This window comes from Thermobia domestica, chromosome 15 (assembly GCF_964235325.1).
Source record: "Thermobia domestica chromosome 15, izTheDome1.hap1.1, whole genome shotgun sequence".
NCBI classification, from domain to species: domain Eukaryota; kingdom Metazoa; phylum Arthropoda; class Insecta; order Zygentoma; family Lepismatidae; genus Thermobia; species Thermobia domestica.
This window is the reverse complement of record NC_137468.1, coordinates 148,374,842-148,446,930: the sequence shown is the minus strand read 5'-3', so window position 1 is coordinate 148,446,930 and position 72,089 is coordinate 148,374,842. Positions and strand designations below refer to the sequence as shown.

Below are 72,089 nucleotides of genomic sequence, written 5' to 3'. Positions count from 1 at the left end.
TGCCAAGAGCTCTAAAATATCTACGGACAGAAACGAGTTTTATTCAATGATTCATTTAATTTCTTTTCAGTAAGTGCAAGCAAATGTTTCAGGGGCGTCATTTGAGCAGGACAGGAGGTTGTAATTCCCCCTCTCTTGAGCTTCATAAATACGTATTTTTTGATCAAATGTATAGTAATACCCTAATAAAAAGTGAAAATCTTATGTCGCCGGAAAATCTCTTCCTCCTCCGCATCCCCCCCCCGATTAAAGTCTAAAAGACACTGGTTTTAACAACAAACCGATAGAGTTACGATAGCACATTGCTAAAAAGGTTACATTTGGTTTCAAGAGTCGAAGGTTTGATCTGAAGCTCTATGATTTCCTGGGTGACATTGAGAGAGAGAGAGAGAGAGAGAGAGATTCAAGTATGGAGACAGAGAGGGATGATTTGTATACACAGATTTAGAATTGGGGAAAAATGATCGGACAGCATTCGTATTATGACGAAAATTCTTATTTTCTGAAAGATAAGAAAGGAAGTTTTCGAACTGTGAGGATCACATTAGGCAGTTGTCGAATTAATGTGGAGAACTCTTTTTAGAGCATCAGATGATTACGAAAGGAGAGAAAGATCTTCAGAACTGAGAAATTAAGAATTTAAAAAATCTGATTTCGGCGACGGGTTTCGAACCACGAACCTTGTGGTTACCGAACCATGACTTTATCCATTCTGCTACGGAGAATTCTATTACTGCTCCACATACGTTTCCCTTAGGCACGTTGAAAGCTACCTTAAGGGGATATTCCAAAAGTTGACTCGGTGGATGCGCCGTTCAGATAGGACGTAAACCTCTTGTAACTTAGTTACAATGTGCAAAATGAACTTCCTCTTCTTCAGAACACTTTTTAAAGCCTTAAAATTTGTTACTACTGTTCTAATTAAGTTACATTTGATAGAACCATCTGATAAAGTCGGGCCAAACCCTGTGCGTCATTGTCTGTTAGGTGAATGGTTAATGTAAGTTACTCCTACGTGGATGGTCCGAGCTTTCAATCTAGACCATTCTTATTGATTATTTTATTTGAGCTACGCTCATACTGTATATTCCACAAGTTCAATTTTGAAGTAATGTAGTCACAGCTGGTTCAATTCGAAATAATTTTCCAACATTATATTTGTTACTAAATTTACATGACACTCCTCACTATTTGTAGCCCTGCATAAATGCAAAATTGTTTTAAAAGTATATTTTACTTTCAAGTTTTATTGTTTTTTAATTGTCCTTCAACTTTATTTTATAATTATTTTCTATTTCTTAATTATAACATATTTTCTATTTATATTGTATTCTATGTTACACGTTTATTATTTATATTTTATGTCTTACCTTTGAAGAGGATCTTTTGACAATTCAGAGCAGCAGGGACATACACAGGATGCAGGCCTTTCCAATCAAGAGCTTTTGCCCCCACGAAATCACTACTTTTTTTTTTTTTGTAAATTATATCTAATTTTAGTGATGATGATAGCAGTGGCGGACTCAGGGGAGTGCGTTCGGGCGATCACATCCCCCAGAATAGGGAACTTTTTATACTTTGTATTTTAAAAATAAAACATATCCCAAGTATATTTTATCTTTGTATTATAAACTTAAATTAAAACCTAAAGTAGATAGGCCTTACTTTCTTAAGAAAGGTAATTCTGCACAAGAGCTACTTCTCCTTTTCTAAATTTGTTTTTTTTTTCTTTTCTTTTCTTTCTTTCGTTTTTTTGCAATCCGCTCTTACCTTGATTTGACTTCGAACGACCGCCCCTCCCAAACAATCATCCTGGATGATAGACATTTTAGTAAAATATGCCCTCAATCGCTGAAATAAATTCCTGTCAAGCTTTCGATCGCTGAAATAAATTTCTGTCTACGGCCCTGCAAAACAGTGACGACTTTAGGGAGTGATCAGTTAGTAATGCCTCCCTGGAGCAACGACACTTCCCCAGAAGTCATATCTCCGATAATTCAGAATGTGGTTTGTGCATTATCACTTTTCACTCTCAGTGTCTTGAAACGCACCAAAAAGGAACTGTTCTGAAGTATTTACTGGTTCTCCCTATGACCCCATTTCAATATGGCCAACCTTGGACATATACACATCTGAAATATCACCTTTTATGTCAGTGATCCCGAAAACTATCCATTCGACACAAATATAGTATATTTTCAATTCTTTATTCCTGTCACCCTCCCATTGTCAACTCGAAGCCAACCAAGGGTTATTTTGGACTTATGCAGCATCCACAGTGTCACTTTTCATCTTTGCATATGAATTCGACAATAATTTTGTTCGTATTTGACTACTTTTTGCATGTCACCTTCACCTCTTGGTAGGGATTGTTTCTGTATCTCGCCCTCACAACTATGGAGAAATTTCAACCAACTAAGTATAATTATAAATTATCTTCTGAAACACAACAGTACGGGTGATCTTTTTCGCAGAGGAATTCGTTAACTACTGTTTCAATATCAATGTATTGGCTTTTTTTGCTGTCCATGCTGAAGATTGCCAAAGGGCTAAACTTCATCTGCACTATTGTGCAATGAATGTAGGTTTTAGTGGTTTAATTTACTGAATACTCGCTTAGATGTTGCTCTTGTCACAGAAAAAGTGATATACATTTATAAAAGAAAAATGAAATGAAATATCTAATTTTTACGTCCCACGATTATGTCGACTATGCTACCGGAGAGAGTAATGGTGAGAAATAAATGAAATTGTTTAATGAAAAAAGTGGGAGGAAACGGGAGAAACCCGAGGACACTCATGCACACAGTGTTTGTCGATAATAAAGTTCATTCGGCGTGAGCTGGGATCGAACCAAGGACCCCATGCACCATAGGTAAAGTTATAAGAGAATAGGCGTCTAAACAAATACGGAACACTACAATCAATGAGAGTTACACGTGTATATAAGATTAGATTTTTATCTTATCGATTTTTAAAAAAAATGAAAGAAATTTTGAAAGAACGAAAAATACTAACTTAGAATTTTGTAACTGGAGGCAAGGAAATCTAATTTACACATACTAAAACATACCATTTAGCGCATATAGAGCGTGGATCTGTGCTCAAGGCGCTAGCTAATAATCTGGAGGTTCTCAAGTCGGAACCATGTGTGAATATTTTGTTTAAATTTAGAATTTTTGGTGATCATTAGTCGGCGATGACACACGTTTAATTGTCTTAAGGTATTTGAATATTTTAATCTTTCAATATGTGATTGATGAAATCTTCAATAATATTAATAATAATAATAATAATAATAATAATAATAATAATAATAATAATAATAACTAGCAAAGTAATTCAATAACACGTTAATATCTTTAATTATTTCTCGATAACTACTCGAACTTAAGACGTCCTCGAATCTAAGTCGCACCCCGATTTCGCTGGGCTAAATTAAAGAAAAATAGTAATATGTTATGGCTTTACTATTACTAAAGCATTCTTTGATATTGATCATTTTGGATGATTTTATGTATCCCTCTCCCCTCTCCATGTTGGGGCCACGGTATGACAAGAATTGTCCCAGGCCCAAATGTCAAGTAGTTGAAAATTTGATCGAAATCTGTTGGATGGCTCAAGAGTTGTTCTATTTATTTTTATATATTAATCTCCCCTTCTCTTATCCTCTCCTATGTTCTACCGTCAAAGTGAAAATATTAAAACAAAAGTTTCTAGGCCCGAACGTCGTCCATGTTGAAAATTAGATCGAGATCGGTCAGGTGGTTCAAGAGTTGTTAAGTTTTATTCATTTTCATAGATATCACCCCTCCCCTCCTCCTTCCCTACGTTCTACCATCAAAGAGATATGAAAAAAACCACCCCAGGTCCGAAGCTCATCTATGTTGGTTATTTGATTAAGACCAGTTCGGTGGTTTAAGCGTGATGAAGTCACCAAAACAGCATTTTTATTTTTATTTTTTTACATAGCCCCCCTTCCCCTCCCCTACATTGTGCCGTCAAGGCAAAAAATGAAAACATCCCAGGACTGTACCTTATGTATATTAAATGTTTGATTGGAATCAGTCAGATTGTTCAAGAGTTATTAAGTTTTACTCATTTTCATATATTTACCCTCCCCTCCTCTTCCGCAAGTTCTAATATCAAAATGAAATAACAAAAAGCTTCCCAGGTTCGAATTTCATCTATGTTCAAAATGTGATTGACAACGATCGGGTAGTTCAAGAGTTATTCACCACCGAACATTGTCACTTTTATTTTTATATTTATAGCTGTTATGTATCTTCCCCCTCCTCTCCATCCTCTACGTTTTTCCGTCAAAGTGAAAAGTAAAGTCCGTCCCTCGCGTTAATCGAGACGGGGACATATAGCCTCATTGCTGACGTCCCCAGTAATCCCCCTACTCATACCCTTTAGTGTGTTTAAGTTAGTTTCTTTTTGTCTTCAGTTGCAAATTTCTAAGTTATTTTTCTTTGTTTCAACATTCTCGCATTTCTTGTATGATAATACAAGTTAATAATCTTTGACTTGTTTTATATTAATAATCTGAGTTGTTCTTAAACCTTTGGTTACCAATTTTGTTTTGTCTCTACACCAAACTACAGATATGACAAATTTAATTCTCATACTTTACATTTGATTTCAAAACGGTCGCCATGAACTGCTTGAAAGCAATTTTTCCGTCACGAAACACCCAGCAGAGGGCGTACGATATCATCTATAGCAATGAGAGGAAACTCCGCCTTGTTACGTGACGTCACATGAAGCACGTTCCGTTCAAACACCTAAGCAAAGCTATCATTATGCTTCTGGTATGAAAATGGCTCACTACGAAGCTCCTGTTAAAAGCAGCGTGATTGCTTTAATTGAGCATGCGGGCATGAACTATAGCGAGGCAGGCGCGAGATATGGCGTTAACCGTGCTACAGCACGGAGGTGGTGGAGGAGATATGAGGAAACAGGAGATGTAAGACGTAAAAGAGAAAGTGGGCGACAAAGAGTTTCCTCTGCCGAAGAAGACCAGAGTTTAATTGCCCAATGCCGTGAGCATCCTTTCATGTCTGCCCGACAGTTACGAGAGGACACCAGTTTCCCAGGCGATGTTACGACTGTCCGTCGTAGACTCAAATCCTTTCGTTTGAGATCATACAAGGCACCTGTTAAGGAGCGACTAAGAGAAGACCACATGGTTGACCGTCTGGCGTTTGCACAGTTAAATATTGCACGTGTGTGGGACGAGGTCGTTTTCACAGACGAAAAAAATATTTTTCAGTGCAAACTTCGGGCCGAAGCGTGTTTACCGCCCCCCCCTGGAAAAAGGTATGCCTCTGAATACGTTTCCCGTTCTGGTCGAATGGAACATGTAACTGTCCACTGTTGGGCATGGATATGCCAGGCTGCAAATTTCGGAGGAATCTACAGGATTTCTGGTCGCCTAAATGCCCACAAGTATGTGGAACATCTGGATGAAACGCTTCCGGAAATAAAAGCTCATGTAGGTGACGGCATATTATATTTGCAACAGGACAATAGCTCGATACATAATTCAAATGTGGTTCAGATATGATTGCAGAGGCAATCTGATGTCGAAATAGTTGACTGGGTTCCTCATTGAGCAGATCTGAACCCTATTGAAAATATGTGGGCCTCTGTTGCAACATTGCGGGAAAACTGGTCGAACAATCCTCCACGAACATCTAATGATCTTTGGGAGCGTGTTGAGGATGCGTGGTCGATCTGTTGCACCCAACGTTATATCTCTCACCTGGTGGATTCAATGCCACGGCGTATGGCAGCTGTAATCGAGTCCCAAGGGGACTATACACACTATTAATAAATGCTCGCCCACAACACCATCAGCCCTCTCGAGGGCTACCTAATTCGACCCATTTATTAACAAAATTTTATGAAACACATTACGCGACACCAGTGAATGTAAGTGTCTCAGTATGTTCTGCATTAATAAAGAGGCTAACGTGCGAGACTTGGTGGCCGAGTAGTATTATGCTTGTTATGTAAACCAAAACCGCCTGTAACAATGGTTCGAATCTAGTGAAGAAGACCCCTACTTTTTATCACCAGGGATATTTGCAATACGCCTTCTGCTATGTCCGCCTTCGTACGGTCTATTATATCACACATAATGTGGACCGCCATAAGTTTTTACTTAGTAAACAATTTATAAATATATGAACAAATACCTAGGTATATTAGAGTAACAATGGAATATAGTAGCCTACTTTCGTCCGACTGACGTCGCTCTGCAAATGTTCATTGTATTACACCGGAGGATGAATTAAATAAAGACTGGAAAATTTGATATAAAAATTGATACGTAATAAGTTAAAGACAAAATATGTAATTATAATCTTATATTTGAAACTAATTTCAACTACAATTAATTCTCTACCTGCTTTCATAAATAATCCAAACCAAACTTCGAGGTTTGGAATGCACAAACTAAGTGTAGCTAAGAGAAAAAAGTAACAAGAAGAGCAGAGATTCGAACCCACGACCACCAGGTAAAAATTTCATTTACTAACCCTTCATCTATCAAACCATGACGTGAACATGACTTTTGTAAGTTATAAATTTGTATCCAAGAAACACCATTAAGCGTATATGCAACTACATCTCTTCAAAAGCGTAACATATGTAGGAAGATTCGTTTCCTTTTCCATTAGAGTTTCGAAAGAGATTATTTGTGTTTGAGTGTAGGATCTTTAGTTTCCTTTAACCGACACCTCTAGCAAATACAACTTAATTCACACAACAGTTTAAAAAACTCGTTCTGCCTAAGAAAGTATTCCTAAAAGCAGAAGCTGCATCATGCATCCTGAACAGTGACGTAACTAACGGCAGTGCGTTGAGGGAGCCCAGAGTAAAACGGGGACCATTGAAAATTCGTAATTCCACTATTTTTACTCGATGTCTATAATGAGACTACTTTAGCCTTACATGAAAAAGAAGCTGTGGAGGGGACTGCAAAGTCTACTGAAAAGATTTATCACGTCCTTGCAGCAACAACTTTAAGTTTTCGAACTGTACTGAAGAACAAGATTGATTGAAATTTTAACTTAGAACGAAATAACTAAAAATGTAATCTTATATAACTCTCATTGATAGTAGTGTTCCGTATTTGTTTAGACGCCTATTCTTTTATAACTTTACCTATGGTACGTGGGGTCCTTGGTTTGATCCCAGCTCAAGCCGAATGAATCTTATTATGCACAAAAACACCGTGTGCATGAGTGTCCTCGGGTTTCTCCCGTTTCCTCCCACTTTTTTCATTAAACAATTTCATTTATTTCTCACCATTACTCTCTCCATTAGCATAGTCGACATAATCGTGGGACGTAAAAATTAGATATTTCATTTCATTTTTCTTTTATAAATGTATATCACTTTTTCTGTGACAAGAGCAACATCTAAGCGAGTATTCAGTAAATTAAACCACTAAAACCTACATTCATTGCACAATAGTGCAGATGAAGTTTAGCCCTTTGGCAATCTTCAGCATGGACAGCAAAAAAAGCCAATACATTGATATTGAAACAGTAGTTAACGAATTCCTCTGCGAAAAAGATCACCCGTACTGTTGTGTTTCAGAAGATAATTTATAATTATACTTAGTTGGTTGAAATTTCTCCATAGTTGTGAGGGCGAGATACAGAAACAATCCCTACCAAGAGGTGAAGGTGACATGTAAAAGTAGTCAAATACGAACAAAATTATTGTCGAATTCATATGCAAAGATGAAAAGTGACACTGTGGATGCTGCATAAGTCCAAAATAACCCTTGGTTGGCTTCGAGTTGACAATGGGAGGGTGACAGGAATAAAGAATTGAAAATATACTATATTTGTGTCGAATGGATAGTTTTCGGGATCACTGACATAAAAGGTGATATTTCAGATGTGTATATGTCCAAGGTTGGCCATATTGAAATGGGGTCATAGGGAGAACCAGTAAATACTTCAGAACAGTTCCTTTTTGGTGCGTTTCAAGACACTGAGAGTGAAAAGTGATAATACACAAATCACATTCTGAATTATCGGAGATATGACTTCTGGGGAAGTGTCGTTGCTCCAGGGAGGCATTACTAACTGATCACTCCCTAAAGTCGTCACTGTTTTGCAGGGCCGTAGACAGAAATTTATTTCAGCGATCGAAAGCTTGACAGGAATTTATTTCAGCGATTGAGGGCATATTTTACTAAAATGTCTATCATCCAGGATGATTGTTTGGGAGGGGCGGTCGTTCGAAGTCAAATCAAGGTAAGAGCGGATTGCAAAAAAAAAAAACGAAAGAAAGAAAAGAAAAGAAAAAAAACAAATTTAGAAAAGGAGAAGTAGCTCTTGTGCAGAATTACCTTTCTTAAGAAAGTAAGGCCTATCTACTTTAGGTTTTAATTTAAGTTTATAATACAAAGATAAAATATACTTGGGATATGTTTTATTTTTAAAATACAAAGTATAAAAAGTTCCCTATTCTGGGGGATGTGATCGCCCGAACGCACTCCCCTGAGTCCGCCACTGCTATCATCATCACTAAAATTAGATATAATTTACAAAAAAAAAAGTAGTGATTTCGTGGGAGCAAAAGCTCTTGATTGGAAAGGCCTGCATCCTGTGTATGTCCCTGCTGCTCTGAATTGTCAAAAGATCCTCTTCAAAGGTAAGACATAAAATATAAATAATAAACGTGTAACATAGAATACAATATAAATAGAAAATATGTTATAATTAAGAAATAGAAAATAATTATAAAATAAAGTTGAAGGACAATTAAAAAACAATAAAACTTGAAAGTAAAATATACTTTTAAAACAATTTTGCATTTATGCAGGGCTACAAATAGTGAGGAGTGTCATGTAAATTTAGTAACAAATATAATGTTGGAAAATTATTTCGAATTGAACCAGCTGTGACTACATTACTTCAAAATTGAACTTGTGGAATATACAGTATGAGCGTAGCTCAAATAAAATAATCAATAAGAATGGTCTAGATTGAAAGCTCGGACCATCCACGTAGGAGTAACTTACATTAACCATTCACCTAACAGACAATGACGCACAGGGTTTGGCCCGACTTTATCAGATGGTTCTATCAAATGTAACTTAATTAGAACAGTAGTAACAAATTTTAAGGCTTTAAAAAGTGTCCTGAAGAAGAGGAAGTTCATTTTGCACATTGTAACTAAGTTACAAGAGGTTTACGTCCTATCTGAACGGCGCATCCACCGAGTCAACTTTTGGAATATCCCCTTAAGGTAGCTTTCAACGTGCCTAAGGGAAACGTATGTGGAGCAGTAATAGAATTCTCCGTAGCAGAATGGATAAAGTCATGGTTCGGTAACCACAAGGTTCGTGGTTCGAAACCCGTCGCCGAAATCAGATTTTTTAAATTCTTAATTTCTCAGTTCTGAAGATCTTTCTCTCCTTTCGTAATCATCTGATGCTCTAAAAAGAGTTCTCCACATTAATTCGACAACTGCCTAATGTGATCCTCACAGTTCGAAAACTTCCTTTCTTATCTTTCAGAAAATAAGAATTTTCGTCATAATACGAATGCTGTCCGATCATTTTTCCCCAATTCTAAATCTGTGTATACAAATCATCCCTCTCTGTCTCCATACTTGAATCTCTCTCTCTCTCTCTCTCTCTCTCAATGTCACCCAGGAAATCATAGGGCTTCAGATCAAACCTTCGACTCTTGAAACCAAATGTAACCTTTTTAGCAATGTGCTATCGTAACTCTATCGGTTTGTTGTTAAAACTAGTGTCTTTTAGACTTTAATCGGGGGGGGGGGCGGAGGAGGAAGAGATTTTCCGGCGACATAAGATTTTCACTTTTTATTAGGGTATTACTATACATTTGATCAAAAAATACGTATTTCTGAAGCTCAAGAGAGGGGGAATTACAACCTCCTGTCCTGCCCAAATGACGCCCCTGAAACATTTGCTTGCACTTACTGAAAAGAAATTAAATGAATCATTGAATAAAACTCGTTTCTGTCCGTAGATATTTTAGAGCTCTTGGCAATTTCCATAGTTTTCTTAGGGAGCATCTTACTAGGTTGCACTCTTTAAAGAACGAAAAGAATGAAACTAAAGATATTTATGAAGCCCTGGGAAAATTGTGTGACTTTCCTTTAATTTAGGCTCTTAAAAATATTTCAGAACAAACGAATGGAAAAGACTGTTTTAAAGCTATAACGTTGTAAACTTGATTCCTGTTTCTTTTTCAGCTGAATGGAAAGAGTGTACTATGTCACACATACACTGCTTTAGACAAGGAGAGGTGGAGGACGGGGAGGAGTTGGAATAAATACTAGAAGCAACTAATCGATTGATACATGTATTGCGGGAATGCATAAGAAAACTGAACAAGAGTTTATTATTAATTTGGACTTAGAATTTTTGTAACAAATTTTATGCCGCGGACTGTACCGGAATATACCGTAAAATTTTCGTTTCTACCACTTCCGTTACAAATGTATAAGTTTTAAAGTAGGGCGTCTGTGAAAGTGGTAGCGCCGCCACCTTGGATTTTTTTTTGTACCACGTTTGTACCAATTCCGATAGAAAGATGTGAGTTTTTAAGTGAGACCTGTAGAAACGGAAGCCCTCCACTCCTGGAACTTCGATTAAAAAACGCATGCCAATCGGTTGTACTAGGTTTGTACCGGAATGTACCGCAAACATTTCCCTTTGTACCACTTCCGGTACAAAGATATAAGAGTTCTAAAGTGGAGGCTATGTAAACGGCAGCCCCCGCCCTGGAATTTCGAAATAAAACTATGTTAATCATTTGTACTACGTTTGCATCGGAGTGTGCCGAAAAAAATGTCCGTTTGTACAAATTTCGGTACAAGGAAGTTAGACCTTTAAATTGGGGAGGCTGTGGAATGGGCTGTCCTTACTTGTGTGAACTATGCGGGACCACATATGAAAAATTGTAAATATTTGCATCCAGTACGATTCTACCGGTTTCTATCGTAAAACTCCTTTTACCTGTTTGAAATTTCAGAAAATTGAATAATAAAATGGTCCTTTCATGTTCATACAACATACTAGGACCACTGACAAATCTCTACAAATTTGAAGATTTTTCTGCACGAATAGTTTGTACGTCCATTCTACCGGATTGTAGCTTAAAACTTTTCGTTTGTACTGGTTTCAAATTCGAGGAAATCAAGAACTAAATTTGTCCTACTAAGTTCGCATGAACATAACTGGACCACTGATAAATTTCTACAAATTTGAAGGCTCTCCTGTACGAATCCTTTGTACTGTGTTTGTACCGAATTGTACTGTAAACCTTTTTCTTTTGTACCTGCTTGTAATTGGAGAAAATCGTAAAATAATATTGTCCTGCTAAGTTCACATATACCTAGTAGTACCGCAATACAAATGTCTAGAAATTTGAAGATCTTTCTGTATGAATCGTTTGTACTGCATTTGTACCAGATTTTATCGGAAAAAATCGTTTTTACCGACTTGAAATTCGAGAAAATCGAGAAATAAAGTGGTCCTGCTAAGTTCGCGTGTACCTAGCAGGACCAGAAAATACATTTCTACAAATGTGAAGATTTCTTTGTGAAAATATCCCTACAAAAAATAAAAGAAATGAATTCACATCTAAAAGTTTCCAATTACGCCAACAGTTTGGTTGATTATTTAGTATCTAGTAAAATTTAAACCGGAGTTTAGCTAAGTTGTTAAATAAAACGTACTTTCAGATAGAGTTTAAAGCCCAAATTCATGCGAAATGTAATAGGAATGTACATAAAACATGATTCATACAAACATACTGTATGATCTTTTTAACAAAAGAAACATTAGTTACACTCGGATTTTAATGTAAGAATTTACGTCCCGTTTGCCGTTTATAAAAGGTCTAATCATATCTAAAATGAAAATCCTACTCTTCATTCTTACCTTCCGACCTCTCCTACTTTTAAATGAAAAGAAAAAGTATTTGGTTTGGGATTCAAAATTTTTTTTTAAAATTCTGATCATTACATTAAACTCGAATGTTAGTTGTCAACTTAAACAAAGAAAGTGGAGAATTAAAATTATTTTCATCACACTCCATTGTTTTGTGAGAGTTAGAAGTTTATATAAATTAAACATTAAATGAAAGAGAATTCCGTAGGGTATTTTGGTTTAAATTCGAATATCATACATTTAAAACTTCCAACTAAATTCTGCAAATACAGATTATTAATTCTGTAGAAATACTGAATGAATATTACCCTATACACACAATGTGTTAACAATTATCAGTTAATAAATTGTATACAAATTGTTCGGAAATAGTGGTGGAAGATATTTTTCTTAATTTCTTTTATGTAAGTTGACAACTTACATTTGAGTTTGATGTAATGGTCGGAATTGAAACCCATTTTGAATCCCAAACTAAGTGTTTTTTCTTTTCATTTAAAAGTAGGAGAGGTAGGAATGAAGAGTAGAATTTTTATTTTAGATATGATTATACTTTTATAAACAACAAAAATGGCATAAATGCTTACATTAAAATCCGTGTGTAACGAGTAACTAATGTTTCTATTGGAAAAAAGATTATACAGTATGTGAACAGGTCTTTTCCGACTAGTTGTCAGTTAAACACTGCTGTATTCTGTAACGTTTCGAAAGCTGATATTGTCATTATCTTCAGGCGAATTTGATGGGGAAATAGTGTGTATGGAATATATACTTCACGTATGTGTGATTGGACTCTTCTGATTGGTGGTTGAAATGAAGGCTTCTAATTGGTGCTTGAAATTTCGGGATATGATTGATGTCCATGTTTGGCTCCCTTGGAATCCTGTGTCTGTTAATGTTCGATTTCTTGAGTAATTGCGTAAGCTTATTTTGTCCTTCTGTCCCAAACTCTTGAGCGTGTTGCTATTATTTTGGCATGTCTGAATAAAATCTTATGTCTCTGTTTGATGTTATGTTCAGCCAGGCCTGATTTTTCTGGTTGGTTTAGTCTGAAGTAACTGTTGTGTTCTTTGCATCTGACTTCAATGGATGGTCCTGTTTGTTCAATATAGGACTTTCCACATTCACATGAAATGCGGTAAACTCCGGGAGTTTGAAGGTTCAAATCGTCTTCGGCTGGTCGTAATAAGTTTCTTATTTTTACTGGAAGTTTCTGTATTGTCCTGATGTTGTACCTGGCGAATCGTCTGCTGAGATTTCCAGAAGTGTTGTCGGTGTATGGGAGGCAGATTGTGTTCTTCCGTTCTTCATTTATAGTTTTTTCTGTATTTTTGTCCTTGTTGCCAGTGTCCTTCCTTCTTGTCCTTTTCAGGGTCATATTTATATCTCTCATTGAGTATCCATTCTGGAGCATGGTGGTGCCAAGGTGATTAAGTTCCTGCCTTAAATAATCCTCGTCGGAGATTTAGAATGATCTATGTGCTAAGTTGTTGAGAACTCCAAGCCGTTGACCTTTGCGATGGAAACTGTTTGCGTTCATATATAAACCTGTATGTGTTGGTTTCCTGTATACCCTGTGGCCTTGGCTGCCATACGGTCTTCTGTATACCATGATGTCAAGAAATGATAGACGGCCTTCTTGTTCAACTTCCATCGTAAATTTAGTATTCGGATGCTGGCTGTTGAGATGCTGCAGAAATTCCTGTAAGGTTTTGTGTCCATGTGGCCAGATAGTGAAGGTATCATCAACATATCTATAGAAATGTGTGGGTGCAAGTGCTTCTTTCTTCACTGCTTCATGTTTAAAGTGCTCCACATAAAAATTTGCTATTTTAGGTGAGAGTGGAGAACCCATGGCGACGCCATCTCTTTGTTCATAGTACTGACCACGGTATAGGAAGAATGTTGAAGTGAGAATATATGAAAGAGATGGAAGTTGAAGTGAGCAGTTTATGTCGAAAGAGATGCAATATCTCAGGTCGGAAGTGTTTCCAGAGAATCAGTATTGAGTCATTGATTGGAACTCGGGTAAACAATCATACCACGTCGAAACTAACCATAAGATCATTGGAAGGGATCTTCATCGTCTTCAGGCTTTTTACACACTCTTTTGAGCTTTTCACATGATGCTCACACTTGCCCACATTAAGTTGGAGTAATGTTGTAAGATACTTGGTCAAAGAGTAGGTTGGGCTTCCTATTGCATCAACAATTAGTATTAGGGTATCCCTGCCTTATGTATCTTTGGTAATCCATACAGTCTCGGAGGTATGCTACAGTTTGGTGTAAGTTGTTTGCATGTATCTTCGTCCAGTCCTGACTTCTTTAGTATTGAGAGCTCCTCCGTGGCTAAGCGATTAGTGCACGCGCCTTTGGCGTGGCAGACCCGGGTTTGATTCCCGGTGGGAGATCATGTGGTTCGGATTCCACGTTAATCAGTAGGTCCCGCCTCATATAGCCTTGCTGCTGAAAAACGTTAAACTCAAAATCTTTAGTGGTGAGGCTTTCTTCTGTCTACCGCAGGTGTTGGGTCTCGTGAAAAGGTGGTATATGCTGGGAAGCACTACAGTGATGTTTCCTTTGTCAACTGGTAGAATAGTGATGCCTGGAGCTTCTCTTAATGTTTTAAATGCCATCCATTCGGCTTTGTTAATGTTTGATTTGGGCATGATGAGTCTTTTCAGGACCACGCTCCTAGCTTCCTTACGTATTTCTTTTGCTGTATCGTTCGAAAGATTGCTAACTCCTTGTTCCATGCTGGCAATGATGTCTATGGCCGGAATTTTCTTAGGAGTGACGGCAAAATTTAGCCCTTTCTTTAGTAAACTGGTAGTGGTTTCATAGAGAGGTACGTTGTTGAGGTTTATTACCACTTTGTCTGCTTCGATTTCGTGTTTGGTTGGTGTGGATGGTTTTAGTCGATCAAATTTCTTGATTTGTTTAGTCGTCGTTTAGGTGCGTTTGATATCGGCCAATTCTGCTGAACACATGTCGATCCATTCCTAATCTATTGGTAAGTGACAGCTGGCTAATTCCAGATGAGTTGTAAGAAGCTGTCGGTGCGTACGGTCCAGCTGCTGAAGGATGAAATGGATCCGTTCTCTAACAAGTTATATACTTGTATATCCCAAGATTCTTGAACTTCTGCCGGATCTTAGAGGGAAGCGAAGTCTGGTAAAGATGGTTATGTTTTATGTACATTACTATTACATTTCGCATGAATTTGAGTTTTAAACTAACGTTTGAAGGTATGATGTTTTTCTTTTTTTTCAAAATTTGGTAAATGCCGTTTTAAATTTTGCTAAATAGTAAATAGTCAACCAAACTCTTGACGTAACTGAAAACTTTTAGATGTGAATTTACATCTTTTATTTGTTGTGCGTAAGTCTTTCACTTTATTTTAGGGGTATTTTTTGCACATTAAGTAAGACTCCCTATTTAAATATTTTAAATAGTCGATATGAAAACTTGTATTTTTAAAATGTAAATAAAGTTTGTTTTGTGTTCCGTGTATCTTGAATTTTTGTATACTTATTATTGGAATACACATATTCTTCAAATTTGAAGAAATAAGTCATAGTCCTGCTATGTTCACGTGAACTTAGCAGAAATATTACTTTTCGATTTTCCCGAATTTGAAACTGGAAAAACGAAATTTCTTACGATAGAATCCGGTTCAAATGAAGTATAAACGATTCTTACAGAAAAAATTCATATTTGTAGATATTTATTTTCTGGATTTGTTAGGTATACGTTAACTTATCACGAGATATAAAGTGGTCCATTCTCGAATTTCGAGAGGAATGCGGTACATTCTAGAATTTCAAGCCGGTACGAATGAAAATTGTAAATATAAAGTCTGGCACAAACGCAGTACAAATGATAATTTTTACTATAAAATCCGGCACAAACAATTCGTACAGAAAGATCTTCAAATTTGTGGACATTTGTATTCTGGTACTGCTACGTATAAGTGAAGTTCCCACGAACATATTATTTTACGATTTCCTTCAATTTGAAGCAGGTACAAACGAAAAGGTTTACGATACAATCCGGTACAAAGGAAGTACAAGCGATTCGTGCAGAAAAATCTTCAAATTTATAGATTGTCAATGGTCCTGTTATGTTGCGTGAACTTAGGAGGACAATTTTTTTGAATTTCTCAAATATGAAACCGGTACAAAGGAAGATTTTTACGGTAGAAACCGGTACAAACGGAGTGCAAACGTGCGGGATGCAAATATTTATAATTTTCATATGTTCTCCTGCTAAATTAACACTCGTGAGGGCTCTCCTTTCCACAGCCTCCCCAATTTAAAGCACTTTCTTTGTACCGGAAGTGGTATCAACGGAGATTTTTGCGCTACATTCCGATATACACGTGGTACAAAGGGTTTTCATATGCTTTTTTTGAAATGGATGGCTGCTCCACATTTTAAAACTCTTATACCTTTGTACCGGGAGTAGTAAAATCGAAAATTTTGCCGTACATTCAGGACCAAACGTAGAACAAACGATTGGCATAGGTTTTGTTTCTAAATTCCAGTGGGGCTGCCGTTTACACAGCCACCATTCTAAAACTCTTATGACTTTGTACCGGAAGTGGTACAAACGAAATTTTTTGCGGTACACTCCGGTGAAAACATAGTAAGAACGATTGGCACAGAGTTTGTTTCGAAATTTCAAGGTGGAGGGGGGCTGACGAAATGTACCTCTGAAGAAATGTGAGAAATTCAGACTAAGGCGACAATCGGCTGCATCGCTGAAGGAAAAATGATCGATTTAGTCGACTTTTGTTTTCCGAAATTCAAGTGTCTCATGGCAAGTGGTATTTCATTTATTTAATACTCTGACCGCTCCGCCACTTTATCTTTTTAATGACAATTCCAGACAGCTTTGTCTTGTGCTGGCAGCATGGTTTATATTCACATGATAGAATTATGCATTCATTTTGTAATTGGTTTCAAATTTTCAGAAGCTGTTAAATTCCCACTAAATTGGGCTAATTATTCAATGTTTTAGAATGCTTTTTTGTACGTAGCTCACTAAGGAAAATATATTTCATAATGATACTATGTAATGATTTTACGTACAAACCAACAATTATTGATGTAAGGTGAACTAGATCTAGCCGTTAGACCACAGTGGTTCAAATGTAAACCACTTATCTTTGGTGTGTGCGGTTCCGAATTCCATCCCAGCTAGTGCCAAGTGATATTTTTTGAACACAAAACAATGTGCATGGACTTTCTCGAGGTTCTCCTGCTTCCACCTACTTACTTCAATCCTCCATTTCATTCATTCTCAATATAAATGATTTCATTAGGTTACAGGGCATGATCATAAGACGTAAAACAAAGATATCACTTAATTTCAAGTTAGGCGCTCAAAGTTATTTCGCGCTCGCTTGTCCTAGTGTTCTGGTAGGAATCTGAATGGAAAGTGGGGAATCTAGTAAATAAACACTTATCTCATGAACTGTTACAGAGAGTGATTTCCATACTGCTTTAATTTCCGATCTTATAAGCACAAAATGCTGAACGTGAGGATTTGTTTAAGTCGAACACGTGGACTATTAATTACAAACTCCTCATTTAGAACGAGCAAACACTTTTTTCAGTTTCCCGCTGGAAAGGAGGAAAGAGGTTTATTTCTATGAAACTTAAATTTCTGGAATTTTCTTCATTAAACTTCATTCTTCTTTACTTCGCAGCGTAAATAATTTACACTGAAAGCATTTAATTGCGATTAGTGATCCCTTCGCTGACATTACTGAAGAAGTAACATGGTCCTTAGAAGCTTCTGTGGTCACCACAGACAGTGATGTATGCTCTGAAACGTGCCACCATACTTCTCACGAAGTTAGTAATGGGTTGTCATGGTACAAATTCTGTTACTCAACCAACACTCTTGACAACTGCTGGAGATCCATAATGCATCTGGACGTGCTCCAAAATGTCTCTTTATAGCATTTTAAATTTGCACAATGGATTTAAATCAATGTAAGGGGCAACCCAGTTAGTTTACCAAATACCCTCTCTTTCCAGGTGCTCTACCATCTGCAATGTTCTGTGGAGTCTTACACTATCATCCTGTAAGAAGTTGGCCCGGCTGTACCTCTTAAAACACACACGTGGGGAAGGAATACAGTTTCACAGCAGCATTGGCATGTGAGTATCACTTTCAAAAATTGGGAGGTCGGTATGTCCATGCAGCATTATGTCCCTCAACATACAACTTCATACGTTGTGGCGTTTGATGCTTTTTACAAAAGTTTCTACAGCTTGCACAATATAAGTATGATGGATGTGTTTAAAAACATAACTTTTAAGTAAGTTTTAATTGCTAATAACATAAAACCTTACGTTCCATCATTTGATTTGATTTGAAGTTTAACGCCTCTTTCAGCAGCGAAGCTATATGAGACATTAACACTAGAAGGACCAAAATTTTTACCTCCCTAGAAGTACCGAGCCGTCATTTTGACGGCTATTTAATTACAAGAGATATCCATCTTTGTTCTTTATATTTATGTTATTTTTGCTTTAATTTAACGTGTTTAATCGACTAGCTTATGTTTCATGTAAGTTGTTCTCCTGATATAATACAGGGTGAACCACTAAACCCCGCCAATATATTAAATATAATATTAATATCGTAAGTTTGCTCACAGGACAATGACATGAAAATTTAAAATAAAGGAATAATACGCAAATTCCTATGTATGAAATCCTTGTTTTACCACTCAAGTGATCACCCTACATATCCTGTAGACATTGGCTGGACAGCTTTTCTTTATAGTACCTTTTGTATAATACACCAAAATAATTATTTTATTTCAAACACTTTATTACACGAAAGTTAATTTACATTTTGAATATATTTTTATTTCAACTTGTATGCACTGAACACAAGACAGTAACACTTTTCTCGCGCGTACACTTGTGTACAGTGAGTGGATTTTCTGATTGATCTTCATATACGTTTGTAGTGAACATATCGTTTTCCTTTCTGATTCAAGCACATTTAAGAATTTCTCTTCTATTTGGACGCATACTACAAATCAAAGTCATATGTTTCTTTTGCAAAGATTCGGCTAATTTTTAACTGTGAAAAAAGATACCGCAAGTAACATTCATGATCCATCGTTTTCAGAACATTATATTCGCATAACTGTAAGTCCCGACGTCGTTCGTGGTCCTTTCCCAGGTAGGAAATGTCATTTAGTACATATCTTGATTTTACATCTGCAAGCAGCCAAATTTGAATCCAAATTTTTCAGGCTTGTTAGGCATATATTATTTCAATTTCCTTCTCATCTTAGTAGGGAATAACTGTTCCACACAAACACTTTCGTGGGTTTTATACTGACTGATACAATTCTCAATGAATAAGTTCCACACAGATGATGCCAAAGAAAATTTGTCCGCTTTCAGCCTTGAAGAGCAAGGGCACTTTTCATCAAATCCAATAGAGCTCCTCCGTGGCTAAGCGGTTAGCGTACGCGCCTTTGGCGTGGGAGACCCGGGTTCGATTCCCGGCGGGAGCTCATGTGGTTCGGATTCCACGTTAATCAGTAGGTCCACGTCTCATATAGCCTCGCTGCTGAAAGGGACGCTAAACTAAAATCAACTCAACTCATCAAATCCAATATACTTCATTGTTTCAAGAAATCTTGTTCTTCCCATAATCTTTCTGTAAAACACTGGGAAGCTTTTGTTCTATAGTTCCTTTACGGTTATATCTGAAGCTACACGAAATATCAATATTGCTAGAAATGAAATGGGTTCAGCAGTTGACAGCGGCCAAAGAAAATCTTAACGCTGTCTATGAGCTTCAAAAATGGCGTATTTCAGAATGTTTCGCAAAATTGTTTCTTCTATGAACAAGCGAAAAGCACTAACAAAATCACCATCTTCAATATGATGTAACGCATAATACATATAAAAAACAGGTTTCTCGCGAAGGATGTCGTGCGAGGCAGTAGCCTCAGAATTGTTCTATCTGTCCACTTTACTCCAGCGTATCCCATCAGCTGCTATAAAGATATTTCATCGATTACTTCTGGAAGCTTCTGTATCTGTTTCCTTCCCTTTATCCGAAGAAGTAGCTGCATAATCTCTACTATTGCTGTCTTCATGGAAGTAATATCACTGTTCTTCTTCCAAGCTCAATTCACTTTCACTCAAATCTCAGAAATCACGTAACATTTTATCAAGTCTCATGTTTTTGTAATTATTCGTATGTATATACCTTCAAGAAAACCTTTATTTCTACAGAGAACAGTATTACCTTAGATACGAACATTATTGAAGAAGAAAATCATTCAAAGAAGTGCCATATACTTTCTTATTTTTACAGCAATGGAAAGCAGAAATAAATCATATGTAAAATAGAAAACTCATTGGAAAAATAATGTAAAATATTTCAAAATTTATTGTTTCCAACAGAGATACACAAATACAGCGAAAAACCTGTAAAACTGTCCTCATCAACAGCAAAATAGAGATTTTTAACTGAGGCAGTCAAATTGACGGTTTGGTCCTTCTAGGGGGATACAACAAATATAGGTATTTATTTAAAATAGACAAACAATGTTTATATGCTATATCAAACCTCTCCTTAAAATAATAAAAGTCCTAATGTTTGGTTGCGTAACTCAAGCAAATATATGAGATATAGAAAATTGTTTCAAGTGATGCCTTTAAAATGACGGCTTGGTCCTTCTAGTGTTACCTTACAGCTTAATGTAGGACTTGAACAGTGTAAACTTCCCTTTCATATTCTACATTGCAAGTTATTGGTAGAAGGATTTATTTTCCTGTACATGTGTTTTACTTTGTCATATGCTAAAACATCTACTTTTCGGAGAACTACAGAACATTTAGAACAAAATGGCCATCTTACTACAGTCTATCTCGGACAAGTTGATAGGAACATATATCCCCATCACACACCTCTAGCTGTCTACTGTTTCAGACGGGAGCTGTGTTGCTGTTCCCTTAAGTAATACCTAGTCTAGCCATAAATATTGTCACAAACTTTTGGCTTTGACTGTAGAACCTGTTGTGCAGGTGGCAAGGTACAATTTAGCTCAAGGTCAGCCCTGGCCAGTGTGTGTCGAACAAGGAAAGAAAACGGGTGGATCTGCTTCGCTTAAGCATGGAATGGAGTGAGTACAAAAATAGAGTTGCAGTGTTTGCCTTGCATAAGGATGGAAATTCACCAAGTGAGATTTTCAAACTGCTGAAACTTCTAAAAATCAGCAAAAGATTTGTTTACCGCACAATCCAGCGGTTTACTGAGACCGGCAGTGTACGTGGCCGGCGAAGGGATGGTCGTTCTCGCAGTGTGAAAACAGTGGCAGCTGTTAAAGCAGTGGCTGCTCGTGTGCGGCGAAATCCACTCCGGAAGGCCATGGCACGGGAGCTCAACATGGCCCCAAGATCAATATCGAGGTTACTTTCTGAAGACCTGAAGGTCAGAGCTTATCGGCGAAGCACGGAGCATTTCTTGACACCACAGCTGAAGCAGCAGAAGAAACTGAAGCAAGACAGCTCCTACAGCGGTGCGCCAACAATGGACATCGGCAAATCCTCTCTACCGACGAAATAATCTTTTCCATTGAAGAGAGCTTTAACCGCCAAAATGATAGGATATATGCAGCAAGCTCTCGAGAAGCTCGTGGGAGAGTTCCTAAGGTTCAGAGAGATCATCACCCCTCCTCAGTCATGGTTTGGTGGGGGGTGAGCTTATGAATGCCACACCAGACTTCACTTTTGTGAGCAAGGTGTAAAAATAAGTGCCAGGGTATATTTGGAAACTGTTCTGGAGCCTATTGTGAAGGACTTGAGTGACACCATGTTTAACAATGATCACTGGACCTTCCAGCAGGATTCTCCGCCAGCTCATAAGGCAAGGATGACACAACAGTGGTTGGAGGCCAATGTATCAGATTTCATCTCCAGTGCTGAGTGGCCTTCTGGTAGCCCCGATTTAAACCCTCTGGACTACAAACTGTGGGCAGTGTTAGAATACATGGTCTGCAAGAAAAGACCCTTCACTTAAAAGTTTAAAGCGTTCCTTGGAGGCAGCAGTGGCGGATTTTCCGATTGATACTCTCCGTAGTGCAATAGATGACTGGCCCAAGAGACTGAAAGCCTGTGTGCGTGCCAATGGTGGACATTTTGAAGTTTGATAGGTGCCAATTGTAAAGAATATATGTGGTTATAACATATTAAAAGCAGATTGAAAAATCTCAAACCGTATTTCATATATTCACAAAAAAGTGTGTGACAGAATTTATGGCTAGACTAGGTACAGGCTCCCATTCGCTGATATGTAGATATTTTTTTTAAAAAAAAGCAGTGTGTAAACAACAGATTGAAACTCTCATGTTATCGTGTAAGTACTTGGTTCTTAACACATTAAACAAGATAACCAAAACGGGTTAATAAATAACTGTGAACCCAATTGAAGTATGTTCATTAATTTCAACGGCGGGGGTATGCAGAAGCATTGGAATAGCGGACTATGTCTGCAACTCGAGCGCGCAATACAACTGATAGCAGGGTTGGACCTTATACACAATTCATTGTGGAATTGTGTTGGTACGATGATTTTATCAGGTTTTTTTTTTGTTAATATAGCAACACATGCATGAAAAAATGAAAGTACATCTTTAGTTAACGTCTCTTATATAGATTAAAGGAGACTATGATTGTTGAAAATGAATGATAAGGAAGAATTAGTGGAAGAAGAAAGTGGCACCAAAGGAAGAACCCCGAGTAAACTTACATATTTTTGTATATATTACACATACTTCCACTAATACACTGCATGCTATATACACGTACTACAGTAGTTTCACACACTACAATGTTCACTCACGCTAAATTCATACGACAATTTTCACAACGATATTCCAATCGAATATACAACTATTTTTGTTGTAAACAGTTGGAAACAGTTAGAAACACGTCAATGATTTCTCATAGCTCTCTTCTCCATTCTAACATCAAATGAACGAATCAGCATAAATTTCATTTATAAACAACTGTTGTTATACCTTTTTTTAAATGGTCAAATCAATATTTATTAGGCCTATAAAATTCATAAACAATGGTATATCCTTTCCTTTTTTAAAAAAAACATATTAATTTAAGTTGTGAGATGGGTTGGTTAAGGGTATCTAAACGGAACAGCAAACTCCCTCAAATTGACAGAAAGCGCGCGCGTAGTGGACTGGAAACTTTAGATTTTAAACAATACTGAATGTTTCAAACGTTTCCTTCCCTGTCAGAGGTGGTATACCTGCCTTCCTCTCTTGCGGCGAGAAAGAGGAGGAGAGTAGGGGAGGTTTCGTGGTTTCCTATCAACTAGTCGGAGATAAACTTTAGTAGCGTAGAGTTTTCTCCGGGAGGAGATGAAAATAATACTTCTATAATATAATAATAAATAGAGTAGTACCATGTAAAAATAATATGATCCCCTTGGAAAACTAAGTGTTCCCTCCGGGATATTTTTTTCTGAAAAACACTGCACAGCATTAGGGTGAAAAACACACCTACTTCTGTTCCAAAGTTGTGCAGAACTACAGTATCCTCAATAACATTTCCACACATGTTTTGTTTATATCTCATTGTTTTACTGAGAATTTGGAAACGGTTCTTCCAAACACAGAATGTACGTTCTATTACAATCTTGTAACAACATAGGCTATATTGTAGCGCCCTACGGCTCCTGCCTGAGGTGGAAACATAGGAGTCATAAGATGTTTGGAGAGAGCATATCCACTATCTCCAACAAGCAACCCATTATATTGTTCGTTTTCCAATTATGGAGGAATTCTACTATTGTCTCAAATGCGTGCATCATGCGTGGAACTCAGCCAATGGTTTACCACGTTCAAAATCTTCATATTGGCATCAGAAATGATTTGCATATTGATAAAAAGAAATTCTTGCAATTTCTGTATAGTTCTGCTTGTGCTCTAAAAGGACAAAGTATGCGTATAGGTACACAATCCATGACCCCTATGACATTCGGGAATCAACCAATTCGATAGAATTCACTTTTTCTTTTATATATATATATATATATATATATATATATATATATATATATATATATATATAGTTATCCAGTGTAAAGCAGGATTGAAGCCCATTTTATCCAGTGTAAACCAGAGCGTCAAGGAGGGCTATAGCCCTTATAGCTTCCACCTTGGATCTGCCACTATATATATTTGTTCTGTGGCGTGGACAAACACACAGTGGCTTTATGGCAATTGAACTGTCTATCACACTGTTAAAAACTCTTCCAGCAGTATTACGATGTATGTTAATGAGATCCCCTGCTAAGAGATTTGATAACTACTAGTGAGAAGGATTCGCAATCTACAACGAAGTTGCAACTAGGAGACAAAGCACATTTCCTGTCAGAATTATGCTGCAGTAACGGCTCCAACATATGAAGCAGTCGCTCAAAAGATTCCTTAAGCAACCCAAAACGCTCTTTGAAATCAATGTCACTACACATTGCAAATAGGTCTCTTCTCTCCACTAAAACTCTCATTCTTGGGATGTCTACTTCTTCCTCCATCTCCATATATTCTTCGTAGTCAGGTAATTCATAGAATTCGATATTTAACACGTAGAAACCAAAGAACTTATCTTACTCTCTAACTTTACTCCTACTACTGCTTAGGAGTAAATTTTGGTCTTATTTACTCCTTAAGTTACTAATGTAGTAGCGTATTCTTTGATGGTGCTCTCCACCAGTTTTGGAGCAAATACATTTACTACAGTAGTAAACGTAAAATTTACTCCTGTAGTAATTTACTCCTTTAGTTCAGTACTCTCGACTGGAAGTCGCCGATTTCCTTCTACCTTAGTAACTTACTACTTTAGTTTCACTTACTCTCGGTTGGTGCTCGCCACCCGGTTGTGAGTAAGACTTGTTCCTTTTAGCTTTGATGTTTCGCTCCTTAGAGAGTGGAGCAACATGAGTAGTAGGGACCGGCGTATATCTAGTCGAGTCAGCAAAAATTTTCTCGATTCTGATTGGCTGAGAGAGGTCACGTGACTTTAGGCCCCGCCCACGCGGGAAATTCAAATTTCCAGGTCACGTGGTATGACGTCATGAGTCACCCCGCGGGGGAAATCCCTCATTCTCTTTTATGACCAAGATTTTTGAAAATTGTTCCCTTTTACGGGTAAGATGAGTGTTTATGATTGGTTGACAGCTGTCACGTGATCTTAGACCCTGGGATATTTGAAATTCGTTCCCTTTTACGGGTAAGATGAATGCTTTGGTACCACGATGCTGATTGGCTGATAGAGGTCACGTGATCTTAGGCTCAGGGATTTTTTTTTAAAAAATTCGTTCCCTTTTATGGGCAGGGATGAATTCAGGGGGTAGCCCGGGGGGGAATCTCCCCCCCGAAGAAAATCCCTTCCCCCCCGGAGAAATTCAAAATTTCAGTCACAAAATGTAGAAATTACTTCACCCAATTACCTGCCTCTCTTTCCGTGCACATGAAGACGAAATCCAATCTCTTAATATACATATAAATGACGCAGACCCATTCTATATAAATATTACGCATTGTAACATGTAGAACCTGTGTTTCTTAACGCTATGGGAGAGTTTGGCAGACTATGGAATTGTCAACTGTTGATAAAAGATTTGTATTTTAGTAGGTACAAAATTACCCCTATATTACAGGTATGTATTAGTAGGTAGCATTAGCACAGATTGAGATAGGAAAAAAAAGCAGGGAAGACCCTCCTATTATTCCATATCATCTCTGACGTCAACAGACTTCAGTTCTTGAAAATTAACAGTTCTTGCATTATTTGGAATACAGCGACCTAAATTCCATTTTTCGCCTTAACAGAAGTAAGTGGTTTTTTTTAGATAGGGCTGCTCACAAAACTAGTCGAGACAGAATTTTTCTGACAAAATTCATCACTTCTACAGCACCTTTTAGAGACGAGTCAGCCTCAAATCTTGTCTCGCGCACATCCCTAGTTTTACAATTGTTAAACAAACCTTTCTTTAACTAAATTGAAGTCAATTAAATGGTGAGATTCAGAGGGCGTCATTTAGGGGGTTCAGGGAGGAACAATTGTTTGAGATTTATATAGATTAAGTTTAAGATTTATATAGATTTCATCAATAGAATAGAATAGTAGTATATCAGTGAAAAACGCGAAATTTTACTTGTATCAAACGGTCTCCCCCCTTCCCCGCTAAATCAAAATCTGAAATGACGCTCCTGGTGAGACTGTATAATTCTAAAATCAATACTATTCATCAACAGTTTACCAATTTCATGCTCCGCCAAACTCGCCTTAATGTGAAGGATTAAATTCACTTCTGTAGATTTTCTTTTTAGAAAATAATGTAAGCAACGTCTGGCAACTATGAGTTGGGCTTGGCAACTTTGTTGTTTTGTTTTTATCACCGATGTACATTGCACTGTATGTAAGAGAAACGTTGTTTAGTTTCGGACTAGTTCTTTCCAAATAGATGTATGATGTCGAAGCAACAATCTATTTTGTCTTTTGTGATGAAGAAAAGACACTTGGAAGATAGTGATAATGAAAAAACAACAGTCGATTGCAGTGACACAGTGTGTAGTAAGAATCTACGTCACGATACACAAGATTCGTGCTTACCAAGCACTAGCGACAATCATACTGCAATAAACTTGAACAAAGACAAGGGTACGTTTAGATATCAAAAGACATGGGAAGCAAAATATGGATGGTTATACTTCGATGCAGTGCGTGGTGGTGCATTTTGTAAAGTGTGCGAAGTGCATATGAAGAATGACTTGGAGGCATTGCAGAAAAGTGGTGGTATTTTTGTTGTTGCTCCATTTACTAATTTTAAGAAAGCCACTGGACGTTCAGGTAAATTGGAGAAACATAATAATTCTGACAAACATAAGAAAGCTCTAGATATGGAAAAATGTAGGGTTCAGGGAGAAAAGCATCCAGTTCATATGCGAGTTATTCAACAAAGTGAATCTCAGATACAGCTGAATCGGGCATCGCTATCATCGTTAATTGAAACTGTATATTATCTTGCAAAGGAAGAAATTCCCCATACTACAAAATATGAATCCTTGGTTAACAGATTGATCAGAAAACACAACAGCACTCTAGACAGTTGGATTAACACTAATAGTGACAGATCAACATACGTCAGTAAAGCAACAGCAAGTGAATTTTTGACTTGCATAGGAGAAGTGCTTGACAATGAAGATTCACGTGTTCTCTCAAATAGGTATTTTTCCTTAATGGCCGACGAAACAACAAACATTAACAATGTGAGTGAACTATCGTTAATGGTGCGCTATGTTACTGATTCAGGCGAAATAAAGGAGAGATTCTTAACTATAACAGAGTTGAATGACACATCTGCTGACACAATAACAAATGCTATAGATGTTGAAATGAAAAAGAGAGATTTAAAATATGAAAATATGGTTTCATGTTCTTTTGATGGTGCTTCGAATTTTTCTGGTTCGGTTTCTGGTGTACGGGCTAAGTTGTCAGAAAAGAAAGGTTCAGAAATACCTTTTATACATTGTAGAGCTCATGTCTTATCACTTGCTGTTACGAGTGCAAGGTGCAACTTCCCTACAGTAAAACGCACTCTTCACGTAGTTAAAGATATTTATAATCTTTTTCATCGTTCTCCAAAGAGAGAGAAAATCCTACATGAAATTCAATCTGTGTTACAAGAACAAAAATTGAAAATCCCTGAGGCTACTGACATTCGTTGGTTAAGTCATTATCGAACAGTGCATGCTGTTTTTATTTCCTATAAATCAGTGATGATTTCATGTGAACAAATTCATAAAGATGGTGCTAATCTCTCAAGTTTAGCAGGAGGAATTCTACTGAGTATGATGAACTCAAGTTTCATCATTACTCTGGCTGTTTTAGACGAAGTGTTATGTGCCGTATCCAACTTGAGTAGAATTATGCAAAAAGAGACTTTGAAATTGTCGACTTTGCCTGTGCTTGTTTCTGGAACTATGAGTCATCTAGAGGCTGTAGCAGAGGAGTGCACACCGTGTAACAAAAATAGTAATATTCATCAGAAAGTGCAAATTTTATGTACTGCTGCAAACAGTGTAAGAAATATATGTGAGGATGAACCAGAAGAGTGTACATTCAGAAGTGCAAAACGATTTGTTGATTCCGTTGTGCAGCAAATGAAAGATAGGTTTAATGACAAATCTTCTCAGTTAATAACATTGTCGGCATACTTTGAATCATTTCAATCATTCTGTGATATAACTCAAGACAATACAAAACGTCTTTGTAGGTATTTTGTTCTAGATGATGACGCTGTTTGGGCAGATATACAATCTTTCAAATATGTTGTTCGTAATAATGTAGATGATAGTGGTGTCAGCGTAGCATCATTTCTTCTGAAAGGGAACTTTGGGTATCCTAACTTGAAAAAACTTTGTGTGTTTATAATGTGCATCCCAGTGGCTACAGCTGGTGTAGAAAGATCCTTTAGCACAATGAACAGAATCATGACCCGACTAAGAAATAGAATGGGACAGGATACTCTTCACTGCTGTATGAAGATTGCTATTGAAGGTGACGAAGATCCTACTGAAGATTTCGTCAACAAGGTTATTGATGTGTATGCAGCGAAGAAGCCAAGGCGAATACGCTTGATTTAGAAAGAATGAGAACTTTTTTATTAAATATGTCTATGTATGTTTGTTTCTGGAAAATTAAAATATTTGAGTTATTTTAAATTCTCTTTTACCAAACTTTTACATTAATAACAAACAGTAACTACTGTAAATACGAAATAATAAGAAATATAACTGTAAACAGCAATTTAAGTTTAGTCTAAAATACATGGCAAGGTTCTAGAACACAGGTCCCCCATCCCAATTAGCTGTAATAAAGACTGAAAACAACTAGGCGGGGCTCTAACTCGCCTTCACTCGCTGACGCTCGCTTCGCAATACTATGTGAATTAAATATTAAACTTTGGTACAGAAAAGAACCAACCTAGCTACTAACCTACATGGGGGGACCTATGTTCTAGAACCTTCCCAGAATACATTTTTATCAGTCTTTATAATTATGTGATGTTTCAGATAAAAGATTGCTTTTAATTATAATCTTACATTTAATATTTATGCGCAATTAGTGTTAGTATTATGTAAGATGTGCATGTAGATGGAATTGTTAAATACGCTGCTTTCTTGCAAACATACAGAAAAAAATCTCTCCCCCGAAGAGTTCATATTCCCCCCGGGTAAAAATGTCTGAATTCAACACTGTTTTATGGGTAAGATGAGTGGTTTGGTACCTTGAATTTGATTGGTTGATAGCGGTCACATGATCTTAGACCCTGGGATTTTGAAATTTGGGTATCCTCTTTGATGAGTACTTTGGTACTACGATACTGATTGCCTGATAGATGTCACATGATTTTAGACGCACCACATGATGAACAGATTACATGGAAATTCCTCACTCATACGTTTCATTTTACGGATAAGATGTATGTTTTGGTACCTCAATTTGATTGGAGGATAGAAGTCACATGATCTTAACCACACCCCATGCTAGAAATTCAGAGTGATATGACAGCGATCCACTCTTGACCGGGATTTTAGAATTTTGTTCCCTTTTATGGTTATCCTTTTTGGTACCTTAAAGTTCCCATGGAGGGTTCAACCTCCTCTTAAATAACCTTTTTGGTATCATGATATTGTACTGAAGTTTACATTAAATATTATCGTTCTCTTTGACAGATAAGATGATTACCAGCTTTCTTACCTTGATGGAGAGACAGCTTGCTTGCCTTATATGTTTACGTATGGAGATCTTGTCCATTAATTAGTAGCCTATGCCTCTGGAAGGAAAGAGGGGTCCATCCTTGTCGCTTGTAGATTTCTTATAACATATTGTTGTGAGTTTAAGAGATTTTTAAACGCTCAGTAAGCGCTTCATTAATGGAAACAGTGTTGCAAGATTTTTCTTACCTAAACTGCTCCGATTCTTTTCGAAACGGTTCCGCAGAGTGCAAGAAATTTTAAACTAAAAATTTTTAGAACTAAAAAAATTTGTAACTAAAAAATTTTAAACAATAATTTTCAAACAAAAAATTTTCGAACTAAAAATTTTGAAACAAAAATTTCAAAAAATTTCGAACTAAAAAATTTAAACAATTTTTTCGAAAAAAATTTAAACTAAAAACTTTCGAACTAAATTTTCAAATCAAAAAATTTTCGAACTAAAAAAAGATTTAAATTTTCGAACCCAAAAATTTCGAACTACAAAAATTAATTTTTTTTCGAAAAAATATTTTAAACAAAACTTTCGAACTAAATTTTCAAATCAAAATTTTTTCGAACTAATTAAAAACCAAATTTTGGACACTAAAAATTCTTTAATTTTTCGAACAAAATCATGTAAACCAAATCTTGGATATATTTTCCACCTTAAATTTTCAAGATTACCATTATTTGAAAACAGGTGTTCAAGGTTTCAAGAAATAATAAAACATTTTTTTTTCAACTTGTTGTATTTTAACGAAAGGTATGTGCTCTTCCCATACAAGTTGATTAACATAATAAATACAGGATCTAGTAAATGAATATTTTGGACGTGTCATCATCTTCGAATCCTGTAGACGTATCCTGTAAAGAAAAAGAAGAAACAATATATTACTTTATGAATTTCTTTTTTTTTCTGAAACAATAAAAACGAGTCAACAGTGATAAGAGAGAAATAAAACTTACTCGTAAAAGATGGATGTGTTTTGTTCCATCTTCCTCCTCGGATACGAGATGACAGCATTTCTTCCACTGATGGTGGTTTATGAACTCTTCTGGGTACTGCATTTTTCTTGGTGTTGCTGCTTTATGGTCAAGGTTACTCCTTGGATACGAGACGACTACATTTCTTCCACTGATGGTGTTGGTGGTTTATGAACTCTTCTGGGTACTGCGTTTTTTTTTCTTGGTGTTGCTGCTTTGTGGTCAAGGAGGTAAAAAGGAAAAGGAAAAAGAAATGGCGGCCTCATTGGGTGTTTACTGTTTTTTCTTCTTCATCTTCTTTTTCCAGTTCCAACTTCTGTTTTTTAACGTACCCGTACGGAACCGTATCATAGGAATTGAGTTCTTTAAATCGACGTTTTGTGTACTGGATGCTGTACATTTTTTCTTCTTTGCGTGTGACGATGGTATGGTCTTTGGTCCTGCATATCTTATGGGGGATGGTAATAGTGACTTGTTCACGGCATTGATTTGTAATCATTTCTTTTAGCGTGTTGAAATTTAATTGCTGTCCTGCATTGTAGTTTAATGTAAATTCTCTAATTTTACATATGTAGCTGGTGACGTTGGTATCTGGATTGTATATTTCTAAGCTGTAATTTTTTGGTCCTCCACTAACAAATGTCTTGATGTACGCTCGTTGGCCGTAAGACTCCATCTCATCCGATAAGCATCCCAAGTACGTTGAAGGTTCAATGGTTGGCTCTCCGGGCTTTTCTGTAAAAATCACAGAATCCGTGTCGAAATATAAAACACGTTCCTGCAACATTTCCAGGTACTTGTACAGTTCCAGACGTGCCTGACATGTTGTAAATGCACCTAACACGACATTGGTGTTTCGGTTTTGAACAGGCACATGTTCATTGTACTCCCAGAACGCATATAACATCGTATCATTGATGGGTACAATTTGATGGAGTTTAATGTCGGGGGAAGTGAGTTTTTCATAAAATTCTTCCGGCCGATCAATAATTGTGGTCTGGCTAAAGTTTGAACGCTGAGAAAGCTTTCCCCATAGAGAATTAACACAAAGCTTAGATAAACTTCTTCGTGCAGGATTATTTTCAATTTTGGTCGGATCCAATGCAATACCTTCACGCTCCAGGACGGTTTGTATAAATTTTGATTTGTCTTCTTCGCTGACACAGGAACTGGGCCAGCCAGAAGCTTCCATTTTCGATTTCAAAAACGTATTGATATATTCCGTGAACAAGCCACCTGTTTTCGTGATGGGATCATATTGTTCAATGTCATAATCCCAAATTTCAAAGTTTCCACCGGTTGATATCCCAATTCTATTGCCTTCTGTATTTCATATGATACCCATGTTCCAGTGAGGCATCGCTCCTGGTCGTTGTGCGTACACGTTGCTGTAGGGTCTGGGTTCATTTCTTCGGCACAAGCAGCACACAGTGGAAAGAGTAGTTTCTTGTTACATCGGTAAGGCAGGAGACCATGATAAAGATGGCGACTTGGTAATATCGTCATTTTGATCAGACCATTGACTTTATTTATTGGTGGTATATTTTCATCACCCTGTAGATAAATTCTAGGATGTCCTACAGGGTATTTAGCACACTTATTTATGTAAGGATAAAGCGAAACAATATCGAAATATTTTATTACTTCTCCTGCTTTTTCGTCGACTTGGTGGTACAATTTCACGCAATTGGTCCTTCCTCCAAAAAAGCTATCTCTTGGATTTAATGGTCTACGGTTCATGTACGGGTGATTCTTCAGATACGTCGCCATTGTTGGATTTTGTTTTAAGAACTGATTAAATTCGCACTCCCACATTTCATGTACAATGTACCCCAATTCACGCAGTCTTGCATTTTTGCGTTGCGTTCGTTCATAACGGAATTCCATGGTGTCTTCTGGATTGCCATAGATGGGCTGATTACGGCCTGTAGTAATACATACTTTACAGCCGTGATAAAAGCAGCCGGCATGCTCGTAGACGTGCTCCTCTAACGTCTCAGGATCTTGGTAGTAGCCATCAACATGGAATCCCGCAATAAACACTTCTTTTTGTCGGGCCGCATGTGATTTGTTTTCCTTCGCTTTTTTCAATGTAGGCCAACCATTGCATTGCAGCGATCGATTGCGTACTTCTCCATCGATAGCCATGTGCCGGTAGAATTCCAATGGTGTTGGGTTTGAGGAAATTCCGGCGGAATACTAAATTGGAAGCACTGGCAATCGTGATCGTCTCCAAGAAGGGATTCACTTTGGTTTCTGCTTCAAATGATGTCATAAATGAAACACATGCTTGTCGCAGTACATTGACATCTTGAATACAATACTTGAGAATTTCCTTCTGGAAATCAAACGTGTCATTACGATGATCGTTGTACCACTGCATGAACTTGTTCCTGTCTTCTACGTTCATTTCATTTGCACCATAATACTTCGTTTCTGGAAGTGGTCCAATATATGATTGATTTTCTTTGGTGTTGAAGAAATGCGGGAAGTAGCCTTTGGTTGCGGGTAAATTGAACGCTTTTGACAGTTTGCTTAATGCCATAGGTAGGAAGTTCAAAGAGTCAATGAACGTCAGATTATTCAACGTTAAACTCAGTATCTTGGTCCCATTTAATATGACGTCAGGTCTCCATTGGCATTGTTCTACCATGGTCTTTAGAATAAAATGTCCATCGTAGCCCTTCGAGTTGTGAGCGAGACAGAAAATCCTATTTATATTGGGACGACGTTCCCGCAAGTACTGGAGAAAATCATAAACTGGATCGTCCCCCTGGAAAATATGCTGGCGCTGACCACACGTACTGCAAGACTGCTGGATATTATTGTTTTCAACACATGCATAACATACTTGTTGTGCAACCAATAAATTCGGAACGTGTACATACGTATTATCGCCAATATTCGTGTCCTGCATAGATTCTATATCGTAGAATATCAATAAGGCTTTCTTTGCGTGCATAAGTGAAGGAACACCAGGTTTCAAACACTGTCGATCGGGAAGCATAAAACATTGATGGGATCCTGGAACAATCTTCTTACAAACATTGCAAAAGATCTCATTACAATCATGAATGCGTTGTCCACTTCGTACAAAAGAATAAACTCTGTAACATTTAGTACATTGCTTCACCATTTTGCATACAGGTTCCCCTTGATGATATATTGCATTCCGATGATTGTTAAAACATTCTTCGCCATAAAATTGACGATTGCAGTCGTTGCACAGCACTAGCGTTTGATTCTTGTCGCATAGAGGTCTTTGTAAACATTTGGAGCATGTTATAGGACAATTTTTCACATGTCTGTTACGTTTACTATACTTTTTATGGCACGCCTCACAGTAGAAATTGGTTGCAAAACAAGCAGTTAAGGATTGGATGATGTCAAAATGGCCAGCCAAACAAATCAAATTTATGGGAGTGCGATTTTCATCGTTGGGCCCCTCGTACATGATATCATGGCCTGTGAAACTGGTATACACAGTAATTTTATATTCTTTGAGGTATGACTGGAATTGTCGAATTTCATTTACACTGGCACCATGATCCAAATTGACTCCTGCATTTGCACATAGCGCATCGACTTCTTGGTCCACAACATATTTTGTTTGATATTGATACTGCTTATGTCGTTTCACATCTACATTCTTGTATGCCTTCAGGCCAATAGCAATAACAAGGGCGTACGCCAGACACCTTGAATCTTGATTTTTTACTCGTACAATTCCTCGCTTGCTTCGTAACAGTTCTTCGTTTTGAAGTACTCCTTGCCGCAAACCGCCGCCGTAGCCACGTGGAATATCCACACGATGAAAATGAACGGTGAATGGTTCGTGCAGGAGAAATGAATTGTTACTTTGTAAAACTCTTTCGAACGAGGCCCACATTGTTTCCAGTGTCAGGTTTCGTGCTTGGCGAAAACTCACCCAAAATGGTTTATTCGTGTTGCGTGGCGATATTACCGATAAACCAACCATCGCCTCATCGTCGACATTGGCTAATAAATGGTCCAGCATTGCTTGGAAACTATTATGCACGTATTGGATAATATCGGTTCCTACGGGTGGTGCGTTGAATTGAATTTCGAGCATTCTGCCCTCAATGTTAAATCGTCTATAATGACGAGTGATTTCATTGCGAACAGTAAAACCCGATTCGGCCATGGTTAAGAAAGGAGAAAACAAACAAACAGGTACGGTCAAACAAATATGTAATGTGGAAAAAGGAATTGACCAGCGTGAGTTTACTACAAAAGAAAAGAAGAAAGAAAAATCTTAATCACCTGATAAACAGGAAATCATAACATTCATGATAAATTTTTAACTAAGCAATTCATGTAAAGGTCCTGAGTTTGATTCCCTGACGGTGGCGTTCAGAATCTCATTATTAAAGCACACGTACTAGAAATCAAAGTTTTTTTTTAAATAATTATGTTACTGAAATGGGTGTTTTATTGCTGTCAAACTCGAGACCTTTACATCAGCATGTAACTGACCTACCATCCTATAGTGATAAAAAGAATGCATGAATGTTTCAACATTGCTGAGATGTGACAAAGTACGCGTCAGCATTTTTTTCCACTCACAACGACCTTTAAAATGATGCGTTTGCAAGTTGAAGAGATTCATCAAACATTAACGTTACGCATACGTAATTGTCAAAACAAAATCTGAATAGCGTAAAACTTTTAACCAAATATTCATGAACTCTTTTTTTTTTCATAGTGATTAGTGGTTAGCGTACATGCTTCTAGCGTGTAAGGCCCAAATTCAATCCTCGGTAGATTTGCTTTCCACGCCGGATCGCTATCAAGCCTTTTCTGAAATGTATTATTCTCATGCGTTATCATACATTATTTTCAAAACTAAGCTAAATGGTTGACGTACACACATCTGGCCTTGGTTCAATCCCGGGTGGTTGCTCGAATATCACATTAAGCTGAAGGGATGCTAAACTAAAACAAAGCGTTTGCAAGTTGAAGAGATTCATCAAACATTAACGTTACGCATATGTAATTGTCAAAACAAAATCTGTATAATGTAAACTTTTAACCAAATATTCATGCACTCGTGGCTAAGTGGTTAGCGTACATGCTTCTAACGTGAAAGGCCCTGGTTCAATCCTCGGTGGGTTTGCTTTCCACGTCGGGGCGCTGTCAAGCCTTTTCTGAAATTTAATATTCTCATGCGTTATTTCTGAAATTTAATATTCTCATGCGTTATCATACATTCTTTTCAAAACTAAGCTAAGTGGTTGACGTACACACCTCTGGCCCTGGTTCAATCCCAGGTGGTTGTTCGAATATCACGTTAAGCTGAAGGGATGCTAAACTAAAACAATGGTTTCAAAGGAATCGAACCATATTATTCTCAGGCATAGTTTTCGAAATTCTGTAATGAATTCTTTTCAAAGCCAAGCGAACACATCTCTGGCCATGGTTCAATTCCCGACGGGAGCTCACATTCAACATTAAGCTGAAGGGACGCTAAACCATATCATTTCTCGTGCTTAGTTCCTGATTCGATCTCGTGTGTTTATTCGCGTTACTCCCACTTTCCCATTCCACTAATTCCTTCATAGCCTAAACATTTCGTACTAAAAGTAAAACAGTGTATTCGTGATCCGCCCACAAATATAAAATAAAAATGATTTTCGAATCTTGTGTGAAAAATAAAATCTCACTGAACTTACCTCAAATTCAATGAACGAAAAGTCGGTGCAGTAAAACTTAAATGAAGACACTTCTAAAAAAGTAGACCTTCTCACTCGATAGTTGAGAGCGGTGTAGGATTTGAAAAATGAAATTTAGATTTTTATTTAGGTCGCTGTGAAAACGATGTCATCATCAACCAATCAGAAACGAGGAAATTTATAAAATGACATCACAATGAACCAATCAAAACGCTCGCTGCTCTTGTCATGAATCACGAACCAAAACGATGTGTAACAATCGATCGTGACGTCATTCATGTTTCTCAATAGTTACAACATCTAGTATCGCAATTCCGATCATGACATCATCCCAAATGCTTTCTGTCAGGATCATGTCACTACCTGTCGTAACTGTGACGACATTTCATTTTCCTCATATTCCGTAAGAAAATATCAATGTTTGCTTTTTTCATGAATCATGCTGACACGTTCGTAGTAAAACTAAAGTAATACGATCCGCTGACGTTTGCATTTTCAATCATATGTGCTTCTATGTCAACACACAAAAAAGTCTATCAGCATTTTATTTTAATCCACGAACGGAAGCATTACACTGCCAGATTTATTTTCTTAAAGTATAAGTGTATCCTTTTCAAGGATCATGGTTCGAAACCCACCAAGCATGATTAAATCCGATCTCATTTAAGCGGTTAGCATACACATCTTTGGTTTGAAAGACCTGAGTTCGATTCCTGGAAAAAACATTTCTTAGGATTTTTCTAAAACTTGGTTTAAATTTCTAGTTCGAAAATTTTAAAAGTTTAGTTCGATAAAAAGTTTGATTTGAAAATTTTTAGATGTGATTTACATCTTTAGTTCGAAACTTTTGTTTTTTAAAAAAATGTTTTAGTTCGACAAAATTTTGTTTTATTTTTTTTAGTTCGAAATTTTTTTTTTGAAATTTTGTTCGAAACTTTTTTGTTTAAAACTTTTTTGTTTCAATTTTTTTTGGTTCGAAATTTTTTTAGTTCGAATTTTTTTTGAAATTTGTTTCAAAATTTTTTCTTTGAAAATTTTTTTAGTTCGAATAACTTTTAGTTTTGAATTTTTTTAGTTCGAAAAATTTTTAGTTTAAAATTTCTTGCACTCTACGGAACCGTTTCGAAAAGAATCGGAGCAGTTTAGGTAAGAAAAATCTGGCAACACTGTTTCTATTAATGAAGCGCTTACTGAGCGTTTAAAAAAAATCGCTTAAACTCACAACAATGTGTTATAAGAAATCTACAAGCGACAAGGATGGACCCCTCTTTCCTTTCAGAGACATAGGCTACTAATTCAAGGACAAGATCTCCATACGTAAACATATAAGGTAAGAACCATCTTACTCATGAAAGGAAATGATAATATTTAAGGTGAACTTCAGTACATATCAATAAAAGGGAACGTAACTCTAAAATCCCGGTCAAGAGTGGATCGCTGTCATATCACTCTGAATTTCTAGCATGGGGTGTGGTTAAGATCATGTGACTTCTATCCTCCAATCAAATTGAGTTACCAAAACATACATCTTACCCGTAAAATGAAACGTATGAGTGAGGAATTTCCATGTAATCTGTTCATCATGTGGTGCGTCTAAAATCATGTGACATCTATCAGGCAATCAGTATCGTAGTACCAAAGTACTCATCAAAGAGGATACCCAAATTTCAAAATCCCAGGGTCTAAGATCATGTGACCGCTATCAACCAATCAAATTCAAGGTACCAAACCACTCATCTTACCCATAAAAGGGAACGAATTTTAAAAAATCCCTGAGCCTAAGATCACGTGACCTCTATCAGCCAATCAGCATCGTGGTACCAAAGCATTCATCTTACCCGTAAAAGGGAACGAATTTCAAATATCCCAGGGTCTAAGATCACGTGACAGCTGTCAACCAATCATAAACACTCATCTTACCCGTAAAAGGGAACAATTTTCAAAAATCTTGGTCATAAAAGAGAATGAGGGATTTCCCCCGCGGGGTGACTCATGACGTCATACCACGTGACCTGGAAATTTGAATTTCCCGCGTGGGCGGGGCCTAAAGTCACGTGACCTCTCTCAGCCAATCAGAATCGAGAAAATTTTTGCTAACTCGACTAGATATACGCCGGTCCCTACTACTAACATGAATAGTTGGGATATTTCCTGGAACTGAGGTCTTATATCCTGCTTTTATTGTTATAAATGACAAAAGAAATGAAGGTGCCGTAAGTAACTGAAATTTGAACATTTAAATCATAGTGTGTGAATGATAAATTAGAATGGCTACTTATTAATTCAATACTACTAATACGTAGATAATAACAAGTTACTGTACTTAAAATGCGTACGTTAAATTTTTAATAGTTATTGGTTTTAAATAAGCTTTCTTGAAATTAGCAACCTATCTAAGTTGGTTATTTTTCAATGGAAGCCATAATAAACCACATTAGCATCGTCATTTCAATTTTTCTTTGGGGACAAGATTGTCCACCGATATAAGACTTCTCACCTTTTTTATTAGTATATTAGTCTATAATTGATAGAAGTATGTATACACCGTATTATTCAAGCTCAGAGGAACAATTGCCCCTCTGCTCTCCCAAATGTTGCCCCGATCAACATAGGTTTCGCTGCCTATGTATAATAGTACACGTTTAAGTACTATTATTATTATTTCAAATCTTATGAGTTTGTCTGTTTAAAGACATCTTTCATGAAATTCTGTACACGTACAGTAGACAGCAGAGGTGGTCGATCTTTTTACACTTAAGGGTTGATTTTCATTTCAGAAATCATTGACACTATACTTATCGGTTTACTAGCCCACTAGTGGGATTCATAAAATAATAAGTCATCGACCCAGATAGAATGACAGGCACCAGTCGTATAGACCCCTATGAGCTTAAAATGCCGTATGAATAAAATATTCAAATACCGATATCGATTAATTAGTTAATTTGGAGTTTAATGTCACTTTCACGACACTCACCCATCGGAGTCGAACTCGGGTCGTATGGTATAAACAAGGTGTTTCAAAACAAAACCGACAAGTTTTAGAAAGTGATTCTTGATACCAAGATAAGACAAAAAGTATAGTCTAACTTGGGTGCACAAATGCTTCTTTCGGAGTTATAGGCTGCTGAAAATATGAAAGAATGAACTTTAAAGGTACATAGCTCCAAACCTATGGGATTTTCCGTAGTCAGGTCAAGACCTCGCTTAGGAACTAATACGTGCGCTATCCAAAAATACATGTTTCAGAATCATAACCTGGTGTCGATTCAAATGAGACACATTTTTTAATTGTATTTTTTTTTACTTACACATGAAAAGTCACAGTTTTTGTACGGATGACACAATAGACATTCTACAAGCATATAAAATCAGTTAACGACAGAAAGAACACCCTGATTAACAATCGCTCTGCCTTTTGTACCCACATTCCCCCTCAGCTTCTCGAAGTAGTTTGCAGTGTATTGACATTATTTTTCGGTCTCGTTTTTCCAAACATTACATGTTTTCTTGGTTTATATGGTGGCTGCAATGCTTTTGCTTTCAAGTGAGCCCAAACGTTCACAATGGGACGAATTTGTGCCAAATTTAGTGGATTGCGCAGTTTGTGCAAAAATTGCACTTCTTCCCGATCCAGCAGCTGCTGCGTCCCTATTGCATAGTGAGAAGAAACTATATGAGGCCAAGAGATGTAATCATCATTCAGATAGTTTTGTTTTGGATAGATGGGATAAGTCTCTTTCAAATACATTAATTTTGATAAATATTTTGATTAATTGGACCCACTGATTGCTTATAAAAAATATAGCCGAGAATGACCTTTACTGCTTATTGCCATCGAGATTAGCAGTTTCTGTGGAAATTTAGTTTTGAACTTAAATTTTACGGATTCAGATACAGGAATGTAACCAAATTCAAAGTACGGCATGTTTCCACTAAATTCATACCCATTCATATCAATGTATGTTTCATCATTTGTTATTATGTCCCTATCACCATTAGTGGCACGAAACTCGTCCCTGGCAATTTTGTTCAGAATGACTTTTTTGTTTCACACCTGCATATGGAGCATTCCTTTTTGTCTTCTTTTTGATCTCCAGTTCCAGTAACCAATTTCTCATATCACGACTCCTTTTAATGCACGTGCAGCACTTGAAATGGTACATTCGTCACTAGGATCCATCAATGACAGAATCTTTAATATTTTTTAGTCATAATCATTTATCTTTCCTCCTCCTCCTTCTCTTTTCTCTCATTGCAATCCCATCTTTGATCCCTTTTAATGATCTGTGCACAGTTTCACGACTCAATCCTTCTTTTTGAAACTGCTTAACGACTTCAGCGTCAGAAACTCCCACATCCCTCAGCACGAAATCTCGAACATGAGTCCGATTGACTTCTGCTCTCGACGGCTACATATTTCCCGCTGTCTCCTCAGCTGATACTGCCCGTAATCACATAACAGAGGATGTAATGTATGAAACAGTGGAAACAGTAATCTGCTCGGATGTGTATGTCATGAATAATACGTGTTCAAAATTGTGCCTCATTTGAATCCACAGCAGGTTAAGTCACTCACGCAATAATTTTTATAAAAGGAGTTTGGCTACGGACATATAAATTGAAGTACTCACCAACTACCTCTAGAAAAATTGTTGCGGAATTCTGAAACTTGAATATTTGGATAGGGCACATACTAGATCCTAAGTAAAATCTTGTCCAACTACGGTAGGTCCCATAGTATAAAATGCATTGACCTTTAAATTTCACTTTTTTCATGTTTCCGGCAGCTTATAACACTGAAAAGAAGCATTTATACTCCAAGATTGGTCTATAATTATGGCCACAAGAAAGCTCTGATTTAACATCGAGTGTATAAATATAACGAATCGTGAAATTATAATAAGCGTATTCAAGTTGATCGAACTTATTTGTATTTATATAGAATAATTTGACTTTAGCATGTTTGTAGCAACTTGTGAGTGAGTCACGCATGAACCCTTAAGATACTTATCAGTCCAATCCTCATTTCTTTCAATATAATTGAGAACTGATATAATTTATTTGTGTAATATCCTGAAGAACACAATATATTACTTAGTTAAAAAAAGCAGTGGTTTTGAAATGGTCTTTGTTCTTACTTAGTTCATCTAAACCAATAAAATCGTAGTTGAATTGGAGGATTATTCTATCAGAATGGAGAACATGTTGACACCCAGGACCGTAGCCTGGCTTGAAGATTTGGTCAGATAGACATCATTTCGGATCAGGATATGAAGTATTTTTTAAGAACAAACAATATTGAAGAGATACACAATCGTGGTTTAGGAGTGCAGAGAACGACTACAAATTATATTCACAAATACTTGTTCTTAGATATATTGGAATCTTTACATTAGAGGTTAAACTAGAGAGTACAATTGTTTGTATCTCACTCAAGGCTTTGTTTTGTAATCAAACAGATTACAATTATTTGATATTTATTTCTTAATAGTAACTACTAGCCGAACCTGAGCTGTCTATGACCATGTTCTGTTATGACCATGAATCTCCTTTCCACTGTGCATGTCTCCTCACTCATGCAAGTAACGGATAGAAAATTCACAAAGGAAGTGAATTGCTATTTTTAGATGTTGGAGTGAGTTTGTAGCAAATTTGTAGAAGTAACACGATATCAAGTGGAAACATTTTTTTCTAATGAATCCATACCCGTCCGAGTACGCCTCTGCGTCTCTTGAGGCCTTTGAAGTTGCCGGCATGCGATAAGTTTTGCCATTCAGATTTAAGCATAACGCCTGCAATGTCCGTCAACCCGCCATACGTAACTTCTCTACTGGTTGCCTAACACCGTAGTTTCGGCCTGCTGTAATGTTAATCTTACGGGCTCAAAACTTCACATAAAATGTTGAGTAGAACATTAACGACACGGCTTTTGAAAATTTGATTAAGAACTGGGCAATACACACAAAATTTGGAATCAACCATTGAAATTGGCATACTTTTAGAACTTGTAGTTTTCGAGATCTCATTGTCGAAAGGATTGTGGACAAGCATATCAATCTAGCATTTTAATATATAGACTAGTAGAATTTCGCAGTTGTGATGTTCATATCACTCCATACAATGACAAATCGAAAAGATTCAGTGTGTTCCCATCGATGCGCTCCCAGTTTTCAAGTTTTTCATAATTTTTCAAAAACTAAAGAAGAATCTTAAATTTCCTGAAACTTTTAGTATTTACAATTTACCATTTAACAATGTGGTCAATGTTCATTACTGAGCAATTAGTCATCTTAACTTGTCGTTCTAGTAGGTTTATTAATTTGTTACAATAATAACATTTTATAATTACTAAACAATAGTCATGAGAATTTTTTAAATATATTTTTGATTTATGAGATATGAACATTTTGGAACAATTAAAGAGTACGGTGGTGAAGCAACCGAAACCCTTAAAATAAACTTTGATAAATACATTCGTACTTTACTCAACTTTTATAATTTATTACATTGTGAATAAAAATAAAAAATGAACTTTCATTATAAATTTCTCAAGATCATAGTTTTTGTAAACCCGAAACAACCATTGTAATCTTATAACAAGTCACAAATTATCCCTGAAACTTTAAAACTCAACTGAAGAGAATATTGTAAATTCAGATATCTTCTTTTATTTGTATTTGTCTTTTGTTTTTTCTTCCTTCATGTTCGGTTTCAGCCAAATGGTATCGTGCTATATGAAACTTAGTGAATAAATAAATATATAAATACATATACAAATAAATAAGTTGAACAATTTCTAAGTATTGCTGAGCAACAGGGCTTTATCGTCGATTAATAGGTTCTCAGGCTAAGATTAATTCCGGGGCCAATGATGTAAATGAGAATTCCATGTCCAGTATAAATTATTTTTTGTGCCAACTTTTTCATATTAATGATAGTGATTGATATACTCTTGTGAGTGCAGTTCACGACATTAATAGTATAGCATCGCAAAATAATTTGCAGAATGATGGATCATTGCATATCTAAATATTGCGGTTACGCTATGAGATATCTATGCTTAACATAGAGCGGGACGTACGCATGAGGTAGAATCTTAGCAATAACCAGCGTTTTCTTACAAATCTAGACGTTAATAATTCTTACACCAATTTTTATAAACGTCCTGTTTATAGTGAAATGAAAAGAACTGAGAAATTATTTTAATGCATCATGTAAGTTTATGTTTATTCGTGTCTGTTGAAACTTCCCAAATACCAAATCATAAGTAGGCATTAACAAATATCGAAAGAGAACATACCTTAAACTTATAGATGTTAGTCTAATAAACGTCCAGTAGATGATACTCTTCTACATTTCTCCAATGTTGAGATCGAATCCACGGTTGGATACGGAGTCCTCTTCCTCTTAAGATTAGCATTGCAACTCCCACGACTTAGGAAAACCAAGTCGTTTTGTTTCTCGACTAGTGCTGAGATCATCCAGTTACTGTACTCGTAGTGAAATAGTAAGTACGTGAACCTACGAATATTCTTCTCTCAACATATTTGTCAATGCATGGACTTATATTCTGGGTTGTGTAAGATAGTTGACTCTGGTACTTGGAAACAAATTCAAATATAGTACTACATAGCAGTTTTTACAGATAAAGAATTTCTAAGTTAATCATAATTGAGTTTTGAAGTATCCAAAGTTTCCTTTCACTGTCTTTCGTAAATCAGTCTGAAGAAGTGTACAATCTAATTACAATCTAAAGAACTAAAAGTACAATCACAGAGAACAGTTCAATAAATTAATTTAATATAGTTCGTGACAATATTTTGAATTTCAAGTATAAATTAGAGATAATAAAATTGTTACTTACCTGAAAAGCCAAAACCTTTCCTTCTATGTCGCGGGACCTTGGAATCAATATTTTCAGAGAACTATTAATTTCACTAGGGAGTACGAGGGTTATTAAAAGTAACGAGTACGAGCAGTTTATAAGCTCTAGCCTAGTGAGGTTAATAAGTGCAAGATCGAGCTAGCGAAAATCTCATTGTGAATAGCAAGACCAAGATTGTATTAGTGCGAGTCTGGGGTAATCTGAACTCAAGCCCCATTGTGGATAGTGAGCATGAACCCGAGTGAGCCCCTGTTGTAAAATGATCATCTTTCTTCCTTTTCTATTTCCTACTCGAGAGTGCAAGGTTTATAAACAGCAGAGTACTAGTCAGACCTTAATGATCATATGCTCCAATTATCCACGCGAATTATTTAGGTATCTAATGAAAATTCCACTTTCATTCTCATCTTGTGAGACACAAAACCTAAAAATTTCATTTAATTTCATTTCGGCAATTTTTGTTGTAACCAGAGCCAGAATACTGAGCAATTAATCTTTGTAAATACATACAAGTATACGGTACCTGAGGTTGCTTGAGTTGAATTAAATCAAAAGGTGAAAATGTATCCGAACTGCACAATGTGTTGTTTATTATTATTATGAACTGGAAACACGATTTTGTTTTTCGCCTTGTATCTACAAATCGCAAGAAGTGAACATTTTTAGTTACATCAAATCATTATAGCTCAAAAAGAGGTGCGAAAGCTTGTACTTCCAACCTCTTCCCCAATCCTGACATTCAGCAGGAAATATAAGAACATTAAATTAAAAATTTTGTTATTTTGAAAAACTCTCGTTTTCATGTCTACCTTCAATAAAAATATGTGCATTTTCAGAAGACATTTACAAATAAAAATTATTGAAAATAGGAAAAGAGATTTTAGCATTAATTTTAAATTTTGCAATGTTTTGAAAACTATTTTTGAAAATGTGGGTGCGACTGGTGAGCACCAAAGCAACTAATTGCACAAGGCATGAAGTATTTGATGACCTCGAAGTCGGATAACTTGAAACCAGAAAAATATTCCCTCATCACTATACGTAGCTTTGTCCGAGTGTCACTTGCTTCTTATCACGACATGTGAGATTTGATCCAAATTAATCAGAATGTTGCAAATTTTCTACTGCTTAGTCCTAACTTGTTTATTTAAATTGTTTAGTGTTGTACAAAGATCTTTCTTCAATGTAACTTGTTAGCTGTAGAAGAAGAAGAAGGAAGGCGTAGGTACTTGTTGAAACTGTGTATAGCAGCATGTGTGAGTGAGCGCGTAGCTGCATCATCGTAGTGTTCAATAAGCATTTTAACTCGGTAATTGTAAGAAATATTAATAACATTATTAAACCAAACTATTACAGGACGAATCAGCGTTTGTGTTATACAGACCATCATAAAGATTTGGCCCTCCCACCCAGATGTTAATACGTGATTGTGTGTGTTTTATGGGACCTACGTGCTAAGACTTGTGTGTTAACAAGAAAAAACTGTGTGGGCGACAATTGAAGCTTACAATTCCCGAAAGCGTGTTTTAAAAAGAAAGGTCACTCGTGCTGAAAACTGCATAAACAATATCAGAGAACAGGAAGATATTAGTGTAGTTCAGGTCTACAAAAACAAAGTGAGTGAACTGTCACGTGAAACAAATGCGCCTCTGTTGCTAGCCAGTAACTTGTGTGCCGAAGAAGAAATGTATTTGGTGCAAGAAGAAGAGCTTACTGCTATTGAAGATAGACTTACAAAGCTTAACGTGAAATTAGTGGAAATGCAAGGTAAATTATCTCACGCTTCTTCTAGTGATGTGAATAATAAAAAAAAAAATACAACAGAAATTCGACTTCCAAAATTGCAGTTGCCATGCTTTAGCGGGAACTTAAATGATTGACTTTCGTTTCGTGATTTGTTTATCGCAGCAATCCATAATAATGAAAAATTGACGGATGCACAAAAACTCCAGTGCTTAAAAACTAGTCTGCAAGGTGAAGCAGCAACATTTATTCAATCTATACAAATAACTGACATTAACTATAAAGAAGCTTGAGACCTGTTAAATTTAAGGTATCAAAATAAACGAGAATTAGTCACGTCTATCTTGCGGCGGTTTGTAAGTCAAGGTCAAGTGCAACAAGAATCAGCTGGTGCGTTACGTCGGTTGTTGGATACAAGTGTTGAGTGTGTGCGATCGTTATCAGTGTTGGACATAAAAGCAAACGAATTGGATCCTCTGCTTATATTTCATATTACAGAGAAGCTAGACAGTGAAACAAAAAGGCAGTGGGAACTTTCATTGTCAGACAGTGAACTACCAACATTCGAACAATGGGTGAAATTCATAGATCATAGGTGTCGTGCATTGGCAAGTAGTTCTTCCAATGCAAAGTCAACCCCACATAGTGAGTCAAACAAGAGTAATAAAAAATTAACAATAGCGCATCATGCTTCAGCTCAATTTTCGTGTTGCCAGTGCAAAAGCAAAAATCATCCTTTGCATAAATGTGATGACTTTCTTTCGCTGTCAGTTGATGAACGTCATCCCTTAGTGAAATAAAAAGCATTATGCTTTAATTGTTTACAATCTAATCATAAACTATCCAGTTGTAATTTAGCACAGTGTCGTGAGTGTGGCAAACGTCATCTTACTTTACTTCATTTTCCAAATAACAGAACTCAGGTGTTTCAGTGGGGACTCATTTTTCAAGTGAAACACATGTGCAACCTGCTGTGTTATTGCAAACTGCAGTAGTGATGGTGAAGGATCCATATGGTAATTTACAACCTGTGAGAGCCTTGTTAGATTCAGCCAGTGCAAAAAGCTTTGTATCAGAAAACTGCACACAACGGCTCGGTTTACAAAAACAGCCTGTGTATGTACATGTTTCAGGACTGAGTTCCAGTAACGTTGCTCGGGCAAAAGGCGTTGTTAATATTGTGTTTGCATCAAGCTATGATGTTAAATCAGAATTTTCTGTAGAAGCGTTAATATTGCCAAAGGTAACAGGCATGTTACCAAAACGGTATATTCATAAAAGCAAGAAGTGGTCACATGTTCCTGATCAGAATTTTAATGTTCCTGACATAATTGAGCTGTTATTGGGTGCAGATATTTACCCTTAATTGCTATTGGGAAACCCTGGTTCGATTCCCGGCGGAAGCTCATGTGGTTCGGATTCCACGTTAATCAGTAGGTCCACGTCTCATATAGCCTCGCTGCTGAACGGGACGCTAAACTAAAATCAACTCAACAACTCAATTGCTATTGATGGGTGTGTGTAATGGTGTTAATGGTTCTCCCGTAGCAGTGAATACCAAATTAGGATGGATGTTGTTTGGTTCTATTGGCGACGATGAAGTGCGACGTAAAGAATTCACACCGTCAACATATTATATCCAGTGCAACAGTGAAGGAATTTTGCAACAACTTTGGGAATTGGAAGATATTCCTACACAAAATAAAATATCGTCAGAAGAAAAGCAGTGTGAAATTTATTTCGAGAAGAACCATTAAAGAGATGAGACAGGTAGGTTTCATACAAGTTTCCGTTTCGTGACAACAGTACAAGACTTGGTGAGTCACGTGAAGTGGCAATTAAATGCCTTAAGCAAGTAGAAAGTCGGTTGAAGAAGAGGCCTAAAATGCGTCAATTGTATGTAGATTTTATGCATGAGTATGAGGTACTTGGGCATATGGAGGTTATTCCAGAAAGTGAAATACTGAAACCAAATAGTGAAGTGTGTTATTTACCTCATCACGCAGTGTTGAAAGATTCCAGTTCTACAACAAAACTGAGAGTAGTTTTTGATGGTAGTTGTAAAACTTCATCTAATGTGTCATTGAATGATAAGTTACTTGTCCGACCTAGGTTGCAGTGTGACTTAATTCCATTACTTGTGCGTTTTAGACAGCATAATGTGACATTAACTGATGATATTGAGAAAATGTATAGAAAGGTGAGAACCCAACCAGAACATAGAGACTTCCAGCGAATTGTGTGGCGTGAAAAACCTAATCTTCCGAACAAAGATTACAGGCTTCTGACGGTAACTTATGGTACAGCTTCAGCACCATATTTAGCGGTGAAACCTTTGCAACAATTAGCGAAATATGAAGAATAATAATTTCCTATTGCATCGGCTGTAGTAATGCAAGACTTTTTTGTTAATGACTTAATCAGTTGTTCCGACTCGGTGATGCAATTCAGTTACAAGAACAACTCAGTGCATTGTTGCAGAAAGGAGGTTTTGAACTGAGAAAGTGGGCATTCAACAGTCCCAACGTTTTGGACTCCGTACCCTCTCATTTGAAACAAGCGACGAGTAGTTTAGACTATGATGGTAGTAATTCAGTGAAAACGTTAGGAATTCACTGGTATTCATCACATGATGTATTTTCGTATAATGTCAATCTTGTGTCAGTTAAGTCAGTTGTAACTAAGCGTAACACTTTATCACAAAGTGCAAAGATGTTCGATCCATTAGGTTTGATTTCTCCAACTACTATTATTGCGAAAATATTATTGCAAGAAGTTTAGAAATTAAATTTAGAATAGGACATTCCAGTTCCTCAATGTATTTTGAGGAAATGGAGGAACTACTACTTAGAACTTTCTTTACTGAAAAACATCAAAATCAACAGGTGTATTAGTATCACTCAAGCTACGAGAAGAGGTGTTAATAGGATTCTGTGATTCTTCCAAAAAGGCCTATTGTGGAGTGGTGTATATGAGGTCTGTATCTCAAGACGGTCAAGTGTGTGTGAACAGTGTTATGGGAAGAACGAAGGTTGCTCCAAACAAACAAGTGTCTGTGCCACGATTAGAGCTCTGCGGTACATTACTATTAGCTAAAATGATGAATCTCATATTAAATGTGTTACGTTGCTAAAATCTGATCATCATAATATTAGTGTCACAGATTATCTTAGTAAGGAAGGCATACATTGGCACTTGAATTTACCTCATGCACCACATTTTGGCGGATTGTGGGAAGCCGGAATTAAATCAGTGAAGTATCATCTGAAAAGAGTAATAGGCAATGCTGTGTTAAATTTTGAAGAAATGTCAACTGTGTTGTGTCCTGAATTCACGGCCAATTACTCCTTTCTCTTCAGATCCCAATGATTTGTGTAGCCTAACTCTAGGACATTTTCTCATTGGGGTTCCAATGTTGGGAATACCTGAACCAGATTACACAGACAAGAAACTTAGTCGACTGTCAAGATGGTAATTAGTGCAACGACTTCAGCAGAACTTCTGGAAGAGGTGGAGTGCTGAATATATCTGTTACAACAGCGTCCAAAGTGGTGGGAAAGAAACAAGAATGTGAAGGAAAGTGATTTAAGTTTTACTTGTGGAAGATAACTTACCTCCTTTAAAATGGAAGTTGGGACGTATTGTAAATATTCATCCTAGAAGCGATAACGTTGTTCGTGCAGTGACTGTAAAAACCTCAGATGGAGTTTACAAAAGACCAATCGTGAAAGTATTCCCATTGCCATTTGATTGAAAAAGACATTTTTCATTTACCGTTTTGTTTTACTTTTTATATTTCATTTCCAATATATTACTAATTCTTTTGTGTGTATCTTGAACTAGATCGTTCAAGGGTGGGGGCTATGTTTAGTCCTAACTTGTTTATTTAAATTGTTTAGTTTTGTTTAAAGATGTTTGTTCAATGTAACTTGTTAGCTGTAGAAGAAGAAGAAGGAAGGTGTTGGTACTGGTTGAAACTGTGTATAGCAACTGTGTGTGAGTGAGCGCGTAGCTATAGCTGCATCATCGTAGTGTTCAATATGCATTTTATTTTAACTCGGGAATTGTAAGAAATATTAATAATATTATTAAACCGAACTATTACAGAACGAACCAACGTTTCGGTTATACAGTCCATCACCTACATTTTTAATTTTTAAATTGTATTTTACATCGTATGGTTTAACTTGTTTAGAATTTCTAGACGAGTCGAGATAGTAATACATTTCCGAGTTGAGAAAGCATTTTCCCAACTTATCTTCCTTAACTGTACACTCCTACACAAGGTTTATTATATTTGAGTATACGGATATATATATATATATATATATATATATATATATATATATATATATATATAATTTCAAACAGTTAGGAGTTCCTTTATAGAACAACAGTTAACCATTTGGCTTTCGGCCTTGTAATGTCGGGAGTAGAAAAAATTGAAGTTGACATAATTACACTTGAATTATTTCTCCCAAATTAATATTATTAACTTAAGCTTTGTGTGCAGAATTAGATACATGTAATAATGACAAAAGTTCTTATTTCTTGATTACATAGAAGGTAATAATGTTTATTCATGAATTATACAATATTAATGTTCTTAATAGTAGGTGACAGATCTCATACACACTAGAAATTGCTATCGACCCTTGAAGCAAGAAAAAATAATGCGAATATTTTGTTGAACTTATAATTAATTTTTAGTAATAAATTTATCAGTTGGCAACTATGCGAGTGCTGTTACAGTGCAGGACATCTCTCCGACGCCAAAAACTTACTTTTCTTGAGAATGTGTGTGTGTGCAGAACAATAGTTCTTTGTCTCGAAGACGTTGGAATTTCTTTCTGCGTAGTTGTGTAGAACATTCGAGAAGGTGCTCTGTCACTCCACGTTTCTAGTTATTTCTAAGTTCAGTCGTGATTGGACAATTTTCCAATTATCAGCCAATCACGAACAGTATTATGTCCAGAACATACTCGCCATTCACGTGCATTGTGATGACTGGAAAGTGCGCCAAGCAATCGGGCGGAAGCGGATGAAGAGAGGACCACGCGTTCCCAGCGTGAAGGATGGCGTATCTGTAAAATCTCGTTTTAAATGAACAGTTCTACGTTTAAAAGTAAAGTAAAAGCAATTCTAATATACTAATATATATATATTGATTGATATTAGCGCCCGATATTAACTAGAAGTGTAGTCAGAACGTTGATTCTTTGGGACATCGCATCAGCGTCATCGATATGCAGTAGCCACTGAACGATACCAACGAGAAGATCCCACACCAGAAGAGTATTTGTAAGTGATTTTGAAATGTATATTGGAGGAAATTACAAGGACCTAATATTAGGGCTATCCCAGGACTACTATTAACAGGAGCAAATCGTACGACGAGACAGTGATTTCTTTTTCTTTGTCAGTGATTAGTACGCCAGTTTTTACCGTCATATAGTAGCAGTGAAAATAAAAGAGAAAAAAGGGAAACAACGTAAATCAGCCACTACTAATAATTTCGTGCACGAAAGTCAATTCATGCAGACAATTACTTATTTATATATACACGTTTAGCTAGATAGGAAATTATTAAAAAAAGAAGAAGAAAAAGAAAAAAGAGAGTACAAGTTTATATATGTGAATATTGCTTTTACTGTGTCTTTAATGTGAATGTTACAGCTTTCATTTCACGGTGTTCGTACGTAATATTTGTCTACGTTTTAGTCTGTACGCACATTAATATTAAAATTTTGATGTGGTACTTAATTCATGTAAGGTAAACCATTTTGTTTCATAGCCAAATATGAGTGCTTGAAAGCAAACTCCCGGTGTTTCAATTAGTTGACTTTTCTATAAGTGTTAAGTTAAGACCTATCGCGAGAGTCTAGGTTGCGGTACGTACTTAATTTTAATATGCGAGTAGTGGACTATCCCTCGCGGTATATAGTGAGAAGTACGAGGAGAAGGTAAAATTAACATTTCTTTTACGTTTTAATTCTTGCAATAGGATAGTCCGTACGCGACCGACCACGTTGCGACCAATCTCGTCATTCAAGTTTTCCCAATCTTGAATGAAGGTTAGCAAAGCATGTTTATGCATCCTGAGGGAGGAGATGATTGGGAAAATTATACTTAGTAATTAATGTAACTTGAAAGTGCAAGGTGAATTCGTGTGACCTCCTCCACCAAGCGATAGGATAATTAATTGGTGTTTCCGCCCGGGAGACCTTTACAATAGCGCGACCAAGTTTGCTTTCATTTTTGTACCGGTAACAATAAAAGTATAAGATATAGTCTACACAGTGAATTTGTGCATTACTAGTAGCAAGTGTATCTCATTTTTAATAGTTGTGTGTGTATTGGTTGTGTATTTGTTATATTTATGTCCTTTTAGAGAAACATTTAGTTGTCTTTAGAGTGAATTCTTAGTTTGTTTTAGAGAAAGTATTAGCTTTCTTGATTATTGGTTGATAAGATCGTACAAATGTCGGAGCCTGAGGAATTAAAGAATATGCTTACTGAATTATTTGAGAAACAGTCACAACAATTTAATGATACAATTGCGAGTTTGAAAAAAGAACAGATGGAAAGTGTTGTTAGTTTAAAGGAAAATATTGCTAGTTTAAAAGAAGAACAGGTAGAAAGCGTCATTACCTTGAGGGAAAATTTAAAAAGTAAATTGGAACAGGTCAGTAAGGATGTTTTACAAACCAATAACGCCGTTACTAAGATTACTATGCATGTTTAGGCTATGGAAGAGAAAATAGTGGAATATAAAAATGAGTGTAGGTCGAATTACGAGTCCGTGCAGATGCAGGTTGGGAATTGTAGGGCTGAAATTGTACAGGATCGTACGAGCAATCAAGAGAAGTTTAAGGAAGTGAAGGATAGGCAGATGTTATTAGAATTTAACACCAATAGACATCATTCTCAGGTAGAAGATCAAATTTCGGGTAATGATCGACACCCATAGTGTGTTTATGAGAGAAGCGATGACCGGTTTGCGAGAACAACGTGGTGAGGTAAATGAAATACGGGATGGTATGGTAGAAATTAAAATAATAGTCGCTGAAAATAAAGATGATATTGCACAATTCGCGACGCGAGTAGATAGATTAGAGTCTCACACTATTCAGTCTATTCAGCAAGTCATCCAACAAGTACAAAGTATACCCACACGATCGGTTGTAAAATCAGGAAGTGAACAATCGTGTTTTAAAATTAGAGCAGGAGGTAAATAACTTGCGAAATAATCAGTTCAACCGCGGCTCTGATCCTTCCACGCGCGAGACCGATGGAAATAGTGAGTACGAAAGTGGTAGCGAGGGCTACGAAACGGATCATTCTAATGGCAAGGAAAGGAATAATACATCCATCATGTAAATATACAAACCTCGACGCCGTATTACAATCCAGGAAATACGAGATTTACCGACGTATAGTGGAATGCCAGATAAAGAAACTGCTCGCTCATACTTACGCGATTTGCAACATAAGTTAGATTTACTGAATGTGCATGAAGATGCAGTGTTGCCAGTATTACCGAGTTTATTACATAATCCGTGTTTAGAGTGGTTTCGAACTCGCCAGCACTTGTTTACGACTTTTAAGGAATTTAGTCATGCTTTAGTTAACGCGTTTGAATCTGAAGCTATTGTAGTGAGCAGGCTGACCGCGTTACGAAACACTTCGTTCGACCCAAGAGTACATGGTTCAGTTTTAAAATTTGCGACCACACAATATCGCGCGTTAAGTGATCTAAATCCAGAAAGCACACCAGCGAAAATATTAGCCAGCATTGTGCCTACGTTGCCATATAAATATAGAGAAATGTTCGCGTTTTATCCGTGTACAGATTTCGCGCAATTTATTGCTAGTGTCAAACGTCTTGAGTCTTTACGACTGCCCAATGAAAAAGGTTACAGGCGCGAAGGTAATAACTATGAGAACCGAAATAAACCGTATCAGGCGGTCCGGGTACAATATAGTAGGTCGACTAGAGAGAGGCCCAACAACGTTAATAATAATGCCCAAAATAGCAGAAATTCAGAACAAGCCAATTTTGGTAGAAACAATCGGGAGAATAGGCGCGGACAACAATTTACAAATGATGCACGTGCAAGTAATGAACGGTCGAACAGTAGCCCTAGACAACAACACAATAATAACAACCGCAATTTTGGGAATCGTAACAATTGGCGACGAGAAAATAATCGTAACAACAATAACAGCAGGCGTGGTTTGAATTTTCAGTCGAGTAACGAACGGCAGAATTGGCGAGAGCGCACACCCGAGTGAGACGGTGGGCACACGTCCGATCATATTCAACAGGGAAACTAATCACACACCATTGCAAAGACACTGCCGAATGGTCTGACGAATGTATTAAAGCAATCATGACTAACTTTTCCAGTGGGTTGCAATTACTCTATTGAAAAAAAGAACCCCATCGATCCGTACGTTTAGGGATTTCTCTTACAGCTTACCAAAGAAGATCATTCATCTATCCAACCACATCTCTCATCATTATAACAGGTACGTGATATAATAAATGTGCTTAATGAAGTTTTATTTCAGGATTATTTAAGATTGAGGATATCCAGGAGAAGGAAAGGAGCCAGGAAAAGATGAATAAAACTAAGGAAAGGTAAAATAAAAAGAAATTAGTTCGCGAATTTTCTTTGATTTTGAAATTTATAATCACAACCCATTTTTGACAACTACCATTTTTTTAAAATGTGGACATCACCACAGTCATGTAATTTCAGTAATTTGTCTGTGTTTGTGTGTTTATTTCAGGATAAAAGGAGGACATTTGGATAAAGCTAGACCCACAATATTCTGTGTTGTTTTATTATTATTATAGTGTTAAGAAGTGTGAATTTTGGAATTCATTAACCCCATTTGAATTTCTTTGTAGGAATTTTAGAGATTGGTTAGGCATATTTAGAGACTTTGGTAGGATTTTTAGAGAGTATACATCATGGAGATGTACACATGCATATTTACCATTTATTTACAAATCTCGTTGTTTCATTTGTTGGTGTAAAATATTGCTAATTATATATTGATATATATTGGTGTAAAATATACATCATATATTGGTGTAAAATAATTATATATTGATATATGTTTTGAGAAAAAAAGAGATGTGTTTCTCAGTTAATGATTCTTTTTCCATCTAATTTTGTCATCAAGTATATGCAAAAGCCTAGTGAATTCATAATAGTAGATTGGTTGAACATTAAAAAAAATTAAAATATTGCTTAATATGGTTTGGAAAGTAATTGAAAATAAGGTCAAAAACGATAAATTTGGTTACGAATTTGTTCGTACGTGGTCTTCATTACATAAAGTTAATAAGTAGTAGTTATGACGTTGATAAAGTTTGAAATTTAGTTGAATTCAAAAATACTCCCATTGTAAGTTAAAAGGAGTTAAGAGGTTAAAAACACAATCCAACCCTTAGAGGCGTCACTATTTTCTTTCTAAATTAAAGTGACGAAATCGGGATAGCGTCCGATTGGGCCTCAGCTAGTGTGTGATTTTGGTTTTTGGACACACACACTTCAAAATTCTCTTTTGGCTGTTGACGCTTGATATTTTTTTAAATAACATTTAATTGACGTTTAAAATTTTAAATTTTATTAGACATCTATCTTTAATTGACTGAAAGTAAATAATGAAATTGTATTCGTTTGGACTCCAGTAAACAATCTTTTCTTTTCTTTTGGCTGCACTGTGTTGACAAGATAAAATAATAAGAGATACATGAAATATCATTGGGAATGTGGAATATTGTTATTATCAAATTTGTAAGTTTTGTTATGGTATCTTGTCAGGACTGTGCACCCAACAATAACCGATACAAGTTGATATCGATAAACATAGTGTGTTTACTTCAATTAGGTAGCATTACCTATAGTGAATTTGAGTTTTAGAATGGAAAGGATACAAAATATAAACGAGTTATAATTATTACGAAAATTTGACAATTTAATTTATTATCAGTTTTGAATTCATTAACATTGTTAGTTTAATTTTGGATAAAAGTCGATAAATATTGTTTTAAATTTTGAAATGAGTCTATTTTGGGAATTGAAAAATATGAATGATAATTGTTAAAAGTTGAGTTAATTAAACCACAAATATGACATTCCAATTATAAATGACGTTTGTCGGATGTAACAATTAATTCAGGATGTGAAAATCTTCTAATTTCATTTCTTTTCAACCTTTCTTGTATGAGAAGAGTCTGTTGGTTCTTAATTGGACAAACACGTGTATAATTTTTGACCTATTGATCATTACAATTGTCAGACTTTTATTATTGGCCTTGTTTTCTTGTTTCGTTAAGGTCATTACCATTCTGTTGTTCATTTTTCATATTTGAAAAAAGAAACTAAGCATGATACGTTTTGTGCTGGAAGCCGATTAGCGTTTTCTTACTCATTTGTAATTCTGTAATTTTCTTGAATCATTGTCATTTTGGATTGTGAATATATTCCCGACTGTGACTTAATCTCGGATGTGACGATATTCCTGATGTTGATAAGTGCATTTTTGCCAGAAGGCTGCACAGTTTTGTATTGGTCAGTGCTCTTAAGCAAGTTATGTGTTTGTAAACCTACTAATTTTGTAGGCACGAACAGGCCACAAAATAATTTTAGTAGTCTAGGAAATGGAACTCAAATGCAGGGCTGTAGTATCAATCCCCCCGATTACAGGGTATTCTTATTGTCCTTTTCAGATATTTATTTTTTTAACACCTTCTTTACGTCCAGATACTGACAGTCCAACTGGGGTTGGAATAATTTACCCGATTGTGTCATAGCTGTAATGCGTGAAGCATTCAGCTGGGAGGGACGAGGTTTTAGTGCAGAAGCGATTTATTCAAATCGTCGGGGAGGTTAGCGACCCCGCACACTTCAAGCCGTAGGAAATCGTAAGTCAGCGCCCATTGGCGCTACGTAAAGCTTAATCGCCGTTTAACTCATACAGATGTAGTAAAATGTTTGATAGTTTAATTAGTTAAGTTACACAAGGCAAGTGTATGCGTAAATAGTTTAACTATTTTGTATATAATGACAATATGTAGGAAGGTTAAGATGCCATATATATATACATAGATTGTCGTTTATTTTTAAATTTCATGACCTTCATGAATACATTTTCTTTGCATATTTAGTGAACAAATATAATTAGGATTTGACTTTGGTCATATATTGTGTTATGTTTACATATTAGGTTTCTATTTCTCTTTCATTTTTTCTGGAAGATGAATATTTAGAAATGAAAAGGTAGTTTTAATATGAAAAAAGAGAGAGAATGATAAATAAGTCACTAGATAAATAATGTAATAGTTTCAGTGATAAGTGTAAGGTTTCATGAGTCTTGTTTCTATAATCCAAAAGTTACTGCATTTTGTTGCATTGAAATATATAGACATATATACATATATAATTATAGCAAGTTTTGTTTAATTTTAATATGATATGCTAGTTTCATTCTCGTTGTACCATGCGTAAGTTTGTTTCAATGGTGCGTAAGATGCCATAATTAGTTACTGGATTAATATTTTCAGGTTTTGATTAAACATTTACATGTTCTAATAGCCTAGTGTTAGGAAATTGTTATTAATAGTCGTCTATCACATTTCATTTTAGTGTATTATACTCAAGGTAGGAAATGTAAGTGATGTATGTTTCATATAAATGAAAATTTTGTTCGTTTCGGTAGTTAATAATGTTGCCATTTACATTATCATAGCTTCAATAAGCAATGTTATCTCGATTCATATTTCAAATTTTCATATAAATGTTGTTTGCTAGCAAAGGTTTGAAAAAAAATATATATATATACATATAAGTAAATTATGGAGGAAGGCTAGGTAGGAGTACCCGAAAAAAATTCAGTTTAACAATCATTCAAGTATCATTGCTTTAAATATTCCTTTTTCGTTGAATCTGTACATTGTTACTTTATTATTTCGTCAGCTATGAAAAAAAGGAAGGTAACGGAGACATTTAGATACATATTTTGAATCGTTTTTGCAATTAACATTAAAATAAATTCTTTTGAAAGCAAAGGTAATTACTTGGAGAATAAATAAATAAATAAATATTTTCTTTTTAACATGGTCAACAATCATCTGTTTCAATGAAAATGAAGTAGTCATGTGCTTTAAATCAGTTTCGGTAATCGAGAAGTATAATTTGTGATAGTAATGAACATGAGAGGTTAATGTTTGTAAAAGGATAATGTTAGATAACAGAAATCATATGAGGCAGAAGGCGAATACATAACGATATATATTTATAAATGGGTTTAAGAAATATTGCGTTTGTATATGTACCCCGTTGACGATGTGTGTCCGGGATGAAGATATTATGAAGTGTTTAATGAAATTAGGCTATGCTCCGAAAGCAGTAGCAAAGAAGTGTCTTTATGAAGACATTATTTGCCGAGGTTGACGTTGTGCCCTCGATCTAATTAAATGTGAATGAGACGAAAAGATGTTAACAGAAGAGTGTTATAAATGATATCTCCTAAATACCCATCGTAGAGAATATGAATAGTTATGTAACCTTAATGATCTCCGTTAAGTAATTACATTGCAGTTAAGCATTTTAAGAATAAACTTTGTTTAAAAATTCTCTCGAATGGTGAATCACATGGCAATGAATATTAAAGTAAGGTCTATTGTGGAAGATAATTTTAAGATTGTTGAGTTTCGTGAAAACCAATTAATAAACAAATGATTTCAAAGTTTAATGTTATTAAGTTACAATAATAAAAAGCTGTTTGGCATAATATTTGCAGTACTTTTCATTTTGGTTGTATTGATTTTCTGGAATGTTTGAAGGAACTATGCATATTTTTATGAAAAAAAAAGATTTTTCAAAATTCATTCATAGTTAGTAAGTGTTAAAATTTCTACATTGTAAAGTAATGCACAAATTTAATAACTCCGTTATTGATCTATCTCGATTTTTGAATTCCGATTTCGTCTCCGATACGTTTCTGATTCGGAAAAATGTTTAATTCGTTTCGGCCTGTAGTGTTTTATTAGTTTAAAAAGTATTTCTTTTTATATAATCTTGAAGTTTTACCTAAATGGGTCTTGTACCTATGTCTAGTAATATTTTCTCGTAAAGTTGTACCAAATATGTATTGTTGTTAGTTCAAAATTTCTAAACGTATCCATACTGTGAAAAACCATATTTAGAAATACTGAGTGAGAACCAATGATAAAAAGGAAAAATTATATACATGAATAAAAAGACATTAAGAGACAGAAGACATTTTTGTAACTATATATATAGGTGGCGAAAAAAAAGGTGGCTAAACATACAGGTGTAAAGACCTATTATTTAAAAATCATAACCGCAATAATGACAAGGTGTACAAAAATAGTGTAAACTGGCGTTGGTAGTGCTTCGTAAATAATACTCCCCCAATAGTGCTCGATTAACAGTGCCAAAAAGGGATAGTTTCTTCGATACATATTCTTCGTGTTTACATCCACCCCAATCATTTTTAAAGAGTGTTACAGTAGCGTATTTTTCCCAACAAGACAATGCTGTGTTTCCATTTACCCTAAGACAGTTGCAGTAAATCATATACAGGGTGAACCAAACTCAAGGACCATATGAACGGTCCAGAATCCTTTGTCAACATTATTGACGCAATATTGCCAATTCTCTGTGGACGCCATTTGCTATCGACCCTCGAAGCAAGAAAAATTAATGCGAATATTTTGTTGAAATTATAATTAATTTTTAGTAATAAATTTATCAGTTGGCAACTATGTGAGTGCTGTTACAGTGCAGGACATCTCTCCGACGCCAAAAACTGACTTTTCTTGTGAATGTGTGTGTGTGTAGAACAATAGTTCTTTGTCTCGAAGACGTCGGAATTTCTTTCTGCGTAGTTGTGTAGAACATTCGAGAAGGTGTTCTGTCACTCCACGTTTCTAGTTATTTCTAAGTTCAGTCGTGATTGGACAATTTTCCAATTATCAGCCAATCAGGAACAGTATTATGTCCAGAACATACTCGCCATTCACGTGCATTGTGATGACTGGAAAGTGCGCCAAGCAATCGGGCGGAAGCGGATGAAGAGAGGACCACGCGTTCCCAGCGTGAAGGATGGCATATCTGTAAAATCTCGTTTTAAATGAACAGTTCTACGTTTAAAAGTAAAGTAAAAGCAATTCTAATATACTAATATATATATATTGATTGATATTAGCGCCCGATATTAACTAGAAGTGTAGTCAGAACGTTGATTCTTTGGGACATCGCATCAGCGTCATCGATATGCAGTAGCCACTGAACGATACCAACGGGAAGATCCCACACCAGAAGAGTATTTGTAAGTGATTTTGAAATGTATATTGGAGGAAATTACAAGGACCTAATATTAGGGCTATCCCAGGACTACTATTAACAGGAGCAAATCGTACGACGAAACAGTGATTTCTTTTTCTTTGTCAGTGATTAGTACGCCAGTTTTTACCGTCATATAGTAGCAGTGAAAATAAAAGAGAAAAAAGGGAAACAACGTAAATCAGCCACTACTAATAATTTCGTGCACGAAAGTCAATTCATGCAGACAATTACTTATTTATATATACACGTTTAGCTAGATAGGAAATTATTAAAAAAAGAAGAAGAAAAAGAAAAAAGAGAGTACAAGTTTATATATGTGAATATTGCTTTTACTGTGTCTTTAATGTGAATGTTACAGCTTTCATTTCACGGTGTTCGTACGTAATATTTGTCTACGTTTTAGTCTGTACGCACATTAATATTAAAATTTTGATGTGGTACTTAATTCATGTAAGATAAACCATTTTGTTTCATAGCTAAATATGAGTGCTTGAAAGTAAACTCCCGGTGTTTCAATTAGTTGACTTTTCTATAAGTGTTAAGTTAAGACCTATCGCGAGAGTCTAGGTTGCGGTACGTACTTAATTTTAATATGCGAGTAGTGGACTATCCCTCGCGGTATATAGTGAGAAGTACGAGGAGAAGGTAAAATTAACATTTCTTTTACGTTTTAATTCTTGCAATAGGATAGTCCGTACTCGACCGACCACATTGCGACCAATCTCGTCATTCAAGTTTTCCCAATCTTGAATGAAGGTTGGGCAAAGCATGTTTATGCATCCTGAGGGAGGAGATGATTGGGAAAATTATACTTAGTAATTAATGTAACTTGAAAGTGCAAGGCGAATTCGTGTGACCTCCTCCACCAAGCGTAGCAAAATATATAGTTTTTTTTTAATTTTATAGCGATACAAACAACACACTTGATTTAAAATCAGTGCTTAAACTAATAATGTGTAGAATATACCTTATGAGATTAAAATGTATCTTCCAAAGTTAGAAGAAAGCAATATATTCAACGCATGAATGTCTCTGTATTTACCACTATTTGGTAATAATAAAAAAGGAAGTCTTTTACACTAGCATACGTTTATTTGTAAACGAAACAAGAATCAACAACACTTTGCTGTACACAGAAACAATTTTATGTACAAAGTCAACAATAATAATAAACAAGAATAACAAACAGTAAACATTGAACGAAAACAAAGATACAGTAAAACCTCACCAGCATTATTTATATCTAATTGTTTGTTTTCCTTTGTTTTATGAACTTGAGCAAAAGCACATTTTTAACTGTCAAATAGATTTCGGTTTACACTTAACATTTAAATAAAACTCTTAGTTTCTTACTGCAAATGCAACTAGTTACGTATATTGTTTTTTTCTTATATACAAAATAATTTCCATAATTTTTATTTTACATGAATACATCACATCTTTAAAATAGGAATCTGAATAGTACAAAATATGACTAACTACTTATGGTTTGATTAATATATGTAGTTTTGGTCCAAAGCATGATATTGTCTCTTCTAAGATATGAAGACTTTCTTCCTTCAGTCAGATAAATAATGTTGAGTGCTTTTAACAACGATATTTCACAAGGAGTTTATACGGATACACGGAAAATTGTCAGATTTAATTTCATGAATTAAGGTTAAATATAATTATATGGCTACGATTTACAACCGTCTGTTGTCTAAATCTTATAATACAGTATGATGTCTCGTGACCGGTACCCAATCAATTGGCAATGCCAAAACACCATTTTTCTACTCTTCTTCGTCTTGCCATGGACAGGTAAGAATAGAACAAACGCTTCATTCAATAGCTTATTCGAAGCGGCTCATTGGCTAACGCCGCAGTACTGAGTTTACATACGAAACCATTCTAGAATTTTGTATACGTGCTGCTATCATGACACTTCTACAGAACGCATGAGGAACGTTCTAATATAGTGTAATCCAATATATAAAGAAATATATATAGTGTTAATGTGACTATCTAGCAAACTTTTGTATCCGAAAACGGGTTTTGACGGTTACGAGACATCTTACTATGATATATTATGATTTGTGTATTTTCCAATTCGTATGGATTTCACAAATTCATCATACTCAGACACTTCTAAGCCATAGAGTTTGAAATGATACTCTAATAGTGGTACAATAGCTATCATTTTGCCTATTCAAAACTACAATCAAGCCTAATAAATTCAATTTTTTCTTGCGCATAATTTAGAGCTCAGAGAGAGTTATATAGCTTTTATAGCCTCCTTGAATTTGCTCATATACTGTATATAAGATAAACATAAATTAAAACTTTAAATAGTTTTCTTTGTGGTCAAGCATTAAATTGGGCCTATTTTAAATGCTGCATACTCGAATATATTTGGCGGCATTTATTTCTGAATTTATCTAACTTTGAAACGATAGAGTTATAATTTCAAATTATTATATCTTTTCTAAATTATCAACTAAAGATATGTTACGGAAGTCATAGTTTTATAAAGTTATTTCACTCGAATAAGTTTATGCTATAGAAGCAAATTAGAATAAGAATCTCATCTTATGACGACGCAGAAAAAAACAATGGCCGAGGGAGCACATAAATAAGTTAAAAAGCACTGGACATCTTAGGCTGATCTAAAACAGTGAGGATAAACTACTGAAACCTCAGTATAATCTAGAACAGTGTGATGCAATCTGTATAAAATAGCTAGTCGTGGACGTGTTACTATTGAGAAGTCCCTAATAAGTAAGGTGGATCAGTATCGTATTAATACAAGATGTTCCAACTTTCACAAGTGTTTCTGTTATTTGGTCTCATAATTCCTGTATAATACTAATGTGTTTTATACTTTCGCACATGAGGGTGTTGGATGCAGTAGTCTCATCGGAGGCTGAGCTCCCTAGAGCATATTCTAATATGATTAATGTAAATATTGTGCGAGTTAAAAAGAGTGATGAATACCATCGTGGAATGAGGAGCAATGTTACGAGTTTTAGCTAAATCTACTGGGAAATATTCTTTCCATCACACGTTGACCAATATTGTATAGTAAATAGCTATGCATTCAACTAGAATAGGAAGAAACTAACAACACAATAGGAAAGCCACTCTCTCGGTTTTGCAATCCTGGTATTATTTTCTAAACAAGACTGGTTTATTCTGAAGAGTGTAATCTCAGTCGATGGATTGCACCAGAGTAAATTACTGTTATGGTGTCAATTTCTAGATCTGTTTACTTACTCTTAACTGTTGAAACAAACATTAGAGCTGTTTTAGTCTCTCCATGGGTATATGGTTATCATATGCGCCTTTTCGTGGGAGATCCGGGTTTCATCTCCGGTGAGAGCTCAAGTGATTCGATTGGTTGGATTAGAGTTTAGTGCCTCATTCAGCAGTGAGGCTATATGAGATGTTATATACGTTAACGTGCGGTCAGAACCCCATGATTTTCAGCCGGGAAACTTGCTTACCTAAGCAATACAACCACAAAAGCTCTCTCATATAATTGGGATCCCACGTTAAGTTATAGATTCACGTATCAAATAGCTCGCCTCTGAATAGCAGCTAAACTCAAACTCAACCAACTAGAGCTCTTTTATCAGACATAAAATAAATAGATACCTATTTTAAATGCAATGGTATCATAAAACATGTGGCTACTTCCTAAATACATTCTACGAAACAAACCTTTGATGAAATAAAATACTGTAGCGTACTTCATGTAGGAACTGTATGTACAACACGATATTTTCACTTCGCAACGACCACGATCTATCATTTTTGGACAAATATGTTCTTCTCCAAATACATCTTCACTACTATTGTTCGATGATTTTCTAGATTGTAAACGTATTTTTACCAAACGTTTTCATGAAATTTTAAAATTATGCCATTATCTTGACATTTTATATACGAATGGACAAATATTTTCATAATTTATTTATTTATCTTCGGTAATGTTTTCTAGTTTACGTTTCGATTGACTCAAATAAAGTCAAATAAAATGAAATATTTCAGTTAGAGTTCTACAATTACGTCCTTTAGGGTAAGGGATGCGATTATTAATGCATATAAACGATGATGAAAGAATTGGTGGAATGAAAAGGAGGAGGAAACGGGAGTACTCCGAGAAAACCCACGATGTTGTCCAGTACAAACTAACTTGGCTGGGCGTCGAACCAGCGACTCCACGCACCAGAGAGAAGCGCTCAACCACTGAGCCACAGTGGTCCTTCAAATAAAGTCAAAATAGTGCACATATGAAGTGCTATTTAACGATTATTGAACGCATTAGATAACTATTTACTTTCTCAATTAATAAAATGAATGTAATTGGTTTAAACTTGATCGTGCCATGTGTGAATTTTACGCTTAATTGCTGCAATTGATAAGTTTATTAAGTGATAAAGTAATAGCGTTCCACTGGATATAGAGAGAGAAACAAAATCACGCATTCAAGTTTTAATAAGCGTTGCTCGGAGTTGATAATTGAAACAGGTGTGTTAAATGTCATTTGTAAACTAATCAAGTTTAAATCCTATTATAAACAGAGCGGATTTTCATTATCCATTCATTGCTAAGAGATTGTAGATATTACGGATTTGACCGATATTTCTGCAGACGGAAAGGTTTCCTAATTTCGTAGTTTTCAAGTGGCGTCAGACGTATAAGAATATTATATTGATATATTGCTTTTACGTGAAGTTTCTTATATGGGCTCAAGTTTCTTAAGAATATAAAAAGTGCAAGTCGATTCTAATAAAATTTTATGTGAGGCCCACAAAATATATTTTTGCTTCTCCTAAATACTTCTCTCGCTATTTATGTTCATTTTTTCATTTCAGGTTCGTACTTTATTTTTTACGAACAATACAGCGTAAGTACTGATAATAACTTGAAAAAATACTATCAACTGCAACAAAAGCGCTAAAATGCAGATAATAACAGAAGCACTCAAAACAGAAAACTATTATTATTATTATTATTATTATTATTATTATTATTATTATTATTATTATTACAATAAAATGCTTAAATCACCATCATCATCATCAGGTGTATATGTTGCAAATGATATGGCACTTGTTGCAGAATCTGAAGAGAGAATCAATAAGATGGGTGGAAATTAGAGGAAGGGTTGTGAGCTAAGCGTTTAGCGTATGTGCCTTTTCGAGGGACACTCGGGTTCGATTCGCAGTGGGAGCTCATGTGGTTCGGATTCCACGTTAATCAGCACGTCACGTCTCATATAGCCTCGCTGCTGAAAGGGACATTAAAGCCAAGATCAACTCAATTCATAATTAATATAAGATACCTTAAAAAGGACCTTAAACTTTTTGAAATACATATAAATTTATTCAAATCAATTACAGAACTAGCCAGTAGTCATGGTATTATTTTATAATGAAGAAGATCAAGTTTCGACTCATATAATGCACAATACCGAATAGCAACTCCTCAAACGCTAGCGATAATTATACTGAATATAACACCACAAACGCTGGCGAAAATTGTAAATAAGATAACTGCCTTCACTGGTTGTATGCACGCTCACTGTTTTCGTTTGAAAAAAAAAGAAAACTATCTTTTTCTTCGTTTAACAACTCACGCCCTTTAGATTAAAGGAGGTGAATGGGAAATTGAAGAATGGAAGTCTACAGTTGTGAAAGTGAGTTTTATGCTCTCTCACCGGAAATCGAACCGGGGACCACGAACACTGAAAGTGTTTTGATTTGAAGAATTGAAGTCTACAACAATTGTGTAAGGGAATTTTTGTACCGAGCATGGCAAAAATTTTCCAAATAGGCCTACTGTTTATAAATGTCATAAATGTATTTTGTTGAAATCTTGTTTTCAGTAAGAAATAGGAAATCAGAACAGCATCTCTCTGACGATGTTATAGAGCAAGTGAGGTAAAGCTTTCTTAACAATCCTACAAACCAACTCGGTGTGCTTCTAGCTTGAAAGACTAAGAACTGAACGACATGATATAGTTGCTTGTAAAGTGTTTTATGCGAAAATGTTATATCGATTGTATGAATACGAGGATTTCATTGCAAATATAATATTCACTGATGAGTCAACTTTTTGTTCAAATGGTAAAATGGGTACACAAAATCGTTGCATTTGAGACAGAGAAAATCTATGACAATTCTTGGAACATGTTCATAATAGGAAAAAGATAACGTCTTTTATATCTTAAGCAATAGTGAAGTATACAGCCATTTCTGTTTTCACGAGCACATTGTAACGGGGTAGTGGACCTAGATATACCAAAAAACTTTCTAATTGCACAGATTGATGTGCACGACCAAGAACGCCGATGGATAAGTACGTTTCCCAGCAAGATGTTGCACCATCGCACATCCTCACAGAGGCCCCGGATTTCTTCCGTAACGGTTTTCAAGCTAGATGGAAAAGTCGAACCAGGCCAATTTCATGGTATCCTAATATCGAGTTTGGCCAATTCCATGGCCACATTGTTCACCGAATCTGTTATCCTTCAATTTTTACTTCTGGGAATTTATCAAGGTTAAAGTTTATAAACATTTTTGCATTTTATAGTACCTGTAAAGCAAAAGCTGATAGTATTGAGGAAACAGATGAATATTTTCTTGCCATTCTGTTACATTTAATTTCACAGTTGAATATGAATTCTTATGGCTTTGAAAGGATTATATCTGAAAAAGTCTCCAGATTCCCTTTGAAGGCTTATACAGAGAATATTATAGTTTATTTTTTAAAAGTATAATCAATAAAACAGAAACAGAAGAGATTTTCCTGGTTGCGTCTCAAAGACATTTCTCAATGTTGAAATTATTTTGTTCCCTAGCGACCTAAAAACGAGATATAGGTATATTTTAAAATATGCAACTAGGTTATGTACTTCGCAAAGCAATCAAAGAGATCTTTACAATAGATAATTCTATATAAAGGATTTTTTTTAAAGGATTCAGCCTTTTTGCTAATATACAGTTTTATATTTTTACATTTTTGTTACTCTTGAATTTACTCTCAATTCAGGCATGCATAGAGAAAGAAAATATATATTATTTTAGATTTGAAAATAGTAGTAATAGCAGTGTGATGAACCAAATGAACATGACATTTCAGTTTGAATACAAGAAAATCTTCCTTACAACTCGCGTACAAAATTCTAATTTGTAAGAAAATAAACTTAATCCTTTAAGTATTTATGGTAACTTTTGTTACCATGGTCTACTATTGTATTGGACTGCTTATTTATTTCCTATAAGAAGTATTTAAGCCGGGTCTTTTATTGGTCAAGTCAAGCAAGGACCAAGAGCACCCACGATCCGCCTAGAAACCGTATGGTCAACTTGGCTGCTCCAAGTGAGAGCGAAGGAGTGTGACTTTTTTCTCTTTTTTTCTTAAGGCAAATTTAAAAAAAAAAATCCCTCTGTTTTCAAGATAACAGATTGAAATTTTTCCATACGGATTGGGTATTTCCAAATTTTTAGATCCCTACGTGAACGTGTGCTCAGGCTCGACGGGCGCAACTATTCCGAGGGGTGATTTTTTCAAAAAGAATTCTGGTTTCTCCCAAATTTCCAGGTTCTGGTGTATGATATGGACACCTGAATGGTACCGTTAGAAAGGGTGCGTTACACTAAAGACAATGGCGTTTGAGCCATGACTATAGACCAAATAGTAATGACGCAGTAAATTTTTGTTATATGTATTTCGTCCACCTACAGACTTTCAAAATTTTTTCCCCGCCCTTTGTTTTCAAGATACAAATTGAAATTTTGCACACGCATTTTGTACATAACTATGTATTTTTCAAGAGATTTTCATATCAGGACGTGAACCCAGGCCTGAGCCAGAGGGAAGCGAAAGTTTTGAATGCTTTTACGAAAAACCCTATTTTTTCCGATTTTCCGTTTCTGACTTACAATACGGACAAGAGAATGGGACCGTTGGAAAGAATGCTCTATTCTGAAACAAATGGTATGAACTATAATCCTGAGATAAATAGTACGGAAACAGTAGCTGTTTTACTGAAAGTAAAATTTATCTCAGAAAGTGGACATCCTAATATATTTCCCAACTATGGTATGTATAAATGAAGTAATTCTTATAGAATAATTTTTCCGTTCATCCGTCTTTGTATGTACCTTCCCTGATTTTCAGTTGCTAGCGTGCTCTACTTTGGTGCATGCGGTTCCAAGTTAGATTCCCGTAGGAATCCAATGGACACATTGCCGTGATTCGGATTCCAGCTTAAAATTGTTGGTAGGCTACTGGAAAAAGACATCAAACGTAAAGAAACAGATATCGTCTTTCTGTATGCCGACAGAAGACAAACCAAAAGCAGTACCTAATTAACGGCATGTCATATTTTAAATGTGAATTACGCATGCCAAGAGAATATCGGATATATAATTTTACTGACACCAGACCAGGAGTACATTAAGCACACTCTGTTTCAATTTTGAAGTTCATAAAAAAAAAAGTAGTGAGAGAAAGCGAATTTCTTTCTAAATATTGATTTGTAGTTCTAAGAAAATATTTCCATCTCTCCTCTCGTCTCTATACATTTATCATTTTTAATTTTCATATCGGATTTCACGGTAAGCGACAAGAACAACTCGTTTCTGAAAAATAATAAATATGGATTGGAAACTAAAAGGTTGCATTTTAATTATAAACCAAACATAATATATATTTGTTCTTCAGGCATTTAATTAATTGCTAAAATATTCTTTTTAATATCCATTAGCATTTTTACCCTACGATGATCAACACTGAAGGCTTAAATGGTTCATTTCTACCACTTTCGGTTTGAATAATAAAAGAGATGAAACCTATTCATGAATCAATTCCATGAAACTTGGTCATACCTGCCATTCCTTACTGTTCTCTGTCTAATATCTGTCGAGAGATGGAGGAACAGTTGGACAGGAAGACAAGCATAGCCGTTCAATAAGATTTCCTTACACATTATAGTTTGCAAGTCTAAGCAGAGACATAATTGCACTTTTGTGTGCAACAAATTGCGCATCAGTAGCAAGTACACGGTAATTGGTCACTCCTGTGTCATCTGCAAAACTAACAGAAAAAATCCACTAAGTCGGATTTTCCTTCGTTAATACAGTACGATGCGTGTTAAATGTGAGATTTAGCTAATTTTCTTCATTTTTCCTTACCAAATCTGATGTGCATTACATAGGTCATATAAAGAAAAAGGACATCTATACCACAAGGAGAAGCATATGAAATTGAATAAAATTAATTAGTTATTTTCTCATGTAATATAACACAATGTGGCAAGAAATATAATATGGCAGGAAAGAAAGAGAGGAATTAGGATACTACAATCAATAGACGATATCAAAACAGAAAAATCGTACATAAAGACCTAGAGATTAGCGGAAGACCGTGGAGCATGGAAGCTTCTCAGCTGCGGTAAGTGACCTGCCAATACTGGCAGAATACCTATGATGTTGATGATAATGCTCTGAGGCTGAGGTAGACAGTAATGATAACGGACGAAATACTGGAAAGAAGAAAGTGGGGGAAAATGGAGAGCTCCGAGAAAACCAACGAAGACGGTGTTTTTCAATCATAAAGTCTACTTGGCGGAAACTGGAATCGAAACACGAACCGCGCAGAGCAGAGATGGGCGTTGTACCACATTTTGAAAAAAAAAATACTTCGTGACTCTTTCTCTATTTTACACACTTTTCAAGACTACCGAACTTGGAAAGAGGCACGAATTCAGAAACATCAAGGACACAAAGATCAGGCCATGCTTGGCAGAGATATTCAAAGCACTGATGAATTTCGCCTCACGAGTATCAGCCTAACACGTCGGACTAATCGACTACAAAACACTGGCACCACGGCACCACCGCATATGTAGTTGGTAGTGTCGTATCTACTCTATTACACAATTGTTTCTATTACGATGGTCAAGTTGTATTGTTTACAATTATCAATAATGTAGAACCATTATAGTTTGAGTGTAGTTTGTCATTTATTTTTAATCATATTTATTAATTTTCCATTTAATTTTGTAACATTTTCGATTAGGTAATTACATGCTCTTTTAATATAATACATTTAAACTGAATGATTCATTGTAAGTGATTAAATATTTGTCCAGAAACTTCGGTGAATGACGACCTACAGTATTACTAACGGTTGTAAAGAGTGCGTCACTGCTGCACCCCACGCTGGCCAAGTCAAGATACATCTGAAAAAGTTTCCGAGCGGTGGCGCTGCGAGTATGTTTATCATATGTAAACACCATGGTGTAAAGTAAAGGTGGCATGAGCGCGGTCGAAACCAAAATTAGATGGGATTTCATAATGGAGCAGAGAACGAACAGGTTGTTCTGTTTCAAACGTGGACAATCTGCGGAAAAGATTCACAGGATGCTGACAACAGTTTATGAAGAACGTGCCGTCACCTTGAAGTGTGTTTGTGAGTAGTTTAAATTACTAGAAGGGCGGGACACCGTGGAAGACGCCTCCCCGAACATGTCGGCTCGCAAATGAACGCAACTTGGACAATATACAGAAGGTGATGGGACTTTTGGCCCAGAATCTTCGTGTGACAGTGCGAATGATAGCGAAAGGAATGAGAATTGGTAGTGAGACGGCCCATATCATAGTAACCCAGGATTTGGGAAAAAGCAAGCTTTGCTCCCGACTCGTTCTCCACACTTTGACGCCGGAACAAATGAAACTTCGGGTGAACGCCTGTGGAGTCCTCAACGACATGACGGATCGAGACCCAAATCTTCTGGAAACCATAGTCATGAGCGACGAGGCCTGGTGCCCGACGTACGACACGAAAGGCAAGCGTCAAAGTATGGAGTAGCCGGGTCTAGGCTCGCCGAAAAACAAGAAGATGGGAAGTGAAATATTGTGAATCAAGACAATGCTCGTGTGGTGTTCTTCGACTCTGAAGGATTCATCCATAAAGAATTCCTCCCTGAGGGCACCAAGTTATTTGCTGCTGCTACTACTGAAACGACTGCTGCAACGAATCAAGGGTGTACGTTCCCTGTGCGTCAATCAAAGCGACTGGACGCTGCTCCACAACACTGCCCTCGACATGCTGCCTTTCTGGTGCAACAGTGCCTGGCCAACGGGAGAGTTGTGTCACAATCACACTGCTCATTTTCCAGACTTGTCTACCACGGATTTTTTTGTTTCCCAAATTTAAATCATTCTTGAAGAATCAGAAGTTTTCAGACATTTCGGACGTCCAACGTAATGTTGAATATGAAGGCCATCCCTATGGACAAGTATGCTACAAATTTCCAGAACTTGTACAGCCATTTCCAGAAGTGCATTAACATCGATGGGAGTTACTAACCAAGGCCAGTAATTGTTGTTTTAGGTAAGACAATAATCCATTCGAAATATAAATACATTCACCGAACTTTCTGGACAGAGGTAGTAGTAGTGTATACACTGTAGTTGAAACATATTCTGAAATTACGTTTATATTATTTACAAGTCCTTTCTGTGTGTTAATTGCATTCAAATTAGTAGTGTTTCTTTGTGCAAGTCAGATGCAGAGATATGTACAACTGTTTCAATAACTATGCAAAGAC

At 36.0% G+C, this 72,089-nt stretch overlaps 3 protein-coding genes across 3 annotated transcripts; 2 read left to right on the top strand and 1 right to left on the bottom strand.

The window, feature by feature from the left end:
- Nucleotides 1-13,418: 13,418 nt before the first annotated feature.
- LOC145671643 (uncharacterized) lies at nt 13,419-13,808 on the bottom strand. The gene has a single exon (XM_081740842.1). It carries the CDS (start codon nt 13,806-13,808, stop codon nt 13,419-13,421), a length of 390 nt encoding a protein of 129 aa, XP_081596968.1.
- A 7,307-nt stretch (nt 13,809-21,115) lies between these two features.
- On the top strand, nt 21,116-21,568 carry LOC145671642 (uncharacterized). The gene has a single exon (XM_081740841.1). The coding sequence runs from the start codon at nt 21,116-21,118 to the stop codon at nt 21,566-21,568; it is 453 nt and encodes a 150-aa protein (XP_081596967.1).
- Nucleotides 21,569-47,979: 26,411 nt separating this feature from the next.
- Nucleotides 47,980-48,459, top strand: LOC145671641 (uncharacterized). Its single transcript, XM_081740840.1, has one exon. It carries the CDS (start codon nt 47,980-47,982, stop codon nt 48,457-48,459), a length of 480 nt encoding a protein of 159 aa, XP_081596966.1.
- The last annotated feature ends 23,630 nt before the right edge of the window (nt 48,460-72,089 follow it).

Bases quoted from the DNA above. Each gene is read 5' to 3' on its own strand.
- LOC145671643 (XM_081740842.1), bottom strand. From the start codon at position 13,808: ATGGGTTCTCCACTCTCACCTAAAATAGCAAATTTTTATGTGGAGCAC.
- LOC145671642 (XM_081740841.1), top strand. From the start codon at position 21,116: ATGGAATGGAGTGAGTACAAAAATAGAGTTGCAGTGTTTGCCTTGCAT.
- LOC145671641 (XM_081740840.1), top strand. From the start codon at position 47,980: ATGCGTCAATTGTATGTAGATTTTATGCATGAGTATGAGGTACTTGGG.